Source organism: Aythya fuligula, chromosome 10 (assembly GCF_009819795.1).
Source record: "Aythya fuligula isolate bAytFul2 chromosome 10, bAytFul2.pri, whole genome shotgun sequence".
Classification (NCBI taxonomy): Eukaryota; Metazoa; Chordata; class Aves; order Anseriformes; family Anatidae; genus Aythya; species Aythya fuligula.
Genome location: NC_045568.1, coordinates 7272133 through 7344221, shown reverse-complemented (window position 1 = coordinate 7344221; position 72089 = coordinate 7272133). Strand labels below are relative to the sequence as shown.

At 47.3% G+C, this 72089-nt stretch overlaps 1 long non-coding RNA gene across 1 annotated transcript; it reads right to left on the bottom strand.

The window, feature by feature from the left end:
- Positions 1-21993: 21993 nt before the first annotated feature.
- LOC116493045 lies at positions 21994-44240 on the bottom strand. The gene is made up of 4 exons (XR_004253714.1): positions 44125-44240; positions 43402-43499; positions 42667-42828; positions 21994-22555 (listed from the first exon to the last, which is right to left on the bottom strand). It is a non-coding gene; the product is annotated as an uncharacterized LOC116493045 (long non-coding RNA).
- Between the last annotated feature and the right edge of the window lie 27849 nt (positions 44241-72089).

Here is a 72089-nt window from a genome sequence, read left to right as displayed (position 1 = left end):
CTCCCTCATGGACTGCAGCTGCAGAGCAGGGAGCTCTGAGGAATGTCAACACCTGCTAATATTTAGCTGGCAGCCGCCAAGGCAAGAGAGATGGCCTTCTCCTTCACATCTGCCAGAAGGTGGCCAGGCAGCTGATAGCTGTACAGTGCTATCAGACACACACAGCAAGACATCAGCTACTAATTTCTCACGTTTTTTCCCCAATCTCCTATACTCACGCCTTGCCAGCTTGCTTCACCCTTAGCAGGCTGAAACCATTTCATATCCTGCTGGCTTTATTCCAGCTGTCTTGACACAACACAGCTTCTCCTATTTCTAATCACACATTTCCTGGCATTATCCCCACTGGAAACCTCCAGTTCTGATAACGTTCGATGACCTTTCCCTTATTATTTCCCCACGGCGCTCTTCGGTCTCTGATAGGTTCTAAAATTGGGATTTGCCTTCCTGGAAAGCCAGACGCTCAGGGTGAGTGACTCACGAGCCTTGGCATGCAGCTCCCGCAGCCCGGGACACAAAGGCAGCACCTTCCCCCACATACAGTGGAGCTAACAGTAGGAAGTATTATTTTGCAGGGCTGTGCTCAGTGATTTCCTAGAAAAGCAACAAAAATGCCACATGTGTTTGTGTTTCCATGTGAATTCAGCACAAGGAAATCCACACAGGCCACATGCAGTTTAGAAATTGTAGGTGTTAGGAGCCTCATGTCTGCATAATGTCTTGCCTTTGGTATGCAGTAAACATTCCACATCTTTAGGGGAAACTCCCACATAGCCAGGAGAAGGAGGACTTTTAAAACCCAAGATCCTAACTTCAGCACAAAGGCACGAGCAGACAATAAATTTTACATCTGCTGAGGGAGCGTCCAATTTCACTCCATTATTTTGATACGCTACTTTAGTGGAACAATTATGCAAGAGCAATTGCAGACAGACAAAAAAAAAAAAAAAAAAAAAAAAAAGAGCTCTGAAGACAGAAGGATGTCTTAGAGGTAAGGCATTGGCAGAGACTTGTGAGATCCAGCCCTGCCAGGCATCAGGCCACACTGCAGAAGACAAGGGAGCCAGATTCTTACTGAGCCTTGCAGCTCGCAACCAGAGCCTTGTTCAGAAAGAAAAGGCAGCTCTTATCTCAGCACCAAAAAATCAACAGCCACTCAGAGCATGATGCTAAGCAGTTGCTAAATCACATCCTCCACATCTGAGGGATGCTGATGGGCATTGCCTTTCTGCAATACATTTCTACCTGTCACCTGGGGTCACGAGCACGTGTTTTCTTGTCCCTCTGCTGTCCTTCTCTGTGATAGGGGCTGATGTCCTAATTTTCCTTTGTTTCCAGCTTTATATCTGATTTTAAGGGATCATTTTTAAATAAAAAATTCTATTTCAAAACACAGAATGCTTCAACCTGGAAGACAGAGAAAATGGAAAGCATTTGAACCTAAGCACAAATGTCACAACCAAGTCAGATCAGGCGAACGCCAGAGTATATGTGCACAGCTTCACACACCTTATCCCCATCTGTCCCCAACAGGCAGAACAACTGTAGGAGCTACAGGAGCTCTGAGGCCACTGGGAAAATATCAGAGCATCTCCAGCTTTCCCAGGTGCACAGACAACCCAGACACTTCACACCAGGGAGAGAGAAAAACCACCACAATTTCCACTACAGAATTACTGTAAAAAAAAAAAAAAGAAAAAAAGAAAAAAGAGAGCTTACACAATTCAACACCCCTCTGAAGGAAGAGTCATGTGGAGAAACATTATTTGAAAGGAAAAAAATAAAAGAGCCATGAGGTCATTTATATTGATTCCAGGCTGAACCTTGTAGATTAATTATGGGGGAAAAATAGGTACTGACAGCTGGATGTTGACTCTAAGCTGGTTATTAGAACAAGGCAGGTCGAGTGTGATCTTTAGAGGAAACAGCTTCTGATAGGGTCCTGGCGCTACGTTTCTTAGGTAACTGGACTCCATCCAAACCATCTGGCTCTTCTGCATTTCATGCTAACAAAGAGTACTTCACAAAGCCTGGAAGAAAATCCTGTACAAGAAAGGTAAGAATCACGCTCAGAAATGTGCCATCCAGGAGATATTTGATATATTTTTGGAAGACTGGAGTTAGAAGAATTAAGATAGGGAAAGAAAAGAAAAAAAGCAGAAAGAAATGTTCATACCCAAGAAAAAACAAGACAGTCCCTGCATTGTCATGTGTGGTTTTGTATTATTTGACCTTACTGAAGCTGAAAGCCTCTTTCTCAGGGAGCAGAGAACAGCAGACTCAGGACCACAGCTCCTGAGGCTGTGTCTTGGCTCATCTGAGGAGAGCGACTCGAGCAGGTAGCTTGCCTGCCTGCTTTCCCCCAGGACAAGTTAAGAGCTTTTTAAACCCAAACACAGTGGTGGTTTCCTCTTACACAGAGATGCCCAAGCAAAATCACCCCAGCCCAGATCACAGCTTCCTCAGCCATCAGGCAAAAACATGGGACTTCGAAGTTCCAGTGCCTCCTTCCACTTAATCCACTGGATTCAATCTCAGTTGCTAAAGCTAAACTGGACTCATGGGGATGCTCATCGTGAGGCACAGGAATGTGACCGTGTCCTTCACATCTATTCGTTTGTAGCAGGATCTGCACACGGACTCTGAGTCTGCGATGACAAACCTGTGCAAAACTGACAGCTACAGAATATTTGGCAGTGAAAAGGCATAATCAGGGTTTTCAGCAAATGCTCCTAATCTGCTCTCTAAGGCAGGTGGGAGCTTATTGGCAAATTCCTTGAGTTCAGCTGGGTGCCAGAGGGTTTTTCCCCAACTCAGTTCAGCCAAGTGCTTTGTCACCACCTACATACATGGTTATTCTAGGAGGGTACTGGGAACCCCTGGTCAGTACTGGGGTGGTCTCAGCAGTGCTGGGCACTCTGGGAGGATGCTAGGGGTATTCCAGGCAGTACTGGGTGAACAGGATGGGTCTCCTCTTTGTCAGCAAGGCATAGGGACAAACAACAGTGGAACACAGCAAAGTGATTGACCTCTGGCAGCTTTTAGTCCTCCTATGATACCTCATATGTGTCACAGCTCATCTGTGTTCACCCAGGTTCCTACAAGCGCTGCCTCTGCAGCAGCTGCTCCCATGCAGAGAACCCACCAGCTCACTGAGCCCCCCACCACGGCCTGGTCCCTGCTGCAGAGGAGTGGGCAGGACAAGATGTGTGTGCTCCAAGTTAGCCACGAGGTTTGCTCAGCAGCATGGGAACCTCTCCAGTCCTCCATCCAGGAGACACAGCACCCCGCTGTGTCTTTGCATGCATTTTAAACTGCAAATGCAAACAAACAAAAGCACGCAATAGGACCTTCCATGCCTAATAGTTACTCTTGGAGTTCTCATCGCCTGGGGGTGGACCAGATTCCAGTATGAGGGCTGATATAAAAACCAAAAGCCCTCAATTTGATACTTTTTAAGGAGGGGATGGGGACCTGGCCCTCATCACAAAGCAGAAGCAGCACCAGAGAGTGTAATGACCACAGTTACCTTCTACTGAGAGGCAGCAGCTATTTAATCACAGCCAATTATTCTGAAACAAGTCTAATTTTGCACTTTCACATTTTACAGCCATGATTAAAAGATGAGAGAGACCAACACCACATAACAGGCTCCTAACTCAGCCAAAAATATGGGATACTGTAGCTGATTGCAGGAAATAGCTTTCTATGGACACCTCACATTGGCTCTCAAAATTATTTTGGTCCATGATAAAAACGAAACAGGATGGCTCAGCCATCCTGTAATTACTCTCATGATCTGCTATGAAAGAGGTGGTTAAAAAAAAAAAAAAAAAAGTCAGCATGTCGCATCTTCATTCATGTATTTTTAGGTTTTCAGATACAACTATGTATGTAACTATGTATGGGATCGGCCTATTCCTTAGGTTTAAAAAATAGAAAAAGAGTGATAACCTTTCCACCCAACCAAATATTGTATGTATCTGAATATATGTATGTAAGACCACAAGGACTGAAGGATAAAGCATCATACATGCTGTACACCAGCTGGCATCAGCTTCTCCCTCTTCAGCTGACTACTGCACACCTCTGGAGCATCCTACTACCCAAGGGAGACTGCCTCCACTCTTGAAGAATGATAGAATCATTAACGTTGGAAAGACCTCAAAGATCATCTGGTCCAGCCATCACCCTACTATTACTGTCACCCACTAAACCATGTCCCCAAGCACCACGTCCAACCTTTCCTTAAACACCCCCAGGGACAGTGACTCCACCATCTCCCTGGGCAACCCATTCCAATGCCTGACTGCTCTTTCTGAGAAGAAATGCATCCTCATCTCCAACCTGAACCTCCCCTGGCACAACTTGAGGCCATTCCCTCTAGTCCTATCTCTAGTTACCTGTGAGAAGAGGCCGACCCCCAGCTCCCCACACCTTCCTTTCAGGGAGCTGTAGAGAGCCATAATGTCTCCCCTGAGCCTCCTCTTCTCCAGACCAAACACCCCCAGTGCCCTCAGCTACTCCCCATAGGACTTGTGTCCCAGGCCCTGAACCAGCTTTGCAGTCCTTCTCTAGACACACTCCAGAGCCTCGATGTCCTTGCAGCAAGGGGCCCAAAGCTGAACCCAGCACTCAAGGCACAGCCTCACCAGAGCAAAGCCCAGGGGGACGATCACCTCCCTGGTGTGCTGGCTGCACTACTCCTGACACAACCAGGATGCCGTTGGCCTTCTTGGCCACCTGGGCACACTGCTGGCTCGTGTTCAGGTGAGCATCAACCAGCACCCCCAGAGCCTTTTCCTCTGCACAGCTTTCCAGCCACTCTGCCCCAAACCTGTAGCATTGCATGGGGTTGTTGTGGCCAAAGTGCAGGACCCGGCACTTGGCCTTGTTGAACCTCATCCCATTGCCCTCTGCCCATTGACCCATCCTGTCCAGGTCCCTCTGCAGAACCTTCCTACCCTCCAGCACATCAACGCTTCTCCCCAGCCTGGTGTCAGCTGAAAACTCACTGAGGGTGCACTCCATTCCCTCATCCAAATCATCAGTAAAGATATTAAAGAGGATGGGCCCCAACACCAGCCCCTGGGGAACACCACTCATGACTGGTGGCCAGCTGGATTTCACCACTACTCTCTGGGCCTGGCCATCCAGCTAGTTTTTAACCCAGCAAAGAGTGTACCTGTCCAAGCCATGGGCTGTCAGCTTCACCAGGAGAATGCTGTGACAGGCACCACGCACACCAACCAACAGTCCCCCCCATGGTCCCACTTCATCTTTTGGAAAACAACCTCCAAACCATCCTGAGTGCCGTTATTTCACAGTGGCTCACTGCACACTTTGCCAATGCATCTCAACATTTATGGTGAGGGATCCCCCTCTGAAGCAAGAGAAGGCAGCTCTCACTGTGGCAGGGACCGTCAGGAGTCTGCAGTCCTTCTGTATGCCTCTTGAGCTGCAGGATTGCAAGCTGAGTATGACTGAAGTTGATGAACCCAGGCTGGAGGATCCACTGAGCTTGGGTTGGGCACCTGAAATTAGAGGCAGTAAATGTGGCTACACTACAGACCTACTGCACAGCCCAGGGTGAGCCCAGACAAGTCACCTCTAATAGCCTTCCCTTTAGACCCAAACTGACTTGTGTTTCTCACAAGCCTGCTGTTATCTCCATTTCCTTGTGTAAATTACAGGCAGGAGCCCCAACCAGTACAGGGCCAGATGGCACCCAGTGCTGCCCCATGCAAGGCCAGTGAGACGCCTACCGCTGGGGATGGTTGCTGCTAGATTTGGGTAGGTGCAGAAAGGATGGGAAGTGTTTCTGCAGCAGTAGCTTCAGAGCAAGTTCATTCCTCCAAGCCCAGATCAAGGTCTACGCTACAGACAAAGCTTTCAGTCCCCTTCTCCATTACCTCCTGGGAGCCCTGTGGCCACCACAAGCCTCACAGCCACCATGTGGGCTGCTGTGGCCCCTGCACTCAGCTGTCCCCACAACCTGCTGCAGATCTACCAGACAGACAGGCAAGGAAACCTCCTATTTTAAACAAAACCATCATCCAACAAATGTACCAAAACACTTTTCTTAAACATTAACCAAAAAAAAGTTCCAAAATGCTTGTTTTGACATTTCTGAAATGAGTCACCAGGAATACTTCGGGGTATTTATAAAATCTGTGTTTAAAGGAAGAGGTATAAATAGAGTTAAGGTTTTTATTTAAAGTGAAGATAGGGAAAAGGAGCTGAGATTTCTTGTTTGGTTGTTGTTGGGTGGTTTGGGGAGGAAGTTTTTCCTGAACCTGGATACAATCTCAAAACAAGACAGAGACATCAACTCTTGAAATTTTCCACAGACAGAAAATACTTCTCCTGAGCATCCCTAGTCACCACATCCATTGCTTACATTTCCCCATCAAAACTGTCGCGTTTCAAGCAAGCTTACATTCCCAGTCAGCAAATTAAGGTTGCAGAGGCCTGGATTCAAGGAAAAAAAGCATGCGCACACACACAAAAAAACATGCTAACAGTTACAAGCAACAAAACCCCAATGGAACAGAGTCTGGAAAGTTCAACATCAGCCTGGCCAAGAGCTTTTCCCCCATGTAACATTTTTGGAACAGATGAGCTAGTAAACAGCATACCAGGCTGATGTGCACCATATGACAGAAACCTGCAAGGACAGTGCTCCCCCAGCCCCAGACTCAGGACCACAGACACAGCAGAGTAGGCAGGATGGGCCCCTGGTTTGGTCCTGCGAAGTTCAGTTCTCCTCTGTGAGATGAGTCGCAGGGCTGGGAGAGGGGAAGGCACCCATCCTGCTGTGAGGGCATCGGCTACACTTGTCCTTCATCTCTGTCCCTTCACAGACCACTTCAGCCTGAAACCACTGACAAGAAGCTGTCCAAGTGGACAGGACTAGGAGACCCCATGCAGGCTCCACACCACCACCTGATGAAGGTGGCCAGCAGGGCACTAGGGTCACCACAGCATGCCCAGGGAGGCTCAGTGTGCTTTGGTCTGTCATGGGCTTTTTTTAATGCCAAACCAAGACCCAGCTTGCCCGATGGATTTTGGAACCTGTAGGCTGAGCAGGTGCACATTGGCTGCTCACTAGCAGATAGCTGCTCACCCCATCCGTCAGATGGGCACCACAGGTCTCCAAGCAAGTACATCTGCTCTGAACACAGCCAACTGCCTTTCTCAGGCTGGGGGTCTCTGAATGGTGTACAGAAACCAACACCAATTTATGGTAGTCAAAGCCAATCTATCTGCAGAAGTAACCTCATTATCTGTGACAAGCTGAACTCCAGAGCCCAGTCATGCTTTCAGGGTAATAACTGAAGGATATGGCTTATCTTGCTGCTTCCATGTGGCGATTATAAATCCAGTTGGCTGGATTTTTATCTGTCAGCTGGCTCTCTGGAGGTGAACGGGTGGGATATGGTGAGGAGTATCAGCTGGGAATACAGATTTAGCTCCAGAGCAGCAAGCAAGCATTTGGGCTGTGCTGTCTCCAGGCTTGGAGTGGTTTCAGCCAATCCCCCAAACCAGTAGGAAGCGTCAGAGTCCAGCCCAGTGGAGAAGGCAAACATCCGAGTAAAGCAGTCCCAGGAATTGAGGCAAAAGGACTGCATGGCTGGTATTAGAGTAGGGCAGGAAACAATGTTATCATCTGAGGGGAACGTGGTATTTTGCAATGTTCTCCTGTCCAAGATCAGTGAAAAAAGTCTTACTAAGAGTTTTTGGCAAACCAAGTTAAAAAAAATAAAGTCTTAGTTTAAGCATTCAATCTGCACTGATGTCTCTGCCAGTCCTCCTTCCCCTCCCTAGTTTGCTTTTAAATTTAAAGGACGGAAGAGCAGGGGGTTTTTTTGTTTGTTTGTTTTTAAGTTGCAGTTTTCCATTTTTCTAAGCATTAAGCACCACAAAGACAGAAGGCCAACCTGTCCCAACTTCCGCAGGCATCTCCCTGCCCAGCTCCCCACTCGCTTCCATTGAGGGTCACAGCCATCACTTCTGTACCAGCTTTTGGCAGTCAGTCTTCCCTCCCTGCTGCTCAGCAAGGGAATAACAAGCTTGAAAAACCACTCACAAGATAAACACGCAGGAACCATGGGCTTTCTGCTAAAACAAAGCCAGACATGTAGGATCCGTGATGCAGCCAGAAATTACCCCATAGCTGCATATTTGCAGCTTTGCTGCTGCACCCTATTCCAGAGGCCCCCCAGCTATGGTGACTGAGTGCCTATGGGACCAGGTGAGGAGTTTAATGAATTCGTGGCCAAACAAGTGAAATGCTGTGTGTGGAGCAGACAGGCCCAGGGGAGGTCCTGAGCTGCTGACATTAAACAAATCCCTCACCCTTACCTCTTTCTTGTGCCACATTTCTGCAAACTTCTGACAATCTTTATATGAACGCAACAGTGCTCACACCGTTTTCATACAACTCCCATTTCCACTAACAGACTCCGGCTATTTCTTCTATAGCTCCAGATCAATAAACCTCAGCGAGGAGACAAGCGCCACCTAAGTTTCCATTAAATAAATACACATGGAAGCATTATGTGCTTCATCAAAGAAGAGAAATAGCCCTCTTGCACTACACCACAGAAGACACACCAAAAGCTGAACACCAGATGGGTCAAGGACGATGACCAGAAGCTGGGGAGGAGAGAGACCTGCAGAGCCAAGCCCCATGCCGCCACACATGGGGCAGCACAACTCCATCCCTGCAGGGGAAGAACACTCACTTCTGCAGGCGGTAACTAGCAAAAGGAGGCAATGAGCAGCAACCAGCAGGATGCATGCAGAGGCTGGCAGGAGTGGCCAAGGCAGAAGCTGCTGCTGCAAAGCCTAGGAGATCAGTAGGTGAGCAGGGTAAGGTGAGGCAGGGGACAGCTGCTTAGATACGGCTCATGGGGATGGCAGGAGGCTTAGGAAAAATGCCAGACCCGACGATTTAGCAAAGAAATGCTATTGCAGGAGAGGGGCACTCACAAACATGTCTTGTTAAGGAAATATATATACATGCATATAAATCACAGTTCAATCCTTTGCAGAAATAATGTGAATTGCTAACTTTCCTCTGTTTGTTCAGTGGCAGCCAGACTGACAGACAACAGCAGACAGACGACCTGAAATCAGGGAGGCCACTCAGCACGCTACCAATGGTTTTGCTCTTTCCATTAAAGCTCTGGGGCTGGGGCTTTTACAGTAACAACTTCTCTATAAAGAAAACAAATTGCTCTTCATCACAGCCACAGAGACAAAACTTCAATGTATTCAGCCTAAAGATTAGTCACGGTAAGACAAAAATAAATTCAAAGCTGGTGGCTGCTGAGAGCCCCAGCTCAAGGCTGCTAGGTCCCCGAGAGCTGCTGCAGTTGGAACAGAAATTAGGAAGACACGCACTTGACCTAGAAATACATTTTACTCTTTCTTGCACGTAGTCCCAAGCCTCCAGAAAGAAACGCAATGCTGTGAAGTGGCTGTTCTCACCCCAGCCCTGCTCCAGATGACCTAAAAGCAGGTTGCCATCGGTGCAATGGGAAGGGCAGCAGGTGCTACAAAGGCTAAAGAAATGCACCAGGGCTAAAATCCAGCAAGCACCAAAGAACACTGCTGCACCGGGACTCCTGACCTCCTCTCCACAAGCCCTGCCGCCAGAGTAGCCTTTTCCAAATGAGATTTCCGCCCTATTCATTTCGACAGCACAGCCTGCACCCTTGGGAAAAAGAAAGAAAGAGCAGGAAGATCAAAGCTCTGCAAGTCTGTAATATTTTATTAGTCCCTTCCATCTGTCACGCACCAATGAATCATTTAGAATTAAGCCCCCTCCTGAGAACCGCTACCTTTTCGTGGCTGACTTCGGCTTGCAAGCAGCCTTTATCGGTTTTTCGTTCTGTCTGAATGAGTTTCAGCTCCTCATTCACAAACCAGCCCCTGCTCCTTGAATCAGAGGGTGAGGGAAGGGGAGGGAAGGAGGAGGATCGCGCTGCACTTGTCATCTCTTTCACATTCCGCTCGGTGCCTTCTGCATCAATGGAGACCTTGGGAATCCGCGGGCTTTGTTCTCCTCTGTGTGTGGGGGGGTTCCTGCTGAAAGAGCAGGTAGCAGCAATAACCCTGGGCAAACAATAACCCAAATCCATCTGCTGGGGCAAGAGAAAGATGCGACATGCTGCTTTAGGAGAAAGGGAGAGCGGGGGAGAGCCAGATTTCCTGAACACCCCTGAATAAGGCAGAGCAGAGGGAGATTTTTATAACGGGGATAATTGCCTTGTTCTGCTACCACTGCGATGCAAATGGAGGAATTTGAAAAGGCTTATTGCATAGTCTGCCTGTGGATAAGCCCCAGAAGATGCTGTGCTATGGAAATGGAAGGACCCCCACACATCTGCAGCCCTTCCCCCTGCAAGGCACTGCCGCAAACACGGTCCTGCCTTCTGCAGCTCTGAGGGCTCTCCCCCTTCACAAGGGTACAGCAGGTACAGACCACAGCAGCCCAGACTTTTATCATCAGTTAGCTTGCCAATTTTTAAAGGGTGCCCAACAGGAAGCATCTTAAAAATGCTCACATTTGTACTGAACACCCGCCCACTTCCATTTAAAAAAAATAATTCAGCTCCTACTCGGTGGAACCCACTAAAGCACACAAAAAAATCCCTCTTACAATTCACCTGGTTTCAGCAGGTTTTAACCTTGTCTCATTGGAATTGAGCCCCTTGCCTGAATGCAGGCAAGAACAAACCAGGAGAACATGTTGTACCGAAGCCTCTCCCCAGAGGCTTGAAGACAGCAAACGCAGGGCAGCATGCCCTGGGAAATATGCCCTGGGGTTTTAGGGGAAAAACACAAGTTTTCTTCATACCCTGTATTCAATGGGCCACTAAAACCAAAGCACACCCTAGGGACATCCCAGTTTTCCTGGGAGGTGTTTCACTCATCGGCAAGATCGTCACTGCTGTTCACCCCTTGGGCAACCTGGCCGGCGCACCCAGCCACCACGCAGCTCTGTCCCAGGAAAGGCAGGGAACCAGGCAGGGAGCAAAGAAGGATTTTGAAGCCAGCACCCTCCTGAGGTCTGTCTTCCCTAAAGCAGGATTTTTTTTTTCCTTTCTCTATTATCCACATTGCATTCAGGGGATGCATGAAAACTCCAGAGCTGCCCCAGGTGGTCTGTTTTGCCACCCGTAGTTACTGAAACTGGTGCTTCTGGATTGCTCAGCAAACACAGCAAGCCATTCACCACTTAGTGCTTCACAAAACTGCCTAACAAGCTTTTAAGAACAAATGCTGCTGCCATCACCATCATCGTGAACCTACATTCAGCTTTACAGAACAGCAGCACTGTGAGTGTTCGTGCCCTCTTAACACAAAGGATCTGAACAGTTCCTGCTATGCCAACAGGGAGGAAAGAACAGGAAAATAAAGGTGCTTGGCTGAGGCTGCTGCCCATGAAACAAGCAGCAGAGCTTGGTAAAGGTCCTCTGCTCCCAACGTTCAAGCTGGTATCCTCCCCAGCAGATCATGCCAAAGTATCCAGATTTTGAGGCCTGCCTATTACTTCAGTGAAAAACAAGCAAGGACACTCACGCAAGCTTTCTGTCTCCTGCAGATCTCAGAGCAGCGCTTTGAGCCACAATGCAAGGCAGAAGAATAATTTTAAAACTATCTCCAACCTATAGTGCACCAGCCACAGTCTCATCTCAGAAGAATAACTGGCTGGCCTGAACATCGGAGCAGATTGTTGTCCTGAGGGCGCAAAGTCGGAGATGAGGCTGCTGCGCATCATTAAACAAACGGAGAGACAGCCCCAGAGACTCAGACACAACCTGACTCTTGCTGGCTCTGTGAAAGCTTGTTCCAGGAGCAGGAGTGGCTCCAGAGTGCTGTGTGGAAGGAAGAGATGCAATCACGGGCTGCAGCCTCAGAGACTTGATCTGATGATGGAGAATAGAGGCAGGAAGGGAATAAGCATGCTTCAGTGCTTTGCAGGTTCAGAGCAAAGCCAAACTGCCCCAAATGGGCTTGCAGGGCCTTAGGTAAAAGCTCTTTGCTGCAAGCTCTCCCCCCGCAACACCTGACATGAAATCTGATGGGAAATGGCTGCAGCTGTGCCTGATGGAGCACGTCCCAAGCTGCCACAACACACTGCTGTTCCCCTTCCTTCCACCACATGCTTGTTCAACAGCAAGAACTCAGAGCACAAACACACACAGGATGGCATCTCCCTGCAACCCCTCATCCCCCATTCTCAGCATCACAGGAACTGCAGCCCAGGGGCACTGAGCTCTGTCCTACCCTCAGCCTCTTGTCTGCTTCTGACTTCTGCTGCCCAGCTTGGGAGGACAACAAGGTGCCTCCATGGCCCAACCAGCTGAAATTTTCAATGCTGCTTGGGATGCAGCTGATGAACCTATTCCTACTGCAACAACCCCTTCCTTGCTCTCATTTCACTGGGTTGCTGCTGCTTTGTGTTTGCCTAATGAAGTTAACGAAATTAACTTACACAGATGGATGTAGTGTCACACAAGAAGGCACAAGTCATTAGATCAAGCCTGCTAAGAAGACCAAGCTTGTTCTTTCCAAGTGTCTTCCATCTCTCTGGAGCTCCTAGGTCCTGCAGCTGCTTTCTAGGTCTCTGCCTCTGTGCTACCCAAAAGTGCCACCCAAACAAGAAGAGAGGAGGCAGCTTCTTCCTCCTGTGTAGTCATGTCTATCAACATTCCCAAGAAGGCAGTTGACTTTGTTGTGAGGATTAGGCTAGATGACCTCCAGAAGCCACTTCCAATCTGGAAGTATTTGCTTCTATGACATCCTGGAATTAAAACCAAATTGGCAGGAAAACAAATACCAGTTCCTACACAGTTTTTATTTCACTTCTGATTACGAGTCATTAGTTAGGATCTTTCTGAAGTTTTCCTGGACTTTGTTTTGGCCTTTAGTTCAATCCTAGAAGAGTCAAAGGCAGCTTCTTGTGCTCTTGCAGCTAAACCAGGCTCTTGAAAGAAGATGAATGACCTGATCTATCCTAAATCCTGTTCAGTTTCCAAAGCAATGGAAGCCACATCCTCCACTGAAACTTCTCATGGCCAGACCTTGGTTCTGGGGTATGTGAGAGCCTGTTACCATCAGGACTTTAGGAAAATGTATCAGGACCACAAATATACAAGCAGAAACCTGAAGGTCCAACTAGACTGAATCAGGGAAAGTTTTCTTCCAATCTTTTATTCACTGTGAGTGAGTGCATGACCTCCAGCCCCAGAGAAATCTCATGACTACATGCTGAGAAATCACTGCTTGAATTGATGCTGCAATTTTTAGAAACAAAGGAACAGTACTGTGCTCTAGAAGTCTCCAGATGGGGATGATGAAGCCCATAACTTGCCAGACTTTTTTTTTTTTTTTTTTAAATAAAAGTTTTAAGTGCGAAGCATCCTATTCACCTCAGGGGGAATGATCTCATCCACCTACCTGCTTCTTGGCAGCTTTCAAGATGGTAAGAGACCAAGCGATGTCTCCAGGATGGCAGTGAACTTCTCACAGAGCTCTTCTGGCTGAATTCATGCTAAACTGGTATTAACATCAGTTCCTTTATCTCCATTTCTGAAAAAGGCTCCAAGCATTAACAGCTCCAGTAATGACTCATGGGTTTAAATTCCTAAACCTTTTGAGAACAGGAAATTAAAGCCAAGATGAACAATACCCACAGATTAAATATATTTAGCTGCTGTGTTTCTTGTTGAGAAACTCAGAACTGTTTAGTGGTGCTTTTCATGTGGCTGCTCCATGTGGCAATGATGGCAGCCTGCACTTGGAAGTCAAACCAGCAAACTAAGAGGGGGATGCAGGAAGACATTTTATTGTTTTCCTTGTGCTTTCTGCTCTCCAGCAGAGCTCCTCCAGGCAGGAGTTTCTCACTAGCTCCCTCAGCAACAGATAAAAAACAACTAAAGGAACAGCCTCGAATTACGTGGTAGGGCACAAGCCACAAGGGAGGGAAACCACACTTCTCTGGGCAAGTTCTTCCAGGAGGGAGTCTCTGGAAATGTTTGCAGAAGTAGGTCACGCTCGCTCTGGGCAGGCAGCAGCAGACAAAAGCTGGGCTCCAGCACGCACCATCACGGCACTTCCTCCCTGTGAGATAACCAGGGAAAGCATGCAGCTCCCAGCATCTCCCTCCTCCTTTTGTGCTGAGGCATCCTTTTCGGCATTTCGTCCACAGCTTTGTTGAGTCAGGAATCAAAACCATCCCTTGGAGCCCCAGTTCAGTGCCCTGGCTGCTAGGTCCTCGCTCCTCTGCTCCCAGGGCTGCCTGTTGACAGCTGGTGCATAGAGCCAAGGATCTCAGCTCTCTGTTTTTTCCTACTTCATTAGCTAAACAAACAATCACACCATATAAAATACCACCCGGCTAGTCCGCCTGGGAGACGCAAACCCATGCAAAAGGATCTCTGAGACAATTTTAGAAACAGGCTGCGCCTCTGCCAAACACAAGCGCTTGGATCAGGGTGGCTGCTGATCGTGCAGCTCCAGCTCTTGGAGAGCCACCAGCTCACGAGGATGGAGCACAGTCATCAAGATACGAAGACCTGGGCTATAATACTAACACGGCTTTCAATTAAAAGGCTGTGTATGAACAAAATACATTGAGTAATTCGAGGCATTATTTTGGGCTTAAACAGAACACATTATATGGACATTTATGCAAACACAGTAAAGCTGGCTGGCTGTATGGGAGACTCACATTTCCCCATAACTCTCAGCACCAGATGTTTAAACCTAAGCTGCCACAGGAGACCAAGACTGACTGCAGTAAAAAGCAGGAAGAAAGGCATCTGCATAAATAAATCCTTCCCCCACGCCTCCATTGGTTATTCAGCACTCAGCCAGGAATGGGTTATGGCTCCGGGACCCACCAGAAATCCAGGCAGATGAATGCAGGGGAAGGAGCCCATGGGTACCTGGAAGAGGAGATGGGACTGCACAATTCCTTGCCCCTTGGACTTTCATCTTTTTGTTCAATTTGCACCAAATCCTCCTCAACAGAGGCACCACGAACAAAAGCCATCTGAGAAAAACTGCTGGCACAGGGTGACAAAATTGTTCAGATGGGGAAAATTTGTCATCCAACACAGCCTGCAAGGTGTCCCCAGCTGCAGAAGAGACTGCTCTGCACAGCAAGAGACCCTTACAAAGCCTAGATGCATGGGGCCATCCAGCTTCCACCACCAGGGTGACTTCAGCCAACGCTTGTCCCAGCCTGCAGTTAATGAGAGCCAGCTCTATCACCCACAGAAAACCCTGGGAAACTCAGCAGCTTCTGGTGAGTTTGGGTCAGATCTCCGAGGTTAAAGGCCAACATTTATGCAGGCTGAGGATGCACTTGTTCTCATGAACGCAGGTGCCAGAGCAGACAGCACAGAACTGCTCCATGACAGATGCCACCGCTGGCAGCTCCCTGGCACGGCACGGCGTAGCCCGAGGCACTGTGGTGACACCAGGCCCATGCTTCACACAGCGTTTGCTCCTCGGGGACCTCTGATGCCAGACTCGGAGAAGCACATGGTTCAGAGCACCCCTGTGGCTTAAAAATAGGGCAAGCAACTTGCTGGAGAGAATCAGCTTTTCTGTAAGCAGAATAAATAATTTACACACTGAAGTAGCTAGCTTTAGTGCTTTCCTGTGGCCTAGTCCTAATTTCAGAAGCCTTAGGGAGAACCATACATGGAGCTGGAAAAATAGACCTGCTACTCACATTTCCTTTGAGCTCAAAGCTCAAAATTCTAATCAGAATCAGTGAGCAGTTTGGTTTGGCCCTGCTTGGATTGGAGTCTGAGAAAGCTATTCAAGATTTGCTCACGTAACTCTAGGTCTTTTCTCTCTACAGCCCCCTTTACATCCCAGGGGCATTTGCTGCTTCTGCAGTCCAGCTACCAAGGACTTCTGCTGCAGGGAAGCAGGGAGAGTGGCTTCAGTTAAAGCCACAAATTTAGAAGCAAAATGGGCACTTTGAAAACAAAGACTCAGGAAATCAGATTATTCTGACTGATGTTTCAGTACTTTTTGACTAAACCTGTTCCCAAATTCAAACCTGAGCAGTTTTGTCCCAAACAAAGACAGCACTGAGGGAAAAACACAAGACAACAAAAATTTGCCCCACTTAACACTTAGTTTCAGCTCCTTGGCCAGCCACCAAGACTGTTATTTAAATTTTAGAATGAATTCATTCTCCATGAGAAACCAGCATGAAGCAGAAAGTCCAATACAAAGCTAGCTACTTTCCTTCTAGTGAGACACACAAGGCCAACCACGAGGGTCAAAGAACTGCAGACCTACGAGTCTCTGATTTTTCAGAAAGATTCACTTGGGAGGAGAGAGACAGGTCAAACTGACCTTCATCCTTAGCTGCCATCTCTATATTATACTGCTGTCTCAATACTTCCAGGTTAGCCAATTACTTAAAAATTCAACTCTTTAAGCATCAAATTTGCACCAGAGATGAAAATATCATCCCCCTTTTACCCGAAAATGCAGAGAGTACAAACAGAGCACTAGAGCTCCTTAAGGCAACCTTATAGTCCCATTTCCTTTCCAGATCAACCGTGCTAGACTCTCATGCAATTACACAGGAGATCTTTTCCAACGCCAAACCCAGAAACGTCTATTTTTGTAAAACAATTCAAATTATGTAAATAATTCTCCAGTTCAGGTCCCCCAGACACATAGAGAGGTTTGACTTGGCACGTGCCTACATATTCTCCTCAAGTTCAGTCCACAAGCACTGCAGGTTTTTTTAAAGTTTCAACGTCCCTCTGACCGTGCACCATGTGGGCAGGCCAGCAAATGAACATCTACATGTGAGCCAAGAAACAGTTGCTGGATTTTTTTTTTTTTTAGCGTTTCCTTGACTTGCAGGCTAGTCCCCACCTTTTCTACACCTTCAGGAGATTCCTGTAGGAAGCTGGCTACCGACATACATACACCTGCAGCAAGGCTGGAGATGTTTAACCGTCCCTTTTACCTGATTATTTAGATGCAGCAGCCAAGCGAGCACCATTAAAACCAGTGGGATGTGCAGCTGGGAGCAGGCTGGAGCCTGGAAGCAGACCTGCCTGTACCCAGACCATTAAAGGAACAAAACACACCACACCAAATGGGCAGAGCAGACACAGTCACAGCAGAAACACGCAGCACCTAGGCTTGTTCCTCACACCAGTCATCATCCTAAGCTCTTCTGAGAGAAAACTCAGCTGCAGTTCAGAGCACCTGCATTCAAGAGCCCTAGTTAACCTTTAGATCTCCTTCCCTCTTGACAGGACCTCGGAGACCACCTCGCCTTCAGCGCAAACATTGACAGAGCACTTGAAGTAGATAAGAGATGAAACTGCTCGGTGCCAGGTTCCTTTGCTTCCCTGTAGCTGTGTTCTCACCCTGAATGCATTCTAGAGGCAACACAGAAGCTCAGAGTTTTGGCAGACCAAAGTATCTTGCACACCGCTATCAGAAACTGAACACAATCAAGTCAACAGCTCTCCCCCACCCATGGCTCTGCAGCAGAGACCAAAGTTAGGGCAAAGGCAGCATTCCCCCAGCCCATGGACAAGCCAGACCTCTTGCAGCACTGAGACCAACCTTGTTGCTTCCTTCATCCCCTTCCAGCATGTCCATACCACGAGCTGGCTGCAAATACCATTTCTTCCTTCTGTTTCCAGCCCACACCAAGAGCTCTGGGCACAGCCCGGCTCTGCCCAGGAACAGACCCACGAGCAGAGGGGAAGAGAAGCTCTTAGTGGAGCACAGCTGTTGCTCCCAAGCCAGCTGGTGCACATGCTCTGGGTTTTGGGATACCTTCTCATCTCCAGCTGGGTAGGACAACAGTGAGTCATCCAAAACACCTGTTTTGCAGAAGGATGAATCTTTGCATTTTCAGCTGGAAAATGAAGCTGAAACCACCTGTTAGGGATGCCTGCTTGCATTTTTGTTCAGTTACATTCATTTACTTTATATATATATATATATATATATATTTTTTTTTTATCTGAACTTTCATAATTCCCCATGAAATGTGGCTCAACCCCTCTTAAAAGATAACTTCAGCATCTGAAGGGCAGAGTTATGCCAGGATAGGGCTCTTGCACATCACTTCTATTAATGAGCACCACCAGCAAACTGAGTATTTTACGGAGAAATTCCCTGCCAATCCCGGATAGAACAAAGCCTTGTCTGCAGGTGGTATGTGCAGGTTGTGGCTGCAGAAACCTGCAGCCTCCTTTGTAACATGACCTTTATGGAAAGTCAGGGGTCAGGCTGGCTAAATCAACAGGAAAAAAAACACCCATGTTGTTCCTGATGCAATACCTGTCAGGGAGGTTTGACATTCCCAAATGCAGTGCTTTAGGCCAAGGGAAGATTGGGTCCAGGCCTGATAACCACTCAACTTTTAACCACTGCAAACACATAGCAATCTTCCCATGGTGACAATGCACATACTGAGCAAGGACAAGGGCACCTGCAATGGCCTTGGGCTACTGCAGGAGGAGATCAAAGCGGCCTGTGTGCATTTCCATCCACCCCACCGGATACGTGTGTGTACAGGGTGCATGCCTCTGGGGGCACTGCCCCTTCTTGTGCAATGTTCAAAGCATCAGGGCTCATTCTCTCGCTCACGTTACCAGAGGGTGGACTGCAGGAGCCGGAGTCTGTAGACAAGCAGCAGCCAGCTTGTCGCATGCGCCACGACTCGATGCAGGTGGTGGCCGGACTCATCCCTCCAGCTTCATGCCAAATTTAAGTCTTGGCATGACTTCACGGGTTCCATCGAGTTCCCAGAGGATTAACTTGACATGTGGCAGATGAAATCACCAGATCAGATTTCAGCCTGGTCTTCTGCTGCCCTGCGCCTGCAGAAGCACGATAACATTTTGAGGGAAGAACCATTGGTGCAATTCTACCTTATACAGGAATTACACAGGAATTGTATATAACACTGAGGCCAACAGAAATGCATAAATGTGATATATGAAGCATTACTCAGTAGAGAGGGATTTTTGTATATTGATTTATTCCCATCCAAGAGAACAGCATTTTCTGGCATCAGTGGTGTCCTGAGCACATATTTCAAAGTGAAACACAGACAGGGCAGCCCTTTCCCAGCTGTGCCTGCTGCCAAAAACTTCCAGCCACCATCTCCCCACACTTCCCTGGCCAAAGAGGTACAATGCAATCTGCAAGGCAATTCAGCAAAGGATCTTCAACATCCTCACATGTGAGATGGGACACCAGCACATGGAAGGGCCAGCCAGGTATAACCAGTGGTTTGGGTGGGGAAAAATACTACCTGAATTCTCCAAACTTCAAAAATGTGCCTGCTTTTGGAAAGCGATGATAAGTCAAGCAGGATTTACGTAGACACCGTGAGAGGTGAGAACAGGCTCTAAATACATTCTTATGTGATTGAATTTTAAGCACTCCAGTCAGATTCTTTTGGCATTACAGTGATAATCTTGGCATCATCACTCCCACAGTTGCCTGTGATTAGCAGTTGCCACATTTGAGTCTCCTTGTGTTCATCAACATCCAGGTCCTGCCTGACACCCCGCTGGGGCTGCAGATGAGACCACGGAGCAGACTCAGAGATGTTTGACAGGACAGATTTCAGTCATTCCTTTTCCTTCATCTCTGACCATCACGATTTTCTTCCTAGACCAAATACTCCTTTCCTTTTGCTCTGGTTTTCTCTGACAGCACAGTTAGCGCTATCAGAAATAACAGCAGTAGGTGGGTGAGACAGCAGTGTCCTGCCGGTGTCTTTTCACTCCCTGGTTGCCACAAGTGTGAGTGTACCAGCTTTTCCTAGCACTGCAGCCCCAGGAATAGTTAGCCTCTTCAGCTGGAAACTGAAAGTCTGAACCTACAAAGAAAAACCAGATGGGGGGAGAGGCTCCCATCCTCATCTGATATGTATGGTCAACAAGAGACAAAGCAGAATATGAATCAACAACATATTCAAAGGACAGGATTAGCTTTAATGGAAGAAGAGTATAATACAGGGAAATTCATAGAAAAGTACTTTCCCATACCCAGGAAGCATACTTGCCAATGTCACAGACTGCTGCTGGCAGAGCTGGGACTCAAAAACAGACCCTTGGCCAAATCTGTCTTAACCACAAGGCAGTTTTTGGCTCTCGAGAGTTAGTGTGAGTAGTTTGTATTTTATCTCGGTTAGAAGTCTTTAGTAAGTTGGGGCAACGGGGACATTGCATTCCACCTTTAAACTGCCTCTGGAGAGCCATATCCTCTTATCCATGAGGAGAGCAGAGGAGGCCAGGGAGGCATTGTCTGCTTGCCACATTAAGATAAAACAAATTGCTGCAGAGCTCTTTTCTGTTACCTTATGGTTGATGACTTCCTTGACTTTTCAAAAACAAAAACAAACAAACAAAAAACCAACAGTATTTTACTGAGAATCCCCATGTTTTCACACATCTTTGCTGGAGGTTTTTAGAAGCTAAAGTGCCAAACTCACCCTCTGTCACTGGTGTCCCTAGGTCACCAGCTTGGGTACCTCAGCACAGAGCAAAACAAGCAGAGACAGCCTTAAAGGAAACACAACAGTGTAAAAGCCTAGAACAACAGACGCTCAAGGAACTTTTTCTCAGCCACTTTCCGTTCATTCAAGGCTGGCTTAGCCCAAGAAGTATGAGACCTTCCAAGGCAGAAGTTGGATGGTTTCTGTTCCTGTACATTTTCTAAGGTACCAGTTTATCTCCAAGCAGCCTGAATTTGGGTTAGTTTTGCAGAGCCCTTGACAGGCTGTACCCTGGGGAAATCTCCCAGACTTCTGTTTTCATGATTACAGCTGACCTTCAAGACTTCTGTGCCTTCTTCCTCAGACCCCTGCGCTGTGGTCCCATCTTGAAACTATTTCTGATAGTGTCCTGAAAAAGGGACAGGATTTCAGTTCCATTCTCCCACTATTGCTAATAGAATAACACCTTGAAATCCCAGCATCCAAGTTGTAACAGTCACTGGAAAAAGAAGCAGGATTCCTCTTAGATCAAATAGCACAAGCTATGATCAAATTGAATATTCACAATACTGGCTTTGCCTTTCTTACCACATTTCTTTCTTCTAAAATGAAATATCTTAATAGCTATTAATAACTTAGAGATTAATGCCTTTGACAAATGTCCCATGTTGTGTCTGCAACCAACTTCCTATGCCTCATGGCATGAACCCTGAAAAACCACCTTCTGTGTTCACTCCAGCCAAAGGCAGAGAATAGAAGCCTACTTGATAACTGAAAAGATTCTGACCTGACATATGGAAAAGATCTCACTACGGCCTTGCTCTTCTATTTGTTATTCATATAACAAAACCAGTTCCTAGACCTAGAGATTATAAGCTCTCTCTGGGTTTGCTCTGCACTACGGCATGTGACTTTCTATTGCTCAGTGTGCCAAAGGAGGACCTCGGAGGAAGTGGCAGAGGGCTGTTTATCCAGCTGACAGACTGGCTGTCTGACTCAGCTAATCCACTCCAGACCAGTGTACCTTCATGCTAAGCACAGAATCTCTTTAGTTCTTCACCAGATCATTTGAACTCTTTGACAGCTCAATAATTTACATAGTGGTAACAACTGGGAAGAAAATCACAGAAACGCTGAGGTCAGAAGGGTGCTCTGTAGATCACCCAGTCCAAATGTTCTGCTCAGAGCAGGGTCACATTGAGAATGTTGCTCAGGGTCACATCCAGTAGGGTTTTGTACATCTCTAAGGGCAGAGACTCCAAAACCTCCCAGAGCAACCAATTCCAGCGTTTCACCACCCTCCCAGTGAGCTTTTTCTTACGTTTAAATGGAATTTCCGGTGTTCCAGTTTGTTTAGCTTAGTGATATGGTTTAGTGGAGCACTTGTTAGTGTTAGGTCAGAGGTTGGACTAGGTGATCTTGGAGGTCTCTTCCAACCTAGATGATTCTGTGATTCCCACTGATAAGTCCCCCACTACCCTGAGCCTTCCTGTCTCTAAACAAAACAACTCCAGTGCTCTCAGCCCCTCTGCATATACTAGATGATCCAAGCTCTTCTTAATCATCATCTTGACCATTCACTTGACTCATTGCACTATGTCCATGTCTTTCTTTCACTGGGAGCCCAGCTGTACCTCACCAGTGCTGAAAGGAGGGGAAGGATCATCTCCCTCCACCTGCTGGCATCACCCCTGCTGGCCTTTGCCACAAAGCTCCAGTTCATGCTGGCTCCTGTTCAATGTGGTGTCCACCAGGACCTCAAGGTCTTTCCTCTCCCAGCTGCTTTCCAGTTGGTTCTCCAGCCTGTTGTAGTGCCCTGGGGTTGCTCCTCCCCAGGTTCAGGACTCAGCATTTCCTCTGGCTGAACTGCAGGAGGTTCCTCTCAGCCTATTTGCCAGCCTGTTGATGTCCCTCTGGACGGCAGCGTGGCCCTCTGGAGTATCAGCCATTCCTCCAAGATCTGTATTGCTTCATTTTTTTTATGTAGGGCTTCATCCAAAGGGTACTGATTAATGTCGAAATACTCTAAAAGGAGAGATAATATTAAAATTTATTTTTGCCATTTTTGTCAATGATATGATCTTATACGCTCTGACAAAGCTGTGCCTGAAGCCTAGAGATGTGCGTGCACGAACTTCACCTGTGCATGACCAACTCAGCTCAAAGGTCTGATATCCAACATCCAAGCTCATGCATCCACGCTTGAAAAGGGAGAATCCTACACAGTGACAGTGATACGCATCCTATCCAGTCATTCCTTCCTTATTTTATTTGTCTGGCAAATTAAAGCTATAGAATTAAAAACTAGCAGCTGCAACTCAAAGCGGCCAATATCCTCTGTGGATGACTCATCCTCTTGTGTGGTTTTTTTTTGGGGATGTGTTCCTGAGGAAATGAAAACATGCTAGTGTATTCTTTTCTCTTGCTTTCTTACACAACTCTTCCTGTTCTCCTGCTTAGACACTGGTGTCTGTCCCTGTGGCTCCTCTCTGCATCAGGCTACACGTGCTGCCCGATCCTCAGTATTATGCAGGCAAGGCAAAGGAACTCCAAAAGGTAAGTGTTGTCTTATCACACCTGCTTCCACCTCTGGTGTGTCACAGCCAAGAAGGAAAATACCCATGAGATGGGCAGAGAAATGAAAGAGAACATGGTCCTGATGAAAGACCGCCCCTGTGCTGTTACAGCAAAGTGATGACAGCCAAGGGCTGTTTGATTTGCAGTGGAAAAGCAGTGGGCACACCCCACGCTGTGCATTACGTGGCCTTGCAAGACCATGAGAAACCAAACTGAGGAAGCTGAGCTGTGCTTGCGAAGCCTTGGTTCCAGTCACTTCTCAACACACTTCCTCATGGTGCCCCGCTTTCCAGGTGGCTCAACGTACACCAAGAGCTGGTAAGAGCTGCAAGAAGCCTGACCTCCTCCGAGTTGCCTGGAGGTGAGGGTAAAGAGCACAGCCAGGGCCAGAGACACCGCAGCACTATGCCCAAAGGGACGGGCAGTGGAGAGGCAAACCCCATGCAATGATGGGAACTCCTCTGTCCAGCTAAGCTGAAGGATTAAGGAAGCTACAGCGTGAGGGGTTGTACCTGCAGTACGCTGATAAATCAGGATCCAGGAGCCCCAGTCCTCTCCCTTTATCCCCAGCCTACTCTGGGATTTCAGAGCTTCGGCCTGTTGAAAGGAGCTGTTTTGCACAGAGGTTCTCCCGTGCTCTGGTACGGCTTCTGATGAACTTTACATCAAGTAAAAGGTGTCTCCGTATGATGTAGGCTTGGCTTTCTGAGCCTAACATGCTGGATATGAAAAGAGCTGACATGCTGAGGTTTTCTCAAATTCTGTATTTTTAAGTGCTTTTGAGACTTAAAAATGTGCTCTAAAATGCTTCCCTTTAATTTCCTTAAAATTGTTACTGGAGCTGTTGGTATCTCTGACACGTGTCAAATGCATCCTTTTCTCTGTTCTTTCTCCCCCACTACACGGTACATACAGAGATATAAAAAAAGGTTTTCAGCTTGGCACTTCACTACCCTCCTCCACACTTTTTGAGCACTTAGCCCTTTTTTTCTTTCTTTCTTTTTTTTTTTTTTTAATAATAAAAAAGAAACTAAGGGAGTGCACCTAACTGAACATATAATTGTTTCATGTAAAGTTTCCCCAGAGAATTATATGATCTCAACCTGTCTTCCTTAGGCAGCATATAATCATGCAATCTACTGGTTCTTTGTTTCTCTTCGTTTTTTCCCCCCAATACTTGTAATAAGTTTTCCACCTTGTCTAGACATTTCTGACACGCGTTTCTTCATCTTCAGCAGCTGCAGCAGCTCTGCTCTTTCCACACCTAGGTCCAGCATCTCAGCAGCACCCAACTCCTCGTTCCAGTGTCTCCTCTGCCAGCACTGGCCACATTGAGATCACAGATACTCCTACCCCCTCCAGCCACATCTTTTGTCTCAACAAAGGGATTTTTATTTTCTATGTTTAACATCAGGACTGTTACCCCATTAGGGTGAAGGCTCTCTCTTAATGGGAGAACACCCATAATGACCAAAATGGGCCGTGTTTGACAATCGGTGGCTCTGAATGCTACAGTAATTGCTGTTAATAGGTAGGTATGATCAGAGTTTTTCCACTGCAGTAGGATTTAACAGGAAAAGTAGGACTGCCACCTTTATTTCTATTTTAAGAACAAATGACAGTATTTCCATCCAAAAACTCTTTGTACATGGAAAGATGGCTGTGATATTTCTCGGAAATTGTGGTTTGCCTGCCTTGCCTTTCCATTGCCTCTCTCACCAGCCTACATCCCCTGCTGATACAGCACAGCTGGAGCTCCGTAAACCAGAGCCTCCCCAGCATGGGAAGGGTGGAGGCAATACAGCACCATGCTGTCTGACCAAAGGTTCCCCCAAAATTCCCACTGAGCTCTGCAGCAGTGTTTCAAGGTCCCATCAGAGGCCTGGACAGCATGCTACTGCTGGAAAAGCTCCATTTTCTGTCAGCAAAAAGCCCTATCTTCCCAACCCAGGTCTGAATGAATCCAGTCGTTCAGTTAATGCTGAGGCAGAGGATAAGTATTGCTTATAGAGCAGGAATCTCCTCTCCCCTAGTTCACACACAAGGGCAGAGAGAGCAGAATGTAAAATTATTTGCCATTGTGTATTGGAAAAGTGCAAACAAAGTTACCTTGGAATGGGATCGCATCCGTTCGGCTCTAGGTTTTTGCCAGCCACCTAGCAAATACGTTCCCTGGCATGAATGTTTGCTGAGAAAATAAATCACATTTTTAGGCTTTTGTACAAAGTAGCACTGAAGTATGTAGTGGTGAGTATTTACCTCTCCAGCTTGATCATCAGAACTGCCCTCATCCACTTGGAGATTAGAAACATACCAAGCAGCTGATGTGTCCAAACAGCGAAACTCTGGATCCAAGCAACGGAGCTGCAGATTGTGTTTACACACCCTGAGTGTCCCAAGTACCTGCATCTCACAAAGCAACCACAAAGCCCTGGGGCACTCCAGAAAGTAGGAAATAGCTTGAAACTGGGTTCAGTTGCATCCAGGTTTCCTCACAGGCAATACATCCCACTCCCAGCTCCGCTGCACCTCAGCTACCCTTGCACATCTGTGCCTGGCCCTGCAGAAAGCAGGGGGTTGCTCTCATCTGGTCTACTCTAGGGGATGAGGTTCTCATAGCCCAAGGCCATGCAGTGAGTCAGACCTACCCTGTGTTTCCTGATCTAGCCAGCCACTGGTACTTGCAACCCATTTACAAATTCACAGCAGCCTCCACCAGCAATATTACTAATAGTCCAAAACATTCAAAATACATACGCAAGAGACCTGAAAATATATATATATATATATATATTTGTAATTATGCTTTTGTTTCTCTTTATTTCCCTTTGAAATTTGGAGCCTTCAAGGACTATATTTAGCAGGTTCTTTCAGCAACTGCATTGTACTTTGAAAAAAAAAAAAAAAAGACAATCGCTTGATCCAGGACCTTTCAATGAAACCCAGTGTTACATTGCAGCAGACTGCTGTCACCCTGATGCATGGTGCATTTGCAGCGCTTGTGATGAAAGTGAAAGAAACTTCTCCATAATGATTCATGGGCCCCTGAAGTAGCTGCTAGAGAACAGCAGGCTTAACCCACGCCTGTCACAGCACTTCAGGTGGCTCCAGCAGCATGCTCTCTAAAGTCCAGAGCAGAGGACATCCACCAGTCCTGAGTGCCAAGAGACCTGGCCGCTTGACTCTCCACTGACTCAGTCACTGGCTCCTGGTAAGTCACCAGAAATGATTCATTTTGCCCCCTGCAGAACGGCTCCAAGGGTTGCCCTCTCGGGGCAGAAGCTCTCTGACCCACGGCTGAGACTGGCACCAAACACCACACCAGCACTCCTGATGAGCAGCTCTGTTCTCACATCGGGGCCATGGCACAGACACCAGCAAAGGAAACTCCCACAGTGCTGGGGGAAACCAGCTGAAGCCCCCTCCTCGTTTAGATGTCCCAGGGGCTCAAAAAGCAGCAAAACACTGCAGTTTCTTGGTGCTCATCTTCCTTTTGACAAAGACCAGTTGGAACTGATTTTAAGGCCTGTTGGAGGATCTCCACCTTCTCCATTTTTTGGAAAAATTTCTTTGCAGCAGCCTCTGTTGAATTCCTCCCCTCTCATCCAGGGTTAAAAACCACTGGGCTGTATCCTGATTAACAGGACTTAAGAAAACTGGGCTCATGTCTTAATTAGTCCCCAGCACCAGACCTGCATCCTTCCATGGAGCAAGGCAGGGGCTGTTTTGCGACGGAGGATGGAGGGAACTCACCAAAGCAGGACCCAGGAACTGCAGTGGCTTGAAGCAACACATGGGTGAGATGAACACAGAGAGAAGCCAGACTGGATGAATGAAGGAATGGAATAAACCGCAGCACGGTTTATCATGACCTGCTGCATACCCAGTGCTATCCATGACCAACAATCACCACTGCCAGCCCATCTGCAGTGTACCACTGCTCTACCATATGAAAGTGCTCTATTTTCCTAATAATGTCCTCTGTGAACGTTACTTCCTCAGCTGGCAGCTCCAATCTGCCAGAACATTAATGAGAAACTAACGAAGAGTGCCAGGCTAATACAGAAGCAGTAACGAAGATTAATCTCTCCCCAGAGAGGATGACATGCCTTCTCAGAGACCTAGTGCACTGCAACAACATTTGGAGGGTCAAAATTAGGTCAATGAAAGCTAATTAATAGCAAACCTCTCTTTTGTTCTTAATTATGGAGCAGTGCATAGGGATTTCAAATAAGTCACTTATTCCATTCTAGCCACCGCATTCCCAAGCCAGGGCCTGTAACTCATGTACCAAGCTGGTGGCACATCTGGGCACAGTCTATCAAAGGGAAACTAACAGAGCCAGAGAGACTGGGGCTGCAACTATGGCACCAACTCTTTTGAGTCTGTGCTTCAGAAGAGGGGTTGGATGAGGCAGGACCCTAATGAGTGAGTCCTGTGCCTCAGGCCAGGCTGGGGTTCTTCTCTTCTCTCCACAACAAGCTCCTGGCCCCTTCTGGCCTCCTTTGGAGTTGGTTCTCCCACAACACAACTTCCCACTGTATCATTTCTTGCCAAAGGATGCTGTGGTTGCTAGAATCATATGTACAGCCTTAATGAGTCTGCTAAAGAGAGTCTTCGTCAAGGACTGCTGCATGCACTGATGTTACTACTGGCCTGGAAAGTTCCCCAAGGCAGAAGCAACACAACAAGACCATGCAACACCAGAGAGCCTTGCTGTTTGGGAACAGTTCAGAGTTCCCAAGCACACTGCTGACTTCCACTGTGGCCTTATGGCATTTCAGTTCCCTCACCTTGAGTCCTTGCCCAACACATGAAGGCACTCTGGTAGCTGAGGCTATGGCATCCCAGTTAAAGCTACCATCTCTGGTGCTTGTGTGTCCACAGCGCCTCAAGACACAACTGCAGCAACAACCGGCACAGGTTTGGTGAGGATGCCTCCATTCTTCCTTCATCTCCCCTGGGCAAACCCATAGGAAACAAACAAACAAACAATCAAACAAAAAAAAACACCAGCAAATAACCCCCTGGGCTGTCTCTGTGCTGGAGAAAGCACCAAGTTTCACTGCTGTAGAGGAGATGTCAAGCAGCGAGCACTTAGAATTCCTGTCTTGCCTGGCCAGAGCCCAAATGGAAGCAAATCCTCTGCAGGCAGGACAGTCCTGCCAGCTCCACGATCCCACAGAAGGAAAACATGCTGGGTCTAAAGAAAATCAATGACTTTGCACATGTCTTTGCAAGGCTGTGTTCAGAGAGGTGACTGGCACTGAAATTGCCCTACTTACCACAAAAGCAGTGACAGTGCCACTGCCGCAGCAGGGGACAGACTGACTCCAGGCCTTGTTTCAAATCTTGTTTTCTAATTGGAGCAGGCTGTGCTGCCAGCAAGAAAACAGGATCCTTTACAAGATCAGACGTACACGTCTCCCACCATGCTTTCAAAGGTGAGCCAACAGCTCCACAGCAGCATTTAACTCTTGCCCAGCTGACATCCACAGCACCAGCCCACGCGTTCTCCCCAGGGAAGGAAGGAGCGGGGTGAAAATTCAGTGGGCTGCAAAGATGTGCAGTGGCTGCTGCAGTCAGGGACACTGCAGCGTGTTCTGCAGAGAGGTGCTGGAAACATCAGTGTTGGGTGAGTACCTCTGATATGCAGCCCACCTTTGAGAAATGTTGGGCAACTTTACTGTGAGCTACACAAGAGAAACTTTGCATGCTAGCAGAGCAAAGGGAAGCCATCCTAATTCTGCCTGAACCCTTGCATGGGACTAATTGCCTGCCCAGCATTTTAAGCTGGGCAGTGCCATTTCTCGCACATGTAGATGTCCTCTCCAAGCACTGTTGGCAAAGGCTCTGGAACAGAGCTGCCACCTCTTCTGACTCGCACCCCCTGATGAAGATGGCAATAGCAGGACCTGCTTCAGGCCACAGGTCTCGGTCTGGAGGCGCTCTGTCCCTCCTGAAGGAGCACACTTCCCAGGCACCCGCTGGAAACACTGCTCCCTCAGCATCCAAATAAAACGCCTTGTGTATTCTGCTAAGGCGAGCACTGAAAGGAAGGCAGGACGTACCCACCTCCTGCTGACGGCAGAAGGACTTAGGCACCTAATTCTGCTAAGCTCCTTTGAAAGCCCTGCATTTCAACACTCAAAGGTCTGCTCTAATTGGCCAAATAATTGCCCATGTCACGTCTGTGCTCTTAAACGATTGGCAGGAGAACTAACTTGCACTGATTCACCTTATTCTGACTCACAGTCATTTATTTGCACTATTTCCAGCACTGGGAGTTGAAATAATGATACATGTTTTCCATACGTTCACAAGAGAATTCATAAACTGCCAAGAATACATGACTTCATGTCCAGCTGTGCCAGGCTCTCCTAGCTTCTTAACAAAATAAAACCAACCAGACCGAAGGTGTGCTTAAGTTTGGGAAAATATTAATGCAGGGAAACCCTCTTCTTCTCCATTTTTAAGTCAAATTCCAGCACTGTGAGAGCTTTGAAGGCCATCAGACTCAAAGACAAAGTCTTTCCTCTACTACAGCTTTAGCCCTTCCTCCCTAATCTTGGCTGGTGCCTTCACACTTTGCAGGAGTGCCCCCTATGAGGGCTGAAAACGCCCTCCTGGCTCCACAGTGCTTTTCTAGTTCCGATTTTTGTGTTATATTTGACCACCAGCTGGTGCCAGCTATGACAAAGACACTGTCCCCCAGCACACAGCCCCCCATTGCTCTCAGCAGGGACAATGCAAGCCACCTCCAGCTATGGCACAAGCCTCTGAGCCCTTCACATTTATTCCCTCCAGTACTGTCCAAACTTCACCCCGGGGGCCTAACCTCCCATAGCCCATGGAGGTTTACTTTTCTTCAACATTTTCATCCTTCCAGCGGGACACTCGACTAAATAAAAAGCATTGGGGGATTGATTTCAGCCTTCTAAATTCAGTCATCAACTAAGGCTTATTTCTAGAATCATGTTAAGCAGAGGAAGGACTTCTCATCTGTCAACATCAGGTGCATACCCCAAGGCTGCTGAAATTACAGGAGGACAGTGTACTGAATACAAGGTATGGGTACACGAGCAAGTTAGGTTACCCTTAAACTAAACCATCTATCCCAGGACACATCACATCACTTCTGACCACTTCAAGAAATGAACTAATGGAGGTAAAACCACTAACTTAATTCTCAAGCCAGAGCAGTACCAAAAAGCCCCTCGATTTAGCTGAACACAGAGTGAGGGAAGCTGCTCACAGAGCCTGACTCTGAATCACTCTCCAGAATCTGAATCACTTGGTTTCAGCTCAGCCAGCAGCTCCAGCTGAAAGCAACATGACCGTAACTCCCTGTGTGTAGTTCCCCCAGGGAAATGCAAAAACCATCTTGCAGCCATCCTGCAAAAGAGGAACCAAGAGCATGCCAGGCACTGCATAGCATGGCAGCGGGGTGCTGCACCAGCAAGCCATCCCACAACAGCTCCACCTCCATCTCCCACTGATCTCCCGTTTTCTCTAGTCATTACAAGCACAGCAAGCAGCGATGGTCAGGGCTGTGAGCAGAAAGGAAATTACTTCAAGTGGCCAAGGACACGGGGAAGGGCACTGAAGATGAGCCATGCTGGGGTGAAACAATCCGTCAGAGACACATATGGCTTTTCAGCAGCATGTGCAGGCAGTGGTGGGGTAGGAGTATGGGAGCACCCCCTGACTGACTTTGAGCCAGTGCCCTCAGATCCATTCCTTAATGTCAGTTCTCTCTGCCTTTTCAAAGAGGAATGCAACCTGGCCGTGTCCGTGTAGGCCAGCCCTGTTCAGTGAGGGTTTGTGGGGCCACCCCACCAAGGATCTCGTGAATCTCACCCTGCACCGAGCCCTCTGCTTTAACAAATTGGCGGCGCTAACCAGCCCGCTTCTGTGACCCACTTACACACAGACTCAGCTCCTCTGAAACCAGGACAATTAGCGAACTTAATTGCAGTGACTTTGCAAATAGCCTTTTGTCATGATAAACACTGAGCTCGAAGACAGGATCAACGAACCCAAGGCAAAGGTGCCGCTGCCGCCTGTCCTCGTCAGGTAACCAGGGAGACGGGCGCCATGATGGGACAAGGGCGCATGTGGCAGCCGTCCACAATGCTCACCCAGTCCCATGGCACAGGGACGGTTCTGTCTCCCTGCCACCTCACACAGGGACACGGTTCACAGCCAGATGTGACAACCTGCTTGTGGGGAGATGCCCCGAGTCTCCACAGTTCTCCACTCGGTGCTTCAATACCAAAACCCAGCCACTGCTGAGTTCCCCGGGTGCTTAAGCACTTGCTCCACTGCAGTGTGTACAGTTTAGAGGTAATTTCTCAAAAACTTCTCAGTGGCTGGAGCATACTGGTCTTCCTGCCACTCGCCAGAGCTCAGGCTAAGGCAGTCACCAGAAAATTCTCTCAGGGTGTTTTTAACTCTGCCTCCCTTTAGTCAGCTTTCTAGTGGTCATTACAGGAGATCTGGGAGGGGAAATGAATGTTTGTAAGATGCATAATTGAATAGAATATGTAATAGTAAGCAAACTGGGAGGATAAGTATTAAACTGATTAAAAACTACGCAAGCAGAACAGAATTAAAAATAAATGAAACTCAGATACAAGCCTAATGAACAACTGCTTTTAACCAAATTTACACATTCCTCTCCATGATCTGTGATCTGTGCACCAACCTGTTGTGTGGGCAAAGAGGCCACAAGAGGCCAAACGCCCTGGTTGGTAGGGCTCTCTCCCCTCTGTCGGCCTGCATTAGCTTTTTGCTCTCCACGTGCTACCATCTCCCAGCTTTGAGGTCCTGGGACCATTCTGGGAGCACACAGCACCTCATGGCCAGGCCACAGATGATGCCCTTTCAGGTACAAAAGCCTAAGTTTAGCACAAATGATTTTGAATGCAAAAGCAGGCCCTTAAAAAACAAACAAACAAACAAGGCAAAACAAGAAAAACACCACCAAGGTACCAGACTGCGTAATGGATATTAGCCATGTTCCTAAGTGTCTTGCTGAATCAAGGTCATGGCCTATTGATTACAGACAATGTATTAACAATGCAGTTTTCTCAGAAATGATGACTGAGCCTAAATGTAGGCCAAGCCTATCCAGCAAGTACAGCAATGCCGACTGCCACGGGAGTTACCAGCAGCCTGGGGACGGTCACACCAGCAGCGCATGACTTCTCCCGCTCCCCAGGACTGCTTGCACACCTTTATGTGCTGCATTGCTGCATGAGTCGACGGGATCACCAGCACCCTGTCCTGCCAGAGGCAATTCAGAGCAGTGAAAATTGCTCCTAATTGCACATGGGCTGTCATTCCGGAGGTGTACTGTGCAGAGGTTTATAGCTGTGCCTAATCATACAGGTCTCAAAATGAGAGGTAATTAATAGAAATTAATTAGCCAGTGTTAATCAAGTAAAATCAATTAGCAAATGCTATAATAACAGCTGTATGGTAGGATTGCAAAGGATAGACTATTCAAGACCCAGACTAATGCTCCAGTGTCGTTCCCAGTATCTGTATTTAGCACCGCCCTGTCTCGATGTTCAGGGCCAGTTCCCTACACGGGGCAGAGCTGGAGTGCCGGTTCAGTGCCTGTCAAGCACTGGGGCACAGCTCAGCCCTTGCTGTTATGCTCAGCTGCCAACAAAAGACACAGCTACAAGCGTAAGACATGCTACTTCTCTCTGCAGTACTTCGCTGTGTGGTCCACATCCCTGCCCAACCCCAGCAAGTGCTCACAGCCTGAATATTCTGATCCCATCTCATTTATCCCGAGCACCACCAGGTGCTCCTAACAGGATCTGTGGTTACTTCGTCTCCCAAGGTGCAAGCTTGTACTCACAGCACCTTGAAAACATAGCCAAAGTGGCTTAGAAGATGAGTTCCCAGTTCTGGGGAACAGAAGTTTTGATGGCGGTAGCTCACTCCTCTTGCGCAAGCCGAGGAAGCTGAAGCCTGCAGTGCAAGTAAGGAAAAGTATTAGTGCCATATTGTGCTGTAAATGCTGCAGCAGGGGAATACCCACAGACTGTCGATTCAGTGTAGCATTGGCAAGAGCTGTTTTTATTGACATCTGCTGTTTTCATCGTTGCATAAGGAAACAGGAAGGAGACATTCAAAAACAGGATCCAGGTCAGGTCCTGGAAAGCTACACCCGGTGTCAGTGGGTGTGCAGGCCCTGAAACCTGGGCCATGTTCTGCTGTCATTTGCAGTCCCTTACCCATGGGTAAGCAACTTCGGCCAGTTTCCACAAGGTCTGGGTTGCACCAGAAATTAACCCACAAGAGCTGGGCAGGCACGGCACGCCAGAACCAGTGCCCTTCTCAGAAGCAATCAGCTTCTCCATTCATACCCCAGAGGCTGCCCTGAATTAAAGCTGGTTCATGCTCAGCAGCAACGTCCAGGCCACTCGGAAGTTAATGATGCAGAAGAGCAGCTGGGCGTAACTGCTATGAAAGGGGAGAATGTGCTTCTAGCTTTTCCATCATAGTTAATCATTAAAGCCTTTCATGGTCACAGAAGGTGCTGGCTTCCTTACAAGCTCCCCTTATCAGCCATAATTATTTCCTGATCTGCTTTCGCCTAACTACCTGGCAGACTTATGCACAACACCCTTGAATCACCTGACTGCATTTATTGCCCTATATTCCAGGCCAAATGGGCCTCTGCTGTGTCAGCTGCAATATTTACAGCATGTTATTTCTCCCAGCCCATGCCCAAACATAAAAGCTGTTCTGCCCCCTGCCTTCCCTTTATACCATCCCTCTTCCCATGACAAAGCAAAACAGAGCAGTAAGCTAAATATCTCAGAACTCTTTCTTATCTTCTCTATGGAAGCAGCACAGCCCCTCTTGCATAAAGCCCAGGAGAGTTCTGCTGCCGTCCCCCTAATTCCATTTCACACTAAGTTTTCAATCATTTTAATTCTACAGATATTGTCCAGACACCTAAATTAATGTATTTCTATTTACACTCCTTTCCTTTTTTCTTTTCTTGTTTTCTGACAAAGACTAGCTCACCTCCATAGAGGAGAGAGACATAAATCCAGGTGATAGACCTTAAAACCTCACCCTTGCAGCGTGTTATTTTCATGTCAGAGCCAGCGGAGCTGGAACTCAGCTTCATACTGAGCGCAGTCCAGGGTTACCAACTTAACTCTTTTATTGAATAAAAATTGATAGAGTAAGCCTGACAAGCACAGCAGGTTGAACAGATGAAGTCAAATCCTGAGGTCCTATATGAGTGGAGCCAGTGGAAATTTCCAAGAGCAAGAGAGGGCTTGTACTTGGATTAGTAAAAACAACATAGTAAAAAAAAAAATCAAGAACTGGAGATACAGTCCCCGTGGCAGCTGTGATCGACTGACAGAAATTCTGCCCTCTGTGAAGCAGAAGAAGCCGTCCCATCTGCAGGTACTACGAACCCATACATGTACATACACACATACTGTACAACACCTGCTTGAGCCACCAACTAGAGTTTTCTATTCAAACATACACAAAACGGACAGAGGTCTCCAGACAGGAAGCAGAAGAGTCAAGAACTGGGAACATGGCATTTCACGATCAAATTCATCTTGTCAGAGAGACAGCAACATCTACAAAAAGGAATAAAAATGCAGAGAAGGGAGATTTTGTTTTCACTGCTTAGGTTTATGAAAATACAGTTTTAGGGAAATTCAAAACCACAAAGTGAGCAGGGGATGTACACAGAATAACCCCAAGGCCAGATTGCATTGCTGTTGCTTAACCTTGGTGTCTGATACATGGTTGACTCTGCTTGCAGGCAACACCAAGGTCATTGTGAAACACCTGTAATCAACAATTCAAACCAATGCTTCCTCTTTCTTTCTAGCAAAGTATTCATGTAAAACAGCCAGTAATTCAGAGAGGTCTCAGATACAACCAAGAATTTGGAACTGCTTTGCTCATCTTTTCTTGCTCACTGCAGTCAGGTCACTTCCAAGGCAGACCAAATGAATGTGCACCACAGGGACACTGGGCATGCTCTGCAGGTACAGATAATACACTGGCAAGCATAAAATAAGAACTCACAGAAGTGTCTACCCACACGTGCATTTCTCTGCTTTGTGAGCATACCATGCTTCTTTCTGCTCTCACAGTCATCTATCATTTTGCCTATAGCCACTGCAGGACATGCTTTTAAAATGCCAGCTCGAGGCTCAGGATGAAGGCACGCAGGATCCCTGAAAATAGTGCAGAAAGGCTGGGTAGAGGAAAAGATGGTGAAGCTTTGCCACCACTAAAAGAAGATGCACCTACGTCATGATTCCTGTGGGGGGTCTCATCACCCTCTCTTGGAAAGCACAGGCAATATGCAAAGAACAGATTAACCAGTGATTCCGCATACTGCACAGCTTCTGTCTCCATGTGGGAGGATGCCTCAGCTCAGAAAAGAGATGGCAGGGGGAGGTGACAGAGGTCTGTAGAGACACAGATAGTGGTAAGGTGATTAAAGCGTTAAAGGCACAAGAGCCAGAACCACTGCACTTACCAGGTCCACTAAAATTCACCGAGATGCTGATGCCAGTTGTTGAGTGGATGCACAGGAGGTTATGCCAAGGGAAGGACCATGCTACCTACAGTTCCTCTCTTATACTTCCCCCAGGTATGTGTTAGTGGTCGCAGTCAAGAGAAGGTGAAGGCAGGCTTTGGCTAGGGTCAGTCCAGGTCTCTCTAGTGGGGCATAAGGTGAGAGCTTACATGGGAAAACACGCTGCTTCCCACCCGGAGCAATACCCAGTCACGTAGCTCTTGGAAACTGCGCTTTTGATTTCTTGCAACATTCCATTTCAGCTCCTCATCCTGTTGCCTTCTTCCAGCTTTTTTTAGCATTAAATATACACCCTGATTTTAAATGACAGTTAAATATGCTGAAATAACAGCCTTGTAGCATGCTGTCAGCTGTCTGTCCACAAATAATCTCACTCCCTTCGCTGCTGCTTGTGTGCCCTGGCCCTTAACTAAAGAGGCTTCTTCCAGAGCTCAGTGCTCAGCCCCCCTGCCAAGACAGCCAGCAGTGGCAATTACAGAAGCCTCTCACTGTGTCATGATGTCCCATCCACGGGGCACTCAAGTCCCACTGCTCCTGCAGACCAACCAGGGTGGGGGAATCGCTGTGGAGCAGAACCAGGCTCGCTTGTCCATGCACAACACATCTCGCACTTCTGTCAGGATGACCCCACAGCTTGACCTAATGATTGAACTACAAGATGCCTACCGTAGTCAGCAGCCATGAAAATTATTAGCAGCATTCTTTGAATTTTTAATGCTGTCTGAGAGATTTTAATCAAATCTGGTGGTAGGCAAAGCAGCCAGTGAAGATATTACACAGGAGGGAGGGAGTGTATCACCTGCCCTGCAGCTATGCCTTGTGTCACTGCTCCTAAATGTCTGCTACCAGAGTAGCTTGAGCAACCTTTTAGAGGGAAACTTGGCACAACCAGACCATGCAGGGCAAGTTACAGCCACAGTATTTTGAACTGTACCTTTCCTTTATTCAAGTTCACCCACCAGCTAATTGACATGTTGGTGGATGGTGTTGAACTTTCTCCCCACGGGTCCAAAAAGGATGCTATTTCCTTGTCTTTCACTGAATTTCTGTGCGAAATTCCTCCTGAAGATGGATTTAGGACCCTGGCACATACCTGTATCTTCTTGTTCAGGCCTTAGTGATCTGTTGCTGGGGCATGTTCCTAGTGCCGCAGGTCCTGGTTCACTGCAGGCGTAGGTGGGAGCTTTCTGGCTTTTGCCAGCTTAGCAGCAGTGCCTGCGAGCCCCGGGGCACAGGGGGCCCTTCACCATCAATCTTCATCTTGCCTATCCACTCAGCCTTGTTTAACCACAGGGAAGGAGGCAAGGGACTGTTTCCTGCCTTACGAGAAACGTTTCACAAAACTGGAAAAAAGCTTGTTGCTATTTTCCTGAGGTGGAATTTGGTTTCCAGGTAAGCTTTCATTCCTAAAATCCCTGTGAATCACATATACAACCCCCCAAGAAATCCCACCTCGGGCGATGGGGTAGAGGTCTCGGAAAAGCGGTGCTTTGGTTAGTAAAACCTGGTCATTTTGCTTGGTTCCTCCTTCAGGAAAAAAAAAATAATAATAGTAATAATAATAATAATTCTGAGTTTCTTTCTGATCTGAACTTAGCCCAGAGATTGGACTAGTGACTGAACCATGCCCCAGCACATCCCCCGGGGCAGTGCAAGCCGCTGCCTTTTGCTCACACACGTGCCCCAAGATGCCTTCCAGGTGCTCCCAAACCCACCGTGCCCTGAGCTAAGCAGGCAGGTCCTCTCCCTCCCCATCGCCAGCACAGACAGATGCCACCAGTCGCATCCATCCCCGTGGCACAATCAATCTGTCAGCCCCAGTGACAGCTCTGCCTCCTGACGGCTCTTGAAGCGAGCAGCTCAGCTGGCGCTGGGGAGCAGAGTTAAACTCTATTATGAGATAGAGGTGTATGTATCTGCCTTTAACTCCACATTTTTGGTTCCGCTTTTTGGGTCTGATTTCCCCATGCCTATCTCTGTCTCACTGCAAAATAAACAGCTGCATCCTTACTATCAGCCAAATAGAAGAGCTTATGCGCAAAGCCCCTTGCCTCCTGCTCCCAGACCAGAGCACTGGAAGGCAAAAACAGAAAAACAAACAGCACTAACATGATTTATCTTTTGTACAGGGGCTCCTCCTTCTCTTTCAAGACCACACGTTTCAATAATGAGAAACAGGGCACTCCCAACCCTCATGCACAATCCCTCTTTTATTTCTTACGCAGTAAGGAGCAAAGACATGAGACTTTCCTAACCGCTTCCCACAAGAACTGTCTCTGGCTTTGACTTTGATAATCCAGCCTGACTGATCTTCCTCTGGCGGTGGCACTGGCGTCAGCAGCCACAGTGATGGATGGGCTTTACAGCTTGAATGGCCTTTGGGACAGCTGGTGGAAGATAAGTGCCTAAAGCCCTCAATTTATGCCTCCTCAAGTTCCTAAGCCATAAGGATGTTCATAGATGCCTTTTCCCTTTACTGTTGGCTTTGAAACAGGAGCAAAATAAAAGGGTGAAAACAACAACAAAAAAAAGAAGTTGAAACTCTCAAGTCGCTGTGTTACATCCACTGCTAGAGGAAAGTGAATTATGTGACCAGGAGGAGAGTGGTGGTAGCTGCACAATTTTTCTACTGTCCCAATATCCTGATGCCATCAGCTCGTATGCTGTGGTGGTTTTTGTTGTTGTTGTTGTTGTTGTTGTTGTTGTTTGTTTGTCTGTTTTGTTAAGTTTCTCCTCTTGGTCTGAATTTTTATTCCATGCCTCCTAGATCAGGTGCAACAGGAGTGAATGCTGTTGCCTACTGGTAGAAAATGAAGGTAGGAGACATGGGAAGATCAATAGGTGAGCAGCCAAACAAGATGAAACATTGACCTAGACTTTGTGCACCCTGGCAAGATGTACAGTACCGACTTTATTTGTCAGATGCCAGAGACACCTCTCTTGTCAGGTTCCAATTCCAGCTAAACTCATATTACGCTAAGCCTTTCTGAAGTTTCCTCCTTCATGAGAGCATCTGTGATCACTGAGGCAATATAACAATGGCTGAAAATTTAAATGAAGTCAAACTGATAGGCCCCATTAAGATGCTCATCAAAAGCTACTAAAAACACACTGATTTATGCTTGCCAGCAGGAAGGTTTTGTTACAGGCAGTTACATTTTTCTTACTCAGTTTTCAGAGTTGCTTTTGTAGAGGTTTCACTGTTTAAGTATTGTAAAGCTTATTGAATGCTCAAACAAAATTCATGACCAAATTACTTCAAATAAATGTAAATGCATTTCAGCTGACGCAGACAGCTAGCTGGGCACATGCTCCTAACCAATGGCAAAGATCGAGCAATCCAAGTTTCAGAGCCATGCACATGCAGAGACAGCAGCAAGCAGCAAACTTTTGCCAGGGTTGAGCTGAACACCCAAACACCCTTCAAAATGAAAATCAGAATAAAATCGTTCATTTTGTTCTTTCATGCTGACACAGACCTACAGCCATTTCCAGGGCAGGGACTGAGAGGGTGCTCCTAGACATCTCATTTTGATAAAAATCTAATTTGTCCTAAATGCCTTGGAGTTCAACACCCCAGGAGAACCCCAGCCACAAGCATACAGCAAAACTACATTGTGTTTCAAGACCTGTGAAATGCTGAGACTGACTTGCAGTTGTGTTTTCTCAAGGAATGGGACATCCAAAATGCTTTCTCATTATAAAAACAGCAGGGCTAAGTTTTGAGGAAGAAGCCAGTTTTGTCTTTCTTTGTACTTGAGGACTTTCCCAACCACCACACAACCACAGAGAAAACAGATGTAACCAGGGTGAATGCGGGTAAAGAGTGATTCAGGATGTCTGAGGAAGCATCAAGTGCAAACAAGAGCTTTGAGATGAGGTAGTGCCTGCCTCGAAGTGAAACAGCACTGACAGCTGCCTGGTGTGTCACAGGGCAGTCACCCTGTTCCCTTCAAAGGTGATCCTTCCTGGAGATCAGACAGAGGAAAGTGGCACCTGCCTCAGAAGGGATCTGCAGCCATTTCCTCCCAGCTTATAAGGGCTGTGCTCCATGTGTGGTCTCGCTTCGTGCCCAGGTGCCCGTGGGAGTTGTTTGATTTCAGCATTCTGGGAATTGGAAGGAAAGGCCTCCAAGATACTGAGTTCATAGGAATTGTGAGAAAACTCGTGGCCAAACAGAGCAGAAAGTCTCTGCTGGTGCTCCTGCTAGGGGAAGGGCTGATAAAGCAAGCTCTCCCTAGACACTGCAGAACTCCCAGAAGGATGTTAGAAAGCAGATCTGACTCCTGCTGCTGCTTGCCAAACTGCTCGTTTCTTCCTCTGTCAGCGATTCTGCTGGGCTTTGGAGCCCCAAATCTATCAGCATTCAAAGGGGACTTTTCCTCCTCATCTCCTAAACCGCCTGAAACCTTCTCAAGTCAGTTTGTTTCTGTAAGTTCTCTCAGACTCCTAGACAGCTCTCATTTTGGGGACCCTTTGGAGGCAGGCCTGGAGCATGCCCAGCTGACGACACATTTCCCTGCCATACAGGGGGATCTGATCCAAGGCCTGACTGTGCAGGAAGCTGATCCCCAGTTTTAGTCGGCCTTCAGAACAACTCATGTCTTGGCTATCCGTGAGAGAAATTCTTAAACGTTTGCTCAGAGCAAGTAGCAGCTGATGCTCTTAATCATCACAGAGAGGAAAGGGAGGGATGGAAAAATTCCCACCTGCCAGCCCTCTTACCAAGGCTTCAGGATGAGACCTTTTCTCGGGGGGGGAGCTGGTTCTCTGCTCTGCTCTTTTGAAGCATCCTGGCCTCAGATGCCATTGAAAGCAAGGTACTGGGAGTCTTGGTGGGCAAGTTATTAGGGTATTCCCCCCCAGACAGCTACAAAAACTGAAGAAAAGACAACTGAGAATCCCTCCCGTATCTTTTCTGAAATGACCCTGAGACTGGAAGTACTGAAGCAGCCTAACAGTAGGATAGAGTATCAGCACAGTATCAAAGGCTGTGAAACAGAAGTTCCCCAGATTTTCCAGTCCTCCCTTGTTCAAAGACCCCTCCTCCATCAAAGCTCAAACCCTGCTAGGACCAACAGATCATGTGAGAGGCATCAGAGGATTATTAATTTGAAAGAAATGGGTGGAAAGTGTGTCAAGCATGCTGAATCTTTGAACTGGGTACTTTAGAAGATCATTGCAAAATAAAAGACAACTATACATTCATTTTCCTTTTAGAAAGAACATATTGCACAAAGCCACAAAAGTTACATGACCTTCATGTGAAGGAGAACAGAAGGACCAATCTTCACTCATTGTAAAATGACTTGGAAAGGCAACAAAGCGATGCCAGTTTTCACCAGCTGAAGATACGACCAAATGTCTGCGGTACGCTGAAAACTATAAGGCCTATTCATTGTGAATGCTTCTGAGCATATGTTAATCAGTGAGAAATTTCTTTCCAGAGATAATTATGGAACAAATATAAGTCCATGAATTTGGCCTATTATGAGGACTGTGCCTTCCTCCAAGGCATGGAGTGGAGAGTGGGATCTATTAACATTGTCGGGCTGCAGACGACCTCTGAACTGAAGCTTGCCATGAATGTGTCCTTAAAGGATAAATACAATGGCCATCAGCTTAGCAGCCATGGCACAGTCAGGCCTGTGTTTAGGTTAATTTCCCTCTAAAAATGAAATGAGATGCTCTATATTTTCAACAGCAACACAGAGACCTGAAAGGAGAACCTACTTTCTGAAGAAAATCCCTGCTGCTCCTGCCGTGTAGCAGATGGCAAATAAATGGAGCACATCAGTGCCATCCCAGTCTGTATCACTGGCATCTCAAAACCACCCCAGAAAAGGTGGCAACACCACTGAGGTCTAGTCCAGCATCTTCCATCTAAGACTCTTACAGGACTTTTGAACTGTGGAGATGTAATCCTAAAGCTACAACAGCAGAGATGTCTGTTTTTTCAGCCATCTACCTGAGACAATTTAGAGCTAAGACTTCCAAACAGTCCTTATGACAACCACAAGCAAGATGTACGTATGAAATCATCTAATGCTTTGCCAAAACAAAACAAAAATCTATATGAATGCTAGCTAGATCCTTTATTTGCCCAGGAAAAACTCCTGGCAAGAGAGTAATGCTGACCTAGTCCAATACATTGCACCTGAGACAATTCTGACTCCTTCTAGTTTTGATAAGCAAATTGTAAGCAAGGAGATATTTGCTAACCAGAATTATGCGCACACACTTAGCAAGGGATAGTCACAACATTAAATGGAAATAGATATAAAAGATTTTTCATTTCATATAATACAAGTAACTAGTACAAGTTCTCACACAAAAGCACGGGGAGCTGTGGTGAAGGTTTTTGGTGAAGGCTTTCCAGCCCTAATTCTCAGCAGTGAATGGTGACCAGTGCTCTTGGGCCCCCAGCACAAGACAGAAACAGAGCTGTTGGAGCAGGTCCAGAGTCCAACCCAAACCATTCTATAGTTGTACGGCCAAGGCAGGATGCTGTACTACACAGACCCAATCAAAAGAGCACTTCAAAATAGCATTTTCTTTTCCTGAAATAGAACGAACATCTTATGCAGAAGTTTGCCTTACTTCATGGCAAAGATCTTTGTCTATTTGAGAAAGTCAGCTCTTAACAGGCTGACCTTCAAGAGAAAGGCTGCTCTGCTGTTAGGGAGCTGACAATAACACCTGCTACACTCTGAGGTACAAGAGCACGCGTCTCTCCATGTGCCTGACCTCTGCTCACCTCCTTCACTCTGGCCTTCCTGACTGAATTCTGTAACCCTCTATTTTAACTGAAAATCCCTCAAATATTTTCTGTGCATGCAGCTCTTGATGAGAATTTCCTGCTGAAGCACCACCACCTATAGTTGTTAGTGCAGGTATCTTGCCTTATTACCCTGGAGTGTAATGGCTCTGTGGATTAAAGGAAGCTGCTTACCCAGGCAGCTGAAGTATGTAGCACAGGTGTGATGTCCCGAGACGTACAAGCACCACATCTTCATATCTGCACCAACAGTGAGCAGCTACCACATTTGGTTGGCAGGGAATCAGATGTCCTTCAGATCCTTTCTTTGTTCCCAAAGGTTCACAAGATAAGAGACTAAAACACAAGATAGAGAAAAAAATTAAAAAGGTGTGCTAACTGATGTTTGCACACATACACACACACACAAATCACCCATTTATTTTGTTATGGGCCTAATTTTCAGTCTTTGGCAACAGTTTCCATAACAAAAGGGAGCAGCCTGTAGCGTGAGTCACACTGTTATATCCCCCTGGCACTTTCCACAGGGGTTGGCAGCGAGCAGCCAACACGGTGGCACCGTGTTCCTGGGATTTGCTGGCCAGTCCCTCTGGTTGCCACGTTCAGGCAGGCAGGCTGGCGCTGGCACAGGCTGTGGAGGGGCTCACACAGTCACTGACGGTGCTCCTCAAAAAGAAAAACTCTGAAAGGGTTTCTAGCTGCAGGGAGGACTTCCATAAAAAACATTTTAACAAGTTCTCCATGGAAAGACAACTTCTAGGTGTGCACTGCTCCAGTTTAGATCAGTGTTATGATGCTATTAAAATGGAGGAAAACAGGTATCTTCTCTGTATGAGTTCAGCAGGAACGGAGGCAAAGCCTCTGTCCACCTAGGATAAGATGAGCCCCCAAGTCCAACACTCGTGTTACCTCCAGCTTTGCATCTGCCCATTTCCATCGGCTCCACAGGAGTCATTCTTCATTTATTCTTTCCTTTGTCTTTAGTTCACACGTTTATTAGCAGCAGACTGAAAGAAGAAAAGGGCTTATTAAAAAAAGCAGGGGCTAAGCCCCTTCTGCTCTTAGTCTCAGCTTCATCTAGAAGAATTCATAGGACACCAACCTACAATTAACACATTCTCCACCCCCAAGTCCTGACCCTAACACCTGCACAAGAGCACTGGGTGCTGCATACAACTTGGCTCAACCTGTGCTGACCACAGGATGCCAACCGCCAGGTACTGTCACCCACGAGCCCACCTCAGGGGCCAGAGAGTACCCAAGGGAGTGACTTATTGTCACTGCACGCATCTGCAGTCCCAAAGGTTTGCTCTTTTAGGGCAGGAAGAGCAATTCCCAGCTAGTGACGTGAGAAAGATGTGAAGGCAGGAGGGCTCTGTAAAACAAAAAGGAAGACGACGGACACCCGAGGAGCCACATAGTACAGATCTGGCTACCCGTGACACTAGCCAGAACGTCCTTAGGTTAAATATGTCAAAAGCCCTCCTTAAGAAAGAGTGCCCAAATCAGAAGAATGGGACAGAGTTTAGTGGAGTTGAACCTTTGAAGCCATGGGATCAAAGCGGCGGGGAGTTGAACTTGGACATCTCTGAAGTAGAAGCAAGGAGAAAACTTGGCTGGGTGGGCACCTACCATGCTTGCACCCCAAACTTCTCTCAAAAGGGACTGAGCAGATCCAGGAACACCCCTGTAAAGCTAGTGTATGTTTCTTCCTCGCCATTCATCCAGAATTGCATCAGCTGGAGAGCAGATTTCTCCCTGCATGTGAAAAATGTGCATCGGGTCATCAGGTCAGCTCTCCCCAAAACAGGCTTTCTTTCACCTACCCTACAAAAGGCCCAGTCACACCACAGGTCTGCTTCAGAGCTCTCTCTACAAAAATCAAATCAACAACAACAAACACCACCACAGCCCTGTGACAGCCTCAGTGCCCCCAGTGCACCCATTCTTTGGAAGCTCCCAGCCCATCTCACATCCATGGCTGGCCTCTCTGCTCACCTCTTCCTAAATCGCCTCACCCTGAAAGCAACCTGGCGTGTTTGGAAATTGCGACAGAAAAAGAAGCTAGATCGCAGGCATGAAAGGACGGGGAAAAAAAAAAAGGGAAATTTGGAACAGAGCAATCTTCTGCTCTCCATTTGTGTCATGTTCTCACACACAGCCCCCGCATCAACGCAGGCAGAGCGCAGCGACCGTGCGCTGCTGAATGAGAACGGGGCTAAGTCTGTAACAGCGCTCTGCTGCCAGCCCTTTCCCCATCTCGCCTGCCTTGCTTCTCCACACAGCCTGATCGGGGCAGGGGTTCTGCTGCCCACCGTAATTCAGCCCGAGTTTTATTAGGCCCCCCAGGAACTGTCATAAACCCAATGAATAATGGATGCGTTGCTTAACTGAGACTATGAACCAGCTTGTAAAGAACTCACTAAAAGTCACTCCAATTGCAATTCACTGCAGTTCTCACCCTGCAAAAAGCAATGTGACATCCATCAGGAGTATCACTAGCAGCGTGGCCCGGTTATGCCTGAGCCCCTGGTTTCTCCCAGTCAACAGAACTCTGAGCATGAGCAAAAATGACAGGATCCAACCTACGGCATTAGCATCTTCCTTCCTCATTAGGTCACTGAAAGCTCCCTGCGCTCCCTGAAGTCTCACTATTTGCAAAATCGCTCCAAGCAAATGCTTTGGATGGGCGGGAGTGCCGTGCACGCATTAAACAACCGCATTCCCGGGTGGCCATGGAGAAGGCCCGTGCTCGGAGCTGACACAGCTGTGCATGGCACAGAGAGAGGGCTGTGCCCTGCTTCTGTTTTCTCAGAGTCCCTGAACAGAAGGCCAGGATGGAGGCAGAAGTATCAAGTCACTTCTGCTAGGAAAACACTTTCAAAATGTTATTTCCGACACAGTCATCACTGAAAAGTGCCAAGGAAATGGGGTCTTCAAACGCAGAAGTCCCCATAGAGAATCTGTCTAAGGCAACACAAGCAATACTTTGAGTTTTTTGTTGTTTTTTTTTTTAAATGAATAACATTCAGTAATCCAACAGTCAGAAATTAATCATCACACAGATATTAGGCCTCTCTGTTAAAATAAGATGATTATTAAAGACTAAACAACAAAGCTGCCTTCATGTGGACAGGGCTTGCCTTCCTATCTACTTTCAGGTTAATATTGAAGTAAAACTTATTCCAGATTAGACAGCAGTGTACCCACCTCTTTAAGCACCAGATTGATCTAGAAAAGAGAATGGAGCAGAACTGTGCCCTGACTTAGATGTAGCAAGCCCCAGGCAATATACTCGATTCCTTCCCTGTTTCTGCACACCTCTCTGCCATCACGCCTCCTGTCTGACAACACAAATCTTTTGGAGTCCCACATCAGGACGATGGGCTGCTCAGCATGAGCAAAGGCCATGTGATCTGTCTCTTACTCCTCTTCCCAGCCGATCTCCAAACAGTGTTTTGTTGCTAACAAACAGATTGTGACTCACTGAGACATTCAAAATTACATTCCTGTAATTTTCATTTTTTACTTTGCTCACTCAAATCCAGCCCGTTGTGGCTTGCCCAACTTCTGTTTGGCAAATACTCCCTCGCTGGCCTCGTGTGTGTCTGAACATCAGTTCAAAAGGAGATCCAGCCAGGATAGGGCTAGAATAGACCAGTTTCCACACACAGACAAAAAGCAAACTGAAGAAGTCTAAATTAAGCAATTCTCAGGTCTTCCCAATACCAGTGCATCTGTCCCCCAAAAAATGAAAAGCAAGAGCTCAAGCCAGCAAGGACAACCGCAGAGCCCAAGCAGAAGAGCAGGCAGCGTGAGACTTCCCAGAAAACATGCCACTGATCTTCACATCGTGGTGATAGCAGGCCAGGGTGCCACCACCACATCGATGCGGTACCAAAAGCAGCCCATGTAGTTACTCCCTGAGCCGTGAAATCACTGTGTTTATTATTTTGGCCACTTCTATGAGCATCATATTGCTACGGCTTTAATTGCTGTCATACCAGAGAGCTGCCTGTCACGCTAGCCAACTAACCCACATTGGAGAAGCAGCAATGTTCCCGCCTGGAGGCTCCTTTGAAATCCATCTGTGTCTAGATTACCGCCTGTGCAGCCTCAGAGCGCCAGGCCATGCCTGCACCAGCATCCTGCCAAAAGCTGGGTGCAATCTTGTCTCTGCTCAGCCAGGGACCAGGCAGAAGCCACCCAGCAGGATGCCTGAGCAGGGCTGGCACCGACCGCGTAACAAGCTCTAACTTAACTTTCCAGATTGTATTCCAAATCTTGTGATATTTACACTCTCAGAACATCAGTTGATCACTCAGGAGGATGCCACAGGGCCAGGAGTGTCTTCCCCAACATGCAGACTTGCTTCAGGACAGCAGAATGAGAAGACAGGCATTTCTGGGGCTGGCTAGGGCTAATACACTGCTAAGGTAAGTCAATATTTTGCCTCCTGTCAACTTCGCAATCCATTCAATCATTGGTCACAATATTTGAATATGAGGCTTATAAAGGTGGTTGTGAAGAAACCCACTTCTGTTGTTTTATATTTACGGTGAGGTTTAAAGACTACATTGTTCTTAGAACATACCTGAGATGTTTTAATTCTTTCCTCCCAGGTGATTACAGGGCTCTACCCAAAGCAATGTTTGTGCTCCATTATCACGATGGACATAGACAAGCTTTCCCAGCTTCATTCAGTAGCTTTCACTGGGCAGTGCAATGAAAGAAAAGACAACATATTTAATCTTTCCTGTGGTAACAGCCATCCTAACTATCATTTTTGAGCTGACAGGACTGTCTGGAGCCAGGCACCCATTGCTGTTTCCTCATCAGCCTGGCTCTGGTTCCAAACAGCCCTTCAGAAACTCAATTACGCAGCTACGCACCCAGATTTCTTCTCCCACTCCAAGCTCTCCCAACCACGTAGATGCCCCAGGAGAGGTAACAGAGCCTTACTGAAGGTTCACAGCCCTGAAATTCCTTGCAGATGTGCAACTAACTTGCTCAGGAATACCACTGAGCCTACAGGTGGAAGAGACAGAGGAGAAGCTAAAATATCAATTGTTGAAGAAATAAGTAGCTCAGAAGACAGAAGTGATTTGGTGAAGGAGAAAGGCCATGGATTTCTGTCTATGAAGATGTTGAAAACACTCATATTATTTCAACCAAGTGACAGCATTTTAAAGGAATCTTTGTGGAAAAGAACAGCCCAGGTAACAACATACCTGGATTTTATTTTCCTAAGACCCTTAAAAGTTGTATTCTTAGGTAAAGAAGGCATCCAGATATCTGTTTGGTTTTCGTTGTCCTTTAGGTTCCTAAAACAACATGGCCTCAATGTTTGAGGGTCTTGGCATTTCAGCATTTTCTACAGCAATATTTGGCTGCCTGGCTTCCTAATCTAAACACCAGTCATGAAGCTGGTTCTCCAACATCCATTTGCAATTTCTCCAAAGTAAACATACTAGAGGCTGCTAAATGTTCTCCCTCTGTACCTATCTCGAACTCTCAGCTATACTTTACATTACAGTAAATGTTATGTTTACATAATATGTACTTTACATTACGGATTATGTTACTGCTCTCCTGGCACAGTCTGCCCAGGACCTTTCAGCATCCAGCTCTGTTTTCCACTGCACACAACTTGGTTGAGTTTTAGCTCCTTGTGTTACGATTTTCCAAAACAAGTAACTATCTCAAGCTGGACTTTTCAGCTATTACGAGATTATATCTAAAAAAAAAAAATAGATTTTTTTTTTCTACAGCCTAACCCTCTGCTATGCCACCCAAATGAGACTAGCATTTCAACAAGAAATGTTCATCTCCGTATGGCTTGGAACAAGTCCACAACATACATTTGCATTATCCTTCCTCTTGCGGAGCAGCATATAATAGAGGAAGGACTCAACATGACCAGTAAATAACTCCAGTCAATCAAATGACAAATAAATGATGCATGCTGCAGATGTATCTCAAGTTTGACCCGATGTAGTCTCACTCAGCCAGTCCCCCAAGCTGTCCTCAACGGAGTGCCAACCATGCAATGATTTACTCAACTGAATTAGGAATACAAAACAAAAAAAAAATACAAAAAAAAAGGGAGTGAAGGGAACCACACACCCCTGCAGACTTCTAGGAGTTGTTAATACTAATTTTAAGCTGTGACCTCAGACCTGTGCCTAAATATCCAGAGGATATTCACCTTTTAAGCCACAGTTTCCACTTCCCTGCTTACAGCTCATTCCTTAACACAAACACAGCTTGGTGATATCCGAAGCATAAATCAGTAACGTGGCCAACATCTCCATCAGCTCTTCTAGGAATAAATGTTGTCATTTAAAAAGAGGTGATCAAGCTTGTAAAATTAAGGAAGAAACATCACTTGCAACCCAAGTGATTCTGTTAACAAGCTGGATTCCTGCTTCAGGTTTTTGTCTGATAAAGCCATGTATACGACTGTATGAAAGGTTGTAAGTAGTTGGAAAGTGGAAAGTCCACATACAAGGTTTTCTACCATATTGCAACCATTGTTTAAGCTTTTTGTTGACTCCTGGAGCTGAGTCATTTCATCTGCCTTGTGCATGAACACGCACAAAGCAGCTCCATGCTCGGCACAAGCATGGGGTAGGAGGGCAATCAGCTGTGCGGGAGAATCTATTTCCCCCTGCACGAAAATGTAATTTCATTTTCAGCCGATACCTTTATTTCTACAGTCTCTCAACTCTAGAAATGCAAAGGTTTTTAATGAAGATATGCAATCTTCAGGACTAGAGGTGACTGAGGCATGTCGTTATTAAAATCCACACCTCGCACCACTACATCCACACGCTGTTAAAAGACCACTTTGGCCTCTGAGCAAAGCTTGGCTCTTGTAGTTAGGGACAGGGAAGGAAGAGGGAATAGGGGTCTGTAGGAGCAGCAACACCAGGGCCTTTGTGGGCCAACAGCCACCAGTTCACCCACACCAATGCTGTGTGTTCATTCAGCCCCAGCCCTCCGCGGCCACAGCGTAGTCATGGGCTGATGCCAGTTTTCATAAGGTCTAAAAGAGAAGTTTGGAGCAGGGCAGCTCTGTCCTGCTGCACCGATGGAGCCCCGGGGAAGCGACCTGGCATAAGCAAGGTGCCGCAAGGAGAAGGGTTTAGACAGGCCTAAGAACTTTCAGCAGTGCAGAGAACTAGTGACAGTGTTCTGTGCTGCTAAAATGATGCGTTTCTGGCTTTTTATGTGAATGTCCTTTTACACTGCCCAAATAATTAATTAAAAGAAGTACCAACTCTCTTGAAGAAGGTTGTTTCCACAGCTGCCTTTGTATGGCATGTGCATGCCATTTGTTGAAATATTATAAGACTTTATAAACATCAAGCATTACTAAAATAGATTTCTTTCCCCCCACTCACCCTCCCTCCTCCTTCTTCATTTCAAGTCTGTGTAAAACCTTTTGCAAAAGATCCAGATTCTCCCACTGAAACCAAGTGCCACTTGTCTGGAAATAGATATCTCTGCCTCAAAAAGCATCCAGAGCAGATGGGCAGGGACAAGATGCTCTGGTATCACAAGCTCATGCTGTCTCTCTGATTACGCATCAGGGGAACGGTCAGAGGGGAGCACATGCCTGGCATTACCTCTTTCAGGCTTCTTTACCAAAGGGATCAACATCTAGCTGAAATGGAGAAGAGAGAAATTCATTTCAGTATTGGGGATACCAAAGTGGATCCAAATTGCCTTTAAATTCTCCTAATGCTCAGCTTTGGTGCCAGGCCTGAGCAAAACAAGGACACACACACCAAATGCTTTTCAGGAGAGCTGACCAGGAACAGGCAATCCAGACTAAGAGCGAAACACCGCAAGTTTTCCCTTCTCTAAAGAACTAAAAAACAGGGACACTTAGAAGTTCACAAGCTGCAGTTATTTCAGAACAGACAGAGCTGCTTGCATCAAGCTTTATTTTTACAGAGTGTGAATAATTTCTCACTTGAAGGTAGCTGGGATCATTCTGCTGTTGGTATCTCTGTCATCAGCGACGCTAAAAATACAGAAACCTCCAAGTTCAGCCACGGCGTGCTGTCAGCTCTGGGCCCATGCACACGGCTGCCAGGTCTCCTTCACCTGCTGACAGCGAGCAGCAGCAGCAGGCGCTGCCACCTTTCAGCTCCAGCCTCTGATGTGCAGCACCAGGCCCACCCTCTGAGCGCACACACACAGCTCTTGCTTCCCCATTTATCCCCAGCAGTAAATATTTGATTTTTCCTCCTGCTCTGACAAAGAACGGCAGCCTGTAATTACAGCTAATCCTGTAAAGGTTGCGGTGCTGTCATGCACTTTTGCTCTCACCCTTGCTCGAGGGACCGCACAGCTGCCTTTGCTGCACTGCACCAGCAGCTTACGCCCAGCCAGAAGGTACATTACCCAAGTTTGCCTACAAAAGGGCAGCTAGAGAGCAAGCCAGTAACAAAACCTTCATTTTAATTGATTATTTACATATACCTTAATGTCCACCCCCTCCAGAAGAGAAATTATCTTGCAACATATGAAGATAGCTGTGCTAATTATGATTTCAGTTGCCATGAAACAGTCTTCAAATGTGGTCCCTCCCGTTGGGCTATAAACAAGGTCTTGGGGTGTGGTTTGCTCTACAAGGAGAAATAGCTGCAGCTTCACCAGCAGTGTTTTCACCTACAGGGGATTGTGCAACTGTGTGCCAGGAGCTGTAGCGAAGGGCAGAACTGGTTTTTACACCAACTTAATGCACGGACAAAAAGTCCATTGGGTATAGGCTATGGTTCTGGACATCTTTAAACAACTGTCTGAGGGAAAATGGAAGAGTGTTGAGGGAGGAATTGCTCTGCACCAGCCACTTCCTGGGTCTAGTACCACTTCACCACTGCACATCTGGAATTTGAGAGATGAGCCTTGGTCTCACCTCCTTTGGCCATTGCAATGGGCCAGCTGGAAGTCAGGCTTCCCACCAGCTTAGACCTAGCAGCAGCCTGACCAGGGGGGCTCTGCATCCTCATCCTCAATGCCAGGACAAGTGCTTTGGCAGGGGGAGGTGAAAAAACAAAAAGCCCTTCATAGTGCTGCTGGGTCTGCTTTGAAATGGCTGTAGTCTGGTCAAACACTGAAATTTAGGATTTGCATTAGTAACACCATTGTCTTTGGTCTGGGTTGCACAATGTGGTGTTTCATACGCTGGCACAAGAATCTCATTCTGTTTCCCTTGGGAGAGTTGCTCCTCTGCCTCTTACAGTACTAGATGTTAAGTTGATATTTGAAGGTATCTGTAAGGGAACTCGGTATTTTAACAACTTTGTTATCCAGCAAATTTCAGCACTGTACCAGCTATAAACAAGAACTCTGACACTACAGAAACAAAGCCAGGGCACCACGTCTCTCAGAAGACAAGAAACACGGCGCATCCAGTATTTTCCTTTGCCCAATGCAGTGATGGGAAGATAGAGAGGTGGCCTCAAATTCAGTATCAATCCACCACCCTTCTTCCCAATGGAAAAGGGGGCGTCCCTCCAGCACACACCAGGACTGACCCCAGCAGAACAGCCCGACCCTGCCACGGGGGAAGAAGGGACACCAAGCCTGGCTTCCAGAGGAGCCCAGGGCAAGCAGCTGCACTTCCAGCAATGGTCATTTGAAAGAGCAGAACTGCTGTGCTCAACTCCACATCGTTTCTGCAGAACCAACAGCAGGACCCGTCACGAGAGAGTTAAAAGAAAACACTGCCTAGACTACAGGTCTTGCTGGCCAAGTCATCGAGGGCTCTTGTACTTCTGATGCCTCTTGTGCTGATGCATGCAGGTTTTGACGTAGAACTTTGTTCGGTGGAGATAAACCACGTGCCCTCAATGCTCAGCAGTCAGTCTCCCGAGTGCACTGCCCCTCTTTTTGTCCCTTGTATTCGGAAAGATTTATAAAATAATTTTACCGGCTCATTTCAGCGCTCTGAGTTATGTTCTGCAATAATTGTGAAATCCCCACGTGGCCGCTGAACATAACAGAGACATCGCTGCAAAGGGCCTGCTGCGAATTCTGCCCAGTGCCTGTACACCACAGATGCTCCTTCCCAGTGTAACCGAACCAAGCCCATGGCAGTTTCATATCGGAGGAATTTCTCCAACAAGTCTCACCTCAGTGAAGGAAAAAAAAATAATAGTTATGCTTCCCTGCCACCCCCAATGGAAAACCAACCCCAAACACGTGGCTTAAGGCCAACAGAGGGCTCTCCCAACCTTTGAGCTAACAATTAAAATATTTTAAAAACAAATAACTACACGGTTTCTGTTTTAATCCGCCTCCTTCCAGACAGATACTGGCAAAAAGATACTGGCAAAAAAAAAAAAAAAAAAAGAAGGAAGGGCTGCAAATACAAATGCTAGAGGCTTCTCCTCCTTACATCTGTTCATCATAGTCACATGCTTTCTCCTCCCCACACATACTTTTTAAAGATAAAATCCTATCTTCAAAGCTGCCTCTTTACACCATTTCCAACTGCCTCACTGTTTTGGTTTCCGTTTTCTAGACAAATTCTCAGGTCTGAAGCCACTGCCTCTGGGTGCCTACAAGTTGACTTTCATGTACAGAACACCTTCAGAAGCAGGAGGCGCATTGTGTTTTTCAAAATAGGGTTCAAACAGTGATGACAAGGAGATGGACTCCTCGTGGCTTTGTGGAGCAGGAGCAATGCCCTGGCCCTGCAGAGGTCTCAGACCTGAGCTGGGTTGTATGATTTAGTCACTCATAAACTTAAATAGCAGTCACCTCTGCATTTATATTCAAGATGGAGACGGTCCCTTGGAACCAGCAGAAGCATCTCCTGAAGTGGGTTTGCAAGAAAACTTTCGCATCATGTCTCTGAGTTCGCTCAGAGCAGCACAGCCCAGTGATGCCAGCTGAGGTTCAGTTCGCACCAGCAGGGACAGGACCGATCGCTATTAAACTTGCAACATTCTGTTTTTGAAATTGGCTGATTGTGCCTGAGCCATTAAGTGCTTCTAGAAGGCTGATGGACTGATGTTATTGATTGGGATGATGTGGCTGCCAACAGAGAGGCTGCACAGAGCATTTCAGAGTCCAATTTTGTTGCAACACTAAACTGCATTGTCCATAAAAGCCTTGGAAAAAGGCTGTCATCAGAGCTTTGTGATCAGTCACCTCCTAGAAACGCTGCCAAAACTGCCTCCACAAGGCTTCTTCGGCAGGTCTCGCTGCTCCCTGTTCCCTGGAATTGGCTTTTCTCCCCCAGACATTATCTGCTTGCTTGTAATGCTCTTGCCCCACTTGCAGCCTCCAGCATCCCAGCCTCCTGAGCTCTCTCTGTCCCCACCAGCACTCATGGCAGGGGCAGACCACGAGCACACAGGTCCTGCAGGCACCAGCTTGGCCCCCCAGCACTGTCGCTAGCTGGGGACTGCTGGCACAGGCTCCAGAGCACATCCCTCATGCTTATGAATTATCTCCTTGCAGTTTCATTATCAAAACTGGGAAAGGTTTGCTTAACGCCTCCCTGAGTTTTCTAAGGCTGATTCTTCACTGCTGCCCTTAAATAACAGTGACACAATTGGGATTTCCTTGAGGCTGAAGCTAGAAGGTATATAAACATTCACATTACGTTCCTTCGTAGGGGATCCCCTGCCCCTTTACAAACTGCACAGGCATAATAAAACAATGTAATGAAGCAGGCAAACATACACTGAAATATCAAGCATAAAATTTCAGTGCCCAGGTATCCCCACCAATAGCCTTCAGCTTAAGCACGTGAAATTGGGCTAGTACTACAAAAACAAACATTGCTTCAGCTTCGCAACCAAACTAGCAGGAAAAGGAGGAGATCTGGGCAAGCCCCTCCTGGTGCAACCAGGTTCAGAGCCACACAGCTGGTAACAAAGACAGCTCCCCAGTTTTTGTAGAAAACCAGAGCAATTCAGGCTCAGCAAATTTTGGGAATTCTATGGGAAATGGCTTCCTGGGTGTCTGCTGGTTGGAACTGCAGGCTGCCAGCTTGCTATATAACCTTGGTGAAATACCGGAATTAAGCTGGCTGGATGGGTCTCAACTGCGTATGAATACACCACATCCAGTCCCCCCTTAGGGAAACATTTGCTATAATGCAGACAGGATTCCTAAACCAGGAAAATCCTAACAGGAGCAGTGCCTTCATCCAAGCAGGACCAACAGATCAAGGGACTTCAGTAATCACAACTGAAAAGCACAGTCCAAATTGCTGCTCCCACTGGCGTCCCCCTGTGTCCCCAATAAATCCTGTCTCTCTTCCAGACATAAGGGAGGCTGCTGTGAAAATGACACTCCAGGTCACGCAAGATCACTTTGCGCTGAAAAATGCTTACACTCAATTTCTCTCCAGCTCAGTTAGCCTTTGGGCCATCTTCCTAACTTTGACAGTAACATCTGTCACATAAAATCAGTTCTGGAAGCTTTTTTTTTTTTTTTTTTTTTTTTTTTTTTAATTTCTTTATATGAATGCTCTGCATTTGAAAAGGCAGAAGGCTGACAGGAGCAGGGAAAGGGGGAATGAGCACGTCCCAGTGGAGTAACGGAGGACAAGGTTAGAAAACGTGAAAAATGTGAAAATGCCCACATGCTGCTGCTGCTACAGCACCACTGCTGGAGCCACAGCGGTCCAAAGATGGCTCAACCAATTCACACCTCCTCGAACTTTTGCAGCTTCCAGTTCAGATATGAAAAAGATCTTCAGGGCCATTTCTTCCCAATTTCAATCCCAGATGTAGCAGCTGGTTTATTCTGTGATAATTCTTCTCAGAGCCCCTGTCTTGCTGGCCCTAGCAGAGAGAGGCATTTGGCTATGCCCAACATCCTGCATTTTGCCCGTGTTTTCCCAGGCATAAAAGCCAGTGCATCATCATCTACAACTTCTCAGAAGCAGTTACGGAACTGGAACAGCAGTCAATGAGGGCAATGACACTGCAGTGGGAGGGGAACAATTCTGGTCCCATGCCCCAGCCCGTCCCCAGCAAGACAAGGACATCACCTCCAGCAGGAGCAAAGTGTCAGCCAGTGCTGGCTCCTCCCCTGGTCCTGGGTCAGAGCAGCTGAGATTTCATCACAAGGCCTGGGAATGGGGATCAAGTCATTAAACAAGAACCCGTTTCCATTCAAGTGGTTAGAAAGAAAAAGGAAAAACTCCATGTCACGAGATTCATGATTGCCAGAGGCTTTCGGTGCTGCAGGTCGCAATTAGCAGCCACCCAGCCATTAGCAGAGATACCAGCTTGCAGTGCTTTCTGTATGAGGTGTGCGTACTGCACTGTCAAAGCTTTGACTCACAGCTATTTATGGGATGGCAGATACACCCTGCGGGACAAATGTAAATGCCTCCCCTGGTCAAGCCTGTCTCAGACACCATTCAGTGGGACTTCACAAGATTAGCCCTTCAGGCAGAGTTGGATTTTAGATATCCTTTAATACCGCACTGAAGCAGTCACCACCAATTCCTATCAGTGTCAGTAGAAGCTAATGCCAGGCCTCTGTGTGCAGCCCTCACTTTCTCTTTAAAGATTTATCAGGTTCACACCACAGCGCTGCTATCAGCTAGCTCTTAAAAACAGCCTTGGAGTGCACGGGCGTGAGCCTGCTCACAGATACCCACATTAAGCCAAGAGCAGAACTTATCCCTTACTGCTAATAGCGGAAAGAGAACAAAAGTGAAAGTGCCATAAATAAATCAAAGGCCAATTGCTGCCCTTAGCTGTACACGAGATGGAAGGGATCATCTCGGACAGACAAGATAATTGAGTCTGAGGAAGCATGCTGAGGACAGGGCTGCGTGCTGCCTCTGCCTCTCACCCCACGGACACTGCCAGCGAGGCAAAGTCTGATGCTCCTTGTGCACCCACACGGGCTCTGGACCACACCATGGGCAAGTGCAGACGACAGCCACCAGCCCAGGCACATCTGAGACCCACAGCTGGGGGAGCCAGGAGAGGCACCCGCCAGCAGGATAGGTGCAGCTGCATGGAGCTGGCACAGAGACAGCCATCCACGATCCCTCTCCTTCGGCAGGTTTTTGAGCAGGAGAGGACAGCTCTGTGCCAGACGCTCTGCTGACACAGGTAGGCAGAGCTCCACAGATACCAGTGCCTCTGCCAGTGGCTGACAGCTGAGGACCGGCTCTGAATCGCCTTAACCACATCGGCGCCTGCTGCATTTCAAGTGGGAGCAAGATGGTTTGGGTTTTCTCAATGCACCTTTCAAGCCACAGCAAAGAGAAGCCAGGAGGGAAAGATGAATGCAATATTTACATAAAGCAATGAATGGGCTTACTAGAAAGGCTCTCCTAGTGCCAGTGTTTTTCCCTCAGTAAGGTTTCACTGCATTGCTGTATTCCCCTTTGGTTTGTCAGCCATCTTTCTCCTTTATTAGGAAGGAAACATTCACGCCCTGCAGCTCATTCAGATGGCAAGACTTGAAATATTGCGTGCATGCTCCACACCAAAAAAACATACAGCCTCAATACATATTCTTTTCGGAAAACATCTCCAAAATGCAGTACCGGGAGGATCAATTCAGGCCATGCTGCTATAACCCAGCCTTAACTTTATTCCCCCTGGCACAGCGGTAGTTCTCCGTGCTCTCCTCCTTGAAGAATTACATCTCATAGAAACCTGGCCTTGCTCTTAGCTACTCCAAAACCTGAGCCAACGCGGTGGCAGGCGTGGCTCTAATACACCTTGACACTTTCACTAGTTAAGGGTTATAAGAGGCTATAACACTCTCAGGGCAATTCTTCTCTTAGTCCTGGCAACAGAAAATGAAGCAAGCTCTCTCAGCTGCAACAAGGGAGTGGGAGCAGGGACAGCACTGAGACTGCAAGGGAAAGCTCCCACGAGTTTCTTATCATAGGACTATTTCCTTCCTCTTTGCATCAGTTTTTCCTGCCAGGACTGAATGGTGTTGCTATGTCCTAATGAAGAATTGGACCTATTACAGCACATGGGAAATCCATTTTCATAGAAATTCAGGTTTGCTACAGGTGAAAGGAGTTGTGCAAAAGGAGCCTGTTAAAATGTAACCAGTCATCGGATGTACCAGTTAATCATCCACATGGAAGCTTGTCCCCTCTAATAATAATTTTCCATGGTTGCAGAATTAAAACTTAACTGGTCGTTGGCTTCAGAAATGACCTTGTCTGACAGGGAAGAGAGAAGGGGAAACAACAGTAACGTGACCTTCCAATGTAAATTCTGGGTGAGGACAGGAAGGGAGAAAACCACTGCTGGTACATTCCAGCTGACTCGCGATTGACTTCAACCGGCCGGCAACCTCCTGCCTTCAAGGGTAGTAGGCTCGTGCCAACTTGAAAGTGTGAACTGAGCACTGTATTTTCACGAAGAAGCCTACCAACATGGTTTATCAGACACATAGGAACACTCCAGGGAAGGCCCAGAAACATCCTTGCATTTGGACCTGACTGTGCCAGCAGGGGTGGATGCCCTTCTGCACAGGCACCCCAAGCACAGGGCTGGGATGTTGCAGGGACAAGAGATGGAAACATCACAAAAGTATTTAAAAATCCAAAGCACAGATGAGAGAGAGTGTCCAAACAGATACTAAGTGTGACAACCCCCCTCACAGCATCCAGGATCAGCAGGTAAAATTTAAGAGGTTAAAACACTCACGGTGTTAACACAATTTTACCATGGAACCTGCTGCAACTCCCACATCACACGTAGAACTATTTTAGCCTGCTACTGATGGGGCAGAAATGAACTTCTTCCAAACATACAACGAAGCAAACAAAAGACAAAGAAAAGACAAAAATCACTAGATGTGAAAAATCTCTGCTTCCTATGACATCCAAGTCAGACTTCACCTGGCTGCAGGTCTACTCAGACAAGATGCTAGGGAGCCAGGGCTGGTCATACACGGGTCACCATCTGCTTCCAGGGATGGAGTTGGGGGGGAAATAATACACAACCAGATTTTTTTTAAGGAAACTCAGTCATGCAGCAATGTAGAAAAGTGACTAGATGGACTGCCAAAACAGAAATATCTGTTATCATCTGTTTTCTCTTTCAAAAAGCACCTTACTTAAGGCACTTCATTGACTGTGAGTAAAATTTAAGCTTAACTTACCTGAAAACACAACTTACTCCAGTAGGCGATAAACCAACAAAGAAAAATCCATCATTTATGTAATTATGTATCCCAAGACCTCAGATAAAATGTAACTTAAGTTGGTCAAAACCATGGTGGTCGTTCAGCATCTCAGGGAATGCTTAAGTAACCGTTAAAAAAAAAAAATGTTTTGTTCAAATCATGTCAAAATTTTCGAAATCCCGAGGTACCAAGAGCTCCCCAGCCAAAAGACTCTTTCTCTGCTTGTGGTCTGGGTTTCACTGAACGTTTGCAACATGCAGGCTTGGAAGACCAAGCCCCTGGCAGGGTTGCTGATGAGCTGAAGTCTCCGAGCTTCCCTGGCACTCTGCTTCAAGCCAGCTTCCCCAGGTAGATCACCCAGCAGCTGCAGGCCTGGCAGTTCCAGATCCACCCAGCTGTTTGCCCACACACACAAAAAAAGAGGATCTCAGGTCAGCTACTCAGTGAGATCTTGCTGTTTTAGGAACCGTCCATGAGGAAACCTAGTGCTGCACTTTGGACTCTGCAGAAGCTCACAGAGACCAAAACACCATCATCTCAGTGGCCTTGGTTTCACAGGAAATCTTCCAACCAACTTCAGTGACACTACCTGCAGATAGAGCTTGAGATCATGTGAAAAAAAAAAAAAAAAGAAAAAAAAAGCACTGTAAAAAGGAAGAAAGGACGTTTGGAAGAATGCTGCAGCTGTGATGCATGGAGTATTTATTGCTGGGTACCAGGAAAATTCTCCAGCACCATGAAGAGTAAGAAGATGCCATTTACATTTGTTGCCTGGTTTCAGCAAGCTATTTTGTACTAAATTTCCCTGCTGATCCAGCTGCATCATGATAGCAGGTGTCTGCTAACATCAATAACATGTTATTGCATTTTTCCCTTCCACCTTCAGGTGGAAGAGACACAATGCATCACTATACAATAGAGGAGGAAGAAGACGCTGCCTAATTTCCCATAGGATGCAATATTTATCCTGTAAGTGCGGATTAACTGAATAACTTGCTAGCTTTGTGTCAAGGCTTGTAAGAAGTGGTGACTAATCCTAGCTAGTGGGGATTAACAATGTTTGCCATGGGAAATGCGCCAGACTTTTCAATTATATCATGTCTTACAAACAGACTGCAAGAGCTCTATGTGAATACAACTGTGTTCTTGCCACAGCACTGTGATAGCAGGGTCTGTCCTTTCTGGTTTTCAATGCCACAGACTGGAGTGCAATGAGGTCCCCAGCAAGACCATCACGTGGATGTGCAGCAGTACCAGAGCCTTTTGTTCTCTAGAGCAGGGCAACAGGAGGGGAAGGATGAGGCCTGCATCCTGATCCCTTCAGTTACATCTTACCACGTATACACCGCTTGTGCTGCCATTGGTAGACATAGTCACAAGAACACAATAGGAAGCCAACACAGTATCACAGTAAATCACCAATTAGGCTTCCTATAGGCCCCCTACATGCTCAGTGCAAAGCCAAGCACTTGCATTTAAACCATTTTTCAAGCTTGTGCCCTTTGGAGGAGTCCAGTCTTGGATGGAGCTGCTGACCCTTGGGAGAGCCGCAGAGGGCTCTTCACCCTCAGCCAGCCAGTTCAAGGCAGGGACAGCCTGGGCAGTACAGAAGAGTGTGGGTCACATCACAAAGGAAAGCCTCATTGAAAGCAAGGAGGGGAAGACCAGGGCAGTAAGTGGTGGTACCAATACTGCCAGGACTAAAACAGAACTGCAGAAGCTTTCTGAGGTTGTTCCACTCATTTCTTCAGTCAGCCACAGCGCTGGAGCAAATTTAACTGGTATGCACGAAGCAACCCCAGAGGTCCTTGGAAGAAAACTTCCTTTTGTGCCCTTTTCCAAACAGTTGCACAGCATAGCCAGAGGTGCAGAACAGCAACTGCAGGTGATTTGGGATGCCCAGCTTTCACGGTGCAGTACCAGCACCACAACTTGAACACCGTCTGCATCTTTATCCTGCTCTTGGAATCACAGAACCATGTAGGTTGGAGAAGACCTCCAAGATCATCCAAGTCCAACCATCAACCTGACAGACCAGGTCCCATCACCAAACCCTGTCCCTGACTGCCACTGCATTCCCTGACCTACATACAGTCAAATTACTGACCTTATTAATTACAGCTAAATCACTGGCCTTAGTGACCTGCATACACTAGTAGCTAGAGGGCAAGAAAACCCTGAGAGGGCACGAACCACAACAAGAATCCAAGTGCCCAGAGCAGCCTCTCACCCTGTGATGCTGGCCATACTGCAGAGTCCATCCTGGCTCACTGGAGGTGCCGTGGGGACACCCCGAGCACTGCAGCTGTGCAGAGGTGCCTCGCTCAGCTAGCTGGTCACTTCACTGCCTTCCACATAGTACCAGGGAGGTGCAAGGCTCACTGCAGTGCCTGGGAGAGGTTTGTGCCAAGGCAGGGCCCTTCCTGGCCACTCCAGATGATTTCTGCACACCCACGGCCAGATCAAGGGGTTCAGTCGGAGCCAGTTTGGATTTTCCACTTGGTCTTAAAGACCTCTGGATAAAGAACAATCAAAAACAAAACAAGTCACAGAGGCTAGCCTTGTAAATATTGTTCTTCCACTCACTGACTTGACAGAGTCTGATACCCAGGAACCAAGCTGTTCACCTTCTAACTCTGCTGCTGGTAAGCCACATTCAGGCACACCTATGGTGGAAGCTTTATGCATGGCATAATACAAAAATCCCTTTCTGTGCTCCTCTCAGATCTCTCTTAACAAGCCACCTATTAGCCTTAATTTTTCCCACATGTATCAGTAGTTATTACAACTTACCTGTGCTCCAAGGCATTTGGGAATAACAGTAGCACAGAGGTAACTGGAGGGGAAGGAACATCTATTTATGCACAGGATACATGTAGCCGAACAGGACATTTTGCAATGGGGTGTCTGCCCAGTGACAGCAATCCCGGCACATCTGAGATGTGCCGGTCCTTTTTCAGATCAGGGACTGATGTATTGCTTTTCTTTTAATTGGCCTAGAAGCAAATTGTTTCAGGAGTTTGCAAGAAGTTGAAACAACAGCATCTCACTAAACAAACTGCTCCGTTTGAGGACACTTGGGACGGGTACCTCCATAGGATGCTCTTTTTGCTGTCTCTTTCTCCTTATAAAACAACAAGAGCCACTGCACAGGCTACATGGAAAGAGTCAATCCTCCCCTTTGCCCCACTGAAATAAGAGGCTGGAAGCAAATCACCTCAATTTCAAGTTGTTCACATTAATTAAAATGTCATGTGTTTTGGGTCAGCAAGAGAAAAAGTCCCAGGTGAAGGACTCTGCAAGGCCTCCTGACCCCTCATGACTGCAGTGGTCTCCACAAGGAGCTTAGAGGAAAGGCAGCAAAACCCTTCACAAAAGGGACTGCAGGCAATTGACAAGGCTATTCTGTGGGACAGGATACTTAAATCCATCTTCTGCATCTTAATATAGAGAAGGGATTGGAAACTGGGTCTTGTGCCTCTCCCATGAGTGTCTTCACTAGCTAACGACAGGAAGAATCCTTGTGATTTTCTGGTAGCTCTGAAGTGAGCTGGGAGCCAGCAGAAGCTCCTCTCTTTTCAGCAGGCAGGTCTGCAGTGTCACAGGAGCCACATCCAGAAGTGAGGATGACACAGAGCAGGGTTCAAGCTGTTGCATACCCCAGGACTACCAGCACAGGGTCTTCACTTGGCTGCACCCAACAGCCAGGCTAGGCAAGAAAGCAGAAGCCAGAGGTGGAGGTAAGACAGCAGCAGCTGCAGGGACCTGGGGAGCTGTGGGGATGGGCAGGAAGGACAGGGAGACGAGAGATGGGCAGGCTTTGGGCAGGGAGGAAGGTGGTGGAATTGAGACCTGCTCCAAAGACACTGGGCCCTGCTGCTCCAGATCCTGTTTGTTGAAAGCTTGGGACAGAAAACCCATGGGCAGTCTCAAAGAAAGCTTCAGTCATTTACAGGCTGCTGTAGAGAGCTGCTCCCTCAACAACTGGAAGTCCTGCCTCCATCTGTCCACGCCTGCCTTCCTTCTGCTGAGCATTATGTTTAATGAATCATGCGGCAACCTCTTTTCCTTCATTTGCCAAAGAAGCATATGTGTGTGTGTGTGGGGGGGGGGTCCCTAAAGCTGCTGGCAACCTTACAGCAAGTGCCCCCAGAGCCCCTGCCCCAGGACTCTTCCCAGACAGCTCCCCAGCCCTGCAGTGAGCCTGTAGCAGAGCAGGTGACACCTACAGCGTGTCACGAGCAGGGAGCAGGACACACAGTGCTACCCATATGTAGCCTGGGACCCTGCAGTAACGAGGGATTTGCCAAGTGGAAACAGAGCTGAAGCAGCTTCTGCTTGAGCCTTGCACCAGGCTGGCAGCAGCAGGTGGGGACAAGTGCCAGCCTCTGCTCCCCTCCCTGCTGCCACCGTGCAGCACCCAGAGCCCAGCCGCTGCTCCGACAACTTCACCGTGCCACCTCCGACCTCCCGTGGCACCCAGCCTTACACCTTGTGCAGTGCAATCCCAGATCAACTTGAGATTTCACCTGCCACAGTAGAAGCAAATGATCTACAAGCAATTCAAGCACTTCTCCTAACTAATTTCTAAGTACCTGGCCTCTTTCCTATCATACGGCATCTCCTTGCGTTTGCACCAAGTCATGGAGAAGCAAATCAGACGAGCTGTCTGTCCCAAGCTACTGAGACTCCTGTTTAGTTTGCAGCGGGGCTCAGCAGCAGAATCATCCGGAGGGACTCTGATGGGAGAAGGCAGGGCATTTCTGGCTCACGGGCACGCTCCCAAGGCTGAGGGGAGCACTGGCAGAATGGCTTCTTCTCCTACATGTGTCACAGAGCATATATTGAGATACGAGATCATTAGCAATGCAGTTATACAAAAGTAATTGTATGAAACTGAGACAAACTAGAGAACCTAATTCTGTTATCAACTCTGAAATCAGTATTTTTTTTATACCTTTATTTATTTTATATTTATATTTTAATCTTACTCAGACTAAATATTAGGAAAAACTTCTTTACCATGAGGGTAACGAGCTTTCTAGCAAGGTGTCTGCTGCCCCATGACTGCCAATGTTCAATGCCCTCTGTAATATATTTTAACTTTTGGTTAGCTCTCAAGTGTCCAGGCGGTTGGACTTGATCTTTGCCCGTCCCTGCAAACTGAACTATTCTAATTCTAATCTCTGTGTGCAGAGACAGAAGAAGCAAGAGCGGCAAACTGTAGCTAGAGAGAAATGAAGGTTCAGAAAAAATCCCATTTCCCTCTGTAGACCAGCTGTAGTCAAAATACCAGCAGCATGGAGGATACTCAAGGAAAAACAAGAGAGTAAAAATATAAAACAACAAGAAATTTTACAAATAAGTGTCGCGACTTGTTCTCGGCTCTAAAAGAGATGGTACAAACTTGATTTTTCATGTCCTGCTGTGTTACGTTGTGGACACAGCCCCTCTTAGCTGCCTGCTGGTCCTCTACCAGTGAGGCAGACGTGCTTGCATTCACCAGTTCCTCCCAGTTCCTCCGTCTGGGAGGGCACCCAGGGTGGACTGTCTGGGAGGACATTGGCAGGAGCAGCAGGGCATGGGCAAGATCCACTCAGCCCTTTCCCCTCGTGAACCTTCATGCCCCAGGCAACAGCTGAGGCTTGTGGGTCAAGATAACAATTAAGCACAAGCAAGGATAAAATCTCCAATTATTAATTTATTACCACCTTGTGCAATGAGCTCTAGGAAAGCTCCCACACAGTGGCATGCCATTTAAGCCACACATTATTGGCAGGCAGGCAGCAAGACAGAGGTGCCAGCAGGGAGCTAGGCCCACACAGATGGGGAACGTTCAGATTTGTGGCAGTCTCTGGCCAGAAACTGCATCTCTCTGGATGCACCTGAAATCACTGAGCCTGTGGCTAAAGGAAGCAGGCAAGAGGCATGTGAACAGGTCTGTCATCATGGAGAAACAGGAGACAAATCTACAGCAGACAGGCACAGCAGCCCCCGTAAGCAACTTACTCATCTGCTTCTGTTCCATAACCCAGCTCAAAGATTGGGTGGAAAGTCCTGGGATGACTGGGCAAACATTTTGCACAGCGAGTGACTCACAGACATGCAGCCTGTGCTGTCCTGAGTTTCCTCAAGCCCTCATACCCTGAGAAAATGTCAAAAAAAAAATTAGAAAGGGAACAAAGCTGGAACATGTTAGTGCAAACCCAGCCTAGGTGATCTATTACACTCCACAGGAACCTCTCCTCTTACTTCAGCAGGCTGCTTACCAGGCCAAAGGGAAACAAAATTAGCTCCTATTGACAGCTCTTCACTGAAACAACAGACACCCTCAGTGAAGGTTTCCATGGAAGAGACAGCCACTTTAACTCCACCACCCAGGCCAGCATCTTCTCAGGCAGTCTGAGAAGAGAAGAGACATGAAAACTTGCCTTCAGGTGGGAAAGGGTTCTCACTGAAGTTAACTGTGCATGCAGGCAAACAGAAGTTCATCAATTTTCTTTTGCAGCTCTCTCTGGAGTTGAGGAATGCTTCAGATTCCCATCTTTACAGTGCAACCCTTTATGTTCCTGCTTTGGAGGACTCGAGTTTTCCATTTATGTCCAAGCAGAACACCTAGACTAAAGCTTAATCTCATGCAATTTTTAATAACGTACCCAAAACATTTAACTGTGTGCCTAAACTCGTGTGCACGAGCAGCCTCACTAAAAGCAGGCTGTAAGCTGAGCACCAGCTTAGTCAAACAGAAACTTACGCTTTGCCTAGAAAAAACAATTGTGATTGCACAAATGTGCAACATGGTTATAGAACTGCTTCTCCCAGCTGAAGCTGCGCACATCTCCTAGCTCCTGTTCCAATATAGACTACAAGCAGCAAATTGGCCCATGTGCATGTGTGGGGATGAGGCAGATAAGGGGGATAAAGAGTGGAAGAAACACAGGGCATGTCTATACTGTACTACAGAGCACAATGCCGGGCTTGGATGGCAGTGCTGGGATGCTGGATTGTTGTGTCCATGCATGCTGAGAAGTACAAAAGTATAAATATGTACACATGTACGCACATTATATACATATATACATGTATAAGCATACAATGTATATACATACTGTATATATATTGCATACACACAATGTATATACATACATTAAAAAGAGTAAGAGGTAAGAATGGCTCTGACAAAGCAAAATCAAAGGACAGCACCATTTTGCTGGCCTGCGGCCACACCAAGCTATTTCACAGAATCACAGAATTTTCTAGGTTGGAAGAGACCTCAAGGTCATCGAGTCCAACCTCCAACCTAACGCTAACAGCCCTCCACTAAACCATATCCCTAAGCTCTACATCTAAACGTCTTTTGAAGACTTCCAAGGATGGTGACTCCACCACTTCCCTGGGCAGCCTGTTCCAATGCCTCACAACCCTTTCAGTGAAGAAGTTCTTCCTAACATCTAGCCTAAAACTCCCCTGGCTCAGCTTAAACCCATTCCCCCTCGTCCTGTCACCAGGCACGTGGGAGAACAGGCCAACCCCCACCTCGCTACAGCCTCCCTTGAGGTACCTATACAGAGCGATAAGGTCGCCCCTGAGCCTCCTCTTCTCCAGGCTGAACAAGCCCAGCTCCCTCAGCCGCTCCTCGTAGGACTTGTTCTCCAGGCCCCTCACCAGCTTCGTCGCCCTTCTCTGCACCCGCTCAAGCACCTCGATGTCCTTCTTGTAGCGAGGGGCCCAAAACTGAACACAGTACTCGAGGTGCGGCCTCACCAGAGCTGAGTACAGGGGGACAATCACCTCCCTAGCCCTGCTGGTCACGCTGTTCCTAATACAAGCCAGGATGCCGTTGGCCTTCTTGGCCACCTGAGCACACTGCTGGCTCATATTCAGCCGACTGTCCACCATCACTCCCAGGTCCTTCTCTGCCTGGCAGCTTTCCAACCATTCCTCTCCCAGCCTGTAGCTCTGCTTGGGGTTATTGCGCCCCAGGTGCAGGACCCGGCACTTGGCCTTGTTAAACTTCATGCAGTTGACCTCAGCCCATCGGTCGAGCCTATCCAGATCCTCCTGCAGAGCTTTCCTACCCTCAAGCAGATCAACACACGCACCTAACTTGGTGTCATCTGCAAACTTACTGAGGGTGCACTCGATGCCCTCGTCCAGATCATCGATGAAGATATTAAAGAGGACCGGCCCCAGCACCGAGCCCTGGGGGACGCCACTAGTGACTGGCCTCCAACTGGACTTGGCTCCATTCACCACGACTCTTTGGGCCCGGCTATCCAGCCAGTTTCTAACCCAACGAAGCGTGCGCCAGTCCAAGCCAAGAGCAGCCAGTTTCTTGAGGAGAATGCTGTGGGAGACGGTGTCAAAAGCCTTGCTGAAGTCAAGGTAGACCACATCCACAGCCTTTCCCTCATCCACCCAGCGCGTCACTCTGTCATAGAAGGAGATCCGGTTCGTCAGGCATGACCTGCCTTTCATAAAGCCATGCTGACTGGGCCTGATCGCCTGCTTCCCCTTCAAGTGCTGCATGATGACTCTCAGGAGGATCTGCTCCATGAGCTTTCCTGGCACTGAGGTCAAACTGACAGGCCTGTAGTTTCCTGGGTCAGCCCTCCGGCCCTTCTTGTAGATGGGCGTCACGTTTGCTAGCCGCCAGTCGATTGGGACCTCCCCCGATAGCCAGGACTGTTGATAAATGATGGATAGTGGCTTGGCCAGCTCCTCTGCCAGTTCCCTCAGTACCCTTGGGTGGATCCCATCTGGCCCCATCGACTTGTGCACATCTAAGTGCCGTAGTAGGTCACCAACCAGTTCTTCATGGATAATGAGGGCCACATCCTGCTCTCCATCCCCTTCCACCAGCTCAGGGTACTGGGTATCCAGAGAACATCCGGTATTGCCGCTAAAGACTGAGGCAAAGAAGGCATTGAGCACCTCCGCCTTTTCCTCATCTCTTGTAACTAAGTTTCCCCCCGCATCCAGTAAAGGATGGAGATTCTCCTTAGTCCTCCTTTTTGTGTTGATGTATTTATAGAAACGTTTTTTGTTATCTTTAACGGCAGTAGCCAGATTGAGCTCCAGATGAGCTTTGGCCTTCCTAATTTTGTCCCTGCACAGCCTCGCTACTTCTTTAAAGTCCTCCTTAGTGGCCTGCCCACTTTTCCAAAGCTTATAAACCCTCTTTTTCCTCCTAAGATCAAGCCACAATTCTCTGTTGAGCCAGGCCGGTCTTCTTCCCCGCCAGCTCGTCTTTGGGCACGTGGGAACAGACCGTTCCTGCGCCATTAAGACTTCCCTCTTGAAGAGCGCCCAGCCTTCCTGGACCCCTCTGCCCTTCAGAACCGCCTCCCAAGGGACTCCACCAACCAGTGTCCTGAGCAGCTCAAAGTCAAAGTATTTCCCAGCACACCTGGGAAATATGCACAGGCCAGCTGGAGCACAGCACTAGAAGGAAACTTAGAGCAAGCAGAAGGCAGGGGGGAGAGGCGAGCACTTCTGTAACCCCAAACAGATGAAAACCAAAACGGTGAGGAGTTGTTCTAGTCTGTGGGTTGCTACAGAACCAATTTGACATTGATTCTTTGTGCCAAAATGGAAGAAAGGGAGAGGAAAACAAAGCCCCTCTACACAAAAAGGGAAGTAAGAAATTCTTTAAAATCTTATCCTTAACCACAAGAGTCCCAATTTCAACCTTTTCTAATAATAATAATAAATCAAAACATTGTGGTCAGTTTGCATTTTACTCTATTCCCTAGAACATGCATCTTATGGGCCTGGAAACAAGATGGCAGTTGTCAGAGAAACAGGCAAATTTTTCACCTGAAGTGCCAGTTTTGCTTAAGGACCTTTCTCTCACCCAAGTGGGCTGTTTCTGGAAATGCTCCATCTCACACCGGTGTTCAACCAGCGAGAATTTTACAGCTTCATTGCAAAAGGCCGAGGCTGGTACTGGACCGTACCTCCACAGGTTCAGAACTGAACCTTGACACTTAAACATGATTTCACCACTCAAACCAAAAGCCAAGCCTCGTCTTGCCAATACCCAATCTCTGCAGCTATTAACTATTCCCTAGTGCTCTGGGCCTTCTTTTCAAGTGAGACTAGTTAATCAGCAGCTGCAGGTGTCTCAGTATTCTTCTGCTCTTCACTACCTTCCCGGCGTCTTGTCCCCACCAGCAACAGCAAGGAGCCAGGATGCCTCATGCTTAAACTCATTTCAGGACAGGAAGGACAAAGTCACAAATCGGAGAAGATGGGATTATCCGCTTGGCTGCTGCTTGCTCTGGAAGAGTTGCAAAGTCCAGGATGGTAAAATTTCCATCTGAGCTTGCATTTTCTGTGATGTAACCTCTCCTAAATGAATTTAAAACAAACTAACTAACTAAAACAACAACAACAACACAGCTACAGAAAACTCCCATACAAACTGTCACTTGTGACTAGACCTGTTATAGCCCACTAACATGACGAAGAGCTGGAAGCTTTTGTTCAGCACATAGATACAACACAAGCCTGTTTCAAACTCCGCCAGTTTGGGTGGCACCGGCCCCAGGACTGCAGCTTGCCTAGCTTCTAGTTCCTTCTCCCAAAGGCACATACCGTGGCATTTAATTAAGGGAAGCTCCCTGGGACACCCCTCTCCCAGAGAGGATCTTGGCTCCCCAGAAGTCAAGGAGATGAACTTTCTGCCCCGCCGCCCACTGGGCACACTCTGGCACCCCAGGATTCTTCTTGGGGTCTCCTCCCTTGTCTTTCTGCTTCAGCACAGCAGGACCCCAAAAGCTTCAGGACCCCAAAGCCTTGGTTTAAAGGTGAGCGGCCCTTTGTGCTATCCTTGTTCCTCCTTCCAAAACCAGGGGAAGCCACTCCTGCCCTGTCAGACTTAATTGGAAATAAGGGTTTGGGACCCACTTTTCAAAGGACGAGGGAAGCAGTGTATTTCAATGACAAGATCCAGCTTAACACAGCCTCCCGAGGAGATGGAAGTTTCAGGAAACACTTATTCCCATTCAGCTAACTGGGACTGACACAACCCAGGCAAGCTCCAGCTCCGCCTTCATTGCACCCAGCTTTGTGAACCCAGAGATGGTGTAACACAGCTCTCAGCAACGAGCACTTGTCCAAATACTGCAAAGTGCTCTCAAACTCACTGAACATTCCACAAGCATAGACATCCTGCAATGAAATTAAGTGTTGGTGAACCAATCCACACAAATATTCCTGCAGTTCTTTTTCTGAATCTTATACATTCCCCCCCCTCCCTTTTTTTTTTGGTCTCTACCCAACAATTAAACCACTAGTGCATTTCTCAGCTTCTTAGTTTAAGAAGTGTACAGCCACACTTTCTAGGAAACTCATCTGCACTTCGAGAAGGAATACCTCAACATAATCCAACCCGAACTGCATGCAAGATCCATTTGTACCTATCTAGCCTAGATGATTTTTCTAGGGCTATAATTACTGGGGAGGTATATATATATGTATTTGTTTTAAATATACTATCAGGCAAAAGATATGGCATGGAAACAGGCTCTGAAATGAGGGGGAAGAGGAGCACTTGTCCACGGAGTATTTGCCTTGTTCACTGATAAATACTCAAGGCAAAACCATTTTTTCCTCCCAGAGAGACGAATGGGACCAGTGCAGTGACCAAGCTGACCAACTGTCCAGACCTGCCAAAGTGAGCCCCTCGGGTGGAGCGGGTTCTCAGAAAAATAGGAAACTCCCCACATTTGGACCTTTGAAAACCCTCCCTGTGCCCAGTGGGGACAGATGACGAAGAGCATAGGCAGCCCTGTCGTCCCAGCAGAACTAATCCCTTGGGTCCCTGACAGGTTGTCCCCATCAGACAGCCAACCTCCCTCCCACTCCAAGCCCTTTTGTAGCTCACAGAAGACAGATCCTTCAAGCATCTCAGCACAACAAATCCTGGGACGTGCCCCAGATGCAGGCTGAGCACAGCAGCACATTGACAACGCTTTGGGCACGTCTTGGGAGGAGCACTCTGCTGGCACTGACCCAGCTGCAGAGTCACCCAGGGCAACTGCCTGCCAGAGCCAGCCCCAAGGACTCATTTCCCACCAATAATTTCTACAGTGTTTGGGCTCCTCACTGTTTACCTTAAGCCCCAGCCATTTCTGTTAGTGCTGCGAAGGCGTGGAAGACTCATACAGCCATTGTGCTGATCAGCACAAATGAGGCAACTGCTTCTCTGCAACTCCCTGCCTGGCACAAGCCTCCTCTTATCTGCGGGCCCTTGGCAAGCAGGGTGCTGCTGGCTCTCTCCAGCTAGCCTTTGCCTCCACCACCTACATCTCTGTTTATGTTACTTTCCCAATGCAATTGCAAATATGATAAAGGTTAATCTGGTACAGAAGGTAAATAGGGTTACACAAAGCTGGATTTAGCAATTTAGCTTTATTGGCCACTAAGGAAGGCAATTCTTCGATGCAGGTAATGAGGAGATAGCCAACCCAGATAAAGGATCTGTGCAATATAAACATCCTCCCAAAAGCCTGCTCCCTGCTTGCATAAGCACTGTAATCATGAAAGCAATTCTTAATGGAGCCACTTGGCAGAGGCCCTGGTACAGCAAGCTGTGAGCCTCTCCCTAGCTGATGGACCAGCTCCAAGAGCGTGTTACTACAGTGTAGTAGCGTAGCTGGAGGGGAAGAGGTGGAAAGCTGCATCAAGTCTGCAAGTAGAGGCACTGGAGCAGGGCCAGGCCTCCTCTGACATGTCACCTGCGTGGTTTGGAGCAGGTCACTTATCCCCTCTGTGCTCAACTCTGCATCAATAAATTGAAACCAATGATTCTCCCTCTGTGCCCCATCTCTCTCAAGGGTTGTTTCTTCCAGACAGGTAAGTCCTTCTGACTGGAAGTGTTACTGTCATTCAGAAGCTGGCAATAATATTGCTTCTAATAAGTGAATTCTCATTTCTCCTGAGCTTCCAGTATTTGTTCATAGCCTTAAGGAAGGAAAGATTAAACAAATCAAGGCCTCAGTTTCCTGTGCCAGCCCTCTGCCTTCTTTCACCTGTCTACACCAAAACTTAGGACAATCCACAATGCTGAAAGGAAAATTTTTGCATCCCGTGTTTTGTATTGTTTGGTTTTGTTTTCTCCTTTGCTATCAAATTTAGCACAGAAGTGCCAGCTCTGCCTTACCTCTCAGCAGAGATACTGGCAGCATTTCACAGTTTCCCATTGCATGGCCTCAAGTCAAGTCAATGGTTTGGCCACTACGCAGCAGGGCACGTTCCTCAGGAGGTTCAGTCTGCTGCACAGCTCCAGTTTTCTGGCAGGCCAGGACCAAAGTACTCAAGCCAAGAGGCAGGGGGAAGTCTCAGGAAACTCTCTGGCCCTGTGTTTTCCACAAAGGATTTAAAAAAAAAAAAAAAAAAAAGTGAAGTTGAATTCACCTCAAAAGTCACTAACTGGA